This window comes from Neovison vison, chromosome 10, assembly GCF_020171115.1.
Source record: "Neovison vison isolate M4711 chromosome 10, ASM_NN_V1, whole genome shotgun sequence".
Taxonomy (NCBI): domain Eukaryota; kingdom Metazoa; phylum Chordata; class Mammalia; order Carnivora; family Mustelidae; genus Neogale; species Neogale vison.
The window spans coordinates 25,784,911-25,856,999 of NC_058100.1; the positions used below are offsets into that span (position 1 = coordinate 25,784,911).

Below are 72,089 nucleotides of genomic sequence, written 5' to 3' on the forward strand. Positions count from 1 at the left end.
TCCTAAGGCTCACTTCCCTCACAATGTTGGAAGAGTTTTTGACACAGAAAGAAAGTGCGGATGACCACAGGGCCTGAACATCCAATATGTGTTTGGGATGCCTAAGAGCCATAGCCTGAACTTTACTCACATTACCTAATGAGCCCATTGTCCGTCCATGTTTTATCTCCATTCCTCAAAGCAGAAAACACTGTTTTGAATAAGAACACACTTTAAGTAGGATCCCTGAAAAGATTCCTTCCCTCCAATCACCTGTCAGGTCATGAGATACTTTATGATTTCTACACAGAAAGGTCCTACAGTTTCCAACTTAGCACAGACTCATTCCTGTCATGAGAACGTACAGTAGCACAGTTCCCTCGTACATTTTAAGTGTTTTGAGACGAGTTAGACACAGTGGAGCATCACAGGTGTTGACCTTCTAGTATGTGTCATAAGGCCTAAGTGCCATACCCTGTCCTTCACTCTCATGGCCCAACGTTCCCTCTGTACGTCCTTGTTCTATCTTCTTTCCTCCACTGAAAAGACACTGTGAAATGTGGGATTCCGCCTGAAGGAGTTTCCCTTAAACAGAACTTGCTATAGTCCAACGGATAATCGTCTGATACTTGAGCCCTATGTTTGCCTATTGCAGTTACCACAGAGTCAGTCCCAAGAGCTTCCTTCCTTAACAGAAGCAACACTGCCACGAATCCTTCCTAAAGCACACTTCCCTCACAATGTTGGAAGCGTTTTTGACAGGGAAAGAACGTGCAGATGACCATTGGTCATGAACATCCAATATGTGTTTGGAATGCCTAAGCGCCATAGCCTGCACTTTACTCACAGACCTAATGTGCCCATAGTTCGTCTGTGTTCTATCATCATTCCTCAAAGGAGGAGACATTGTTATGAATGAGAACGCACTTTTAGTAGGATGCCTGAAAAGATACCTTCCGAAGCATCACCTGTGAGGGTCCTTACGAGACACTTTATGACTGCTACACAGACAGGTCCTAGTTTCCAACTTAGTACAGACTCATTCCTCTCATGAGAATGTACAGTAGCACAGTTCCCTCATATTTTTGAAGATTTTTTTATTTTTTTTTACTTTTTTCCCCAATTTATTTTTTTTCAGAAAAACAGTATTCATTATTTATTCACCACACCCAGTGCTCCATGCAAGCTGTGCCTTCTATAATACCCACCAACTGGTACCCCAACCTCCCACCCCCCCGCCACTTCAAACCCCTCAGACTGTTTTTCAGAGTCCATAGTCTCTCATGGTTCACCTCCCCTTCCAATTTACCCAAATTCCCTACTACTCTCTAACGCCCCTTGTCCTCCATGCTATTGGTTATGCTCCACAAATGAGTGAAACCATATGATAATTGACTATCTCTGCTTGACTGATTTCACTCAGCACAATCTCTTCCAGTCCCGTCCATGTTGCTACAAAAGTTGGATATTCGTCCTTTCTGATGGAGGCATAACACTCCATAATGTATATGGACCACATCTTCCTTTTCCATTCATCCGTTGAAGGGCATCTTGGTTCTTTCCATAGTTTGGCGACTTTTTGAAGATTTTTGAGAAGGGTTAGAACAGTGGAACATCACAGGTGTTCACATACCAGTATGTGTCATAGAGGCCTAAGCGCCATACCCTGTCCTTCACACTCCGGGTACAATGTTCCCTCTGTCCGTCCTTGATCAATCTTCTTTCCTCCACTGAAAAGACACTTTGCGAAGTGAGATTATGCCTAAAGGAGTTTCCCTTACACAGAACTTGCTATAGCCAACGGATAGACATGTGATACTACAGCCCTATGTGCGCCTACTGCAGTTATCACAGTGTCAGTCCCAAGAGCTACCTTCTTTGACAGAAGCAACAATACAATGAATTCCTCCTAAAGCACACTACCCTCACCATGTTGGAAGCATTTTAACACAGAAAGAAAGTGCGGATGACAACAGGTCCCGAACATCCGATATGTGTTTGGGATGCCTAAGTGCATTAGCCTGTACTTTACTTACAGTACGTAATGTGCCCATTGTCCATCCGTCTTCTATCTGCATTCCTCAAAGGAGAAGACACTGTTATGAATGATAACGCACTTTAAGTAGGATCCCTGAAAAGATACCTTCTTAAGAATCACTTGTCAGGGTCCTGTAGGAGACACTTTATGATTGCTCACAGACACGCCCTACAGTTTCCAACTTAGCACAGACTCATTCCTGTCGTGAGAACGTACAGTAGCACACTTCCCTCATACATGTTAAGTGTTTTGAGACGAGTTACACAGTGGAACATCACAGGTGTTGACCTTACAGTATGTGTCATAGAGGCCTAAGTACCATACCCTGTTCTTCACTCACAGAATGCAATTTACCTCGGTGCGTCCTTGTTCTATCTTCATTCCCACACTGGAAAGACACTGTGAGAAGTGAGATTATGCCTGAAGGAGTTTCCCTTAAACAGAACTTGCTATAGTCCGACGGATAGACGTCTGATACTAGAGCCCTATGCGCGCCTATTTCAGTTACATCAGAGTCAGTCCCAAGACCTTCTTACTTTAACAGACGCAACTGCAAAGAATCCCTTATAAAGCACACTTCCCTCACAATGTTGGAAGCGTTTTTGACACAGAAAGAAAGTGTAGGTCACCACTGGTCATGATCATCCAATATGTGTTTGGGATGCCTAAGCGCCATAGCCTAAACTTTACTCAGAGTACCTAATGTGCCCATAGTTCGTCCGTGTTTTATCTTCATTCCTCAAAGGAGGAGACACTGTTATGAATGAGAACGCACTTTAAGTAGGATCCCTAAAATGATACCTTCCGAAGAATCACCTATCAGGGTACTGTATGAGACAATTTATGATTGCTACACAGACAGGTCCTACAGTTTCCAACTTAGCACAGATTCGTTCCTGTCGTGAGAATGTACAGTAGCACAGTTCCCTAGTACATTTGAATGTTTTGGGACGAGTTAGACACAGTGGAACATCACAGGTGATGACTACAGTATGTGTCATAGTGGCCTAAGTGCCATACTCTGTCCTTCACTCGCAGGATGCAACGTCCCTCGGTGCATCCTTCTTCTATCTTCTTTCCTCCACTGGAAAGACACTGTGACAAGTGAGATTATGCCTGAAGGAGTTTCTCTTAAACAGAACTTGCTATAGTCAAACGGAGTGACGTCTGAAACTAGAGCCCTATGTGCGCCTATTGCAGGTACCACATAGTCAGTCCCAAGAGCTTCCTTCTCTGACAGACGCAAGACTGCAATGAATCCCTCCTAAAGCACACTTCTCTCACAAATTTGGAAGAGTTTTTGACAAAGAAAGGAAGTGCGGATGACCACTGGTCATGAATATCCAATATGTGTTGGAATTCCTAAGCGCCATAGCCTGCAATTTACTCATAGTACCTAATGTGCCCATAGTCCGTCTGTCTTCTATCATCATTCCTCAAAGGAGGAGACACTGTAATGAATTAGAACTCACTTTAAGTAGGATCCCTGAAAAGATACCTTCCTAAGAATCACTGTCACGTTCCTGTATGAGACACTTTATGATTGCTACACAGTAATGTCCAACAGTTTTCAACTTAGCACAGAATCATTCCTGTCGTAAGAACATACAGTAGCACAGTTCCCTCGTATATTTGCAGTGGTTGAGACGAGTTAGATACAGTGGAACATCACAGGTGATGACCTTCCAGTATGTGTCATAGATGCCAAAGTGCCATACCCTGTCCTTCACTCTCAGGGTGCAACGTTCCCTCTGTCCGTCCTTGTTTTATCTTCTTTCCTCCACTGGAGAGACACTGTGAGAAGTGCGTTTCTGCCTGAAAGAGTTTCCCTTAAATAGATCTTGCTATAGTCCAACGGATAGACGTCTGATACTAGAGCCCTATATCGCCTATTGCAGTTACCACAGAGTCAGTCCCAAGAGCTTTCTTCTTTGACAGACGCAACACTGCAACGATCCCTCATAAAGCACACTTCCCTCACAATGTTGGAACCGTTTTTGACAAGGATGAAAGTTCGGATGACCACTGGTCATGAACATCCAATATGTGTTTGGGATGCTTAAGCGCCATAGTCTGCACTTTACTCACAGTACCTAAAGTGCCCATAGTCCGTCCGTCTTCTATCTGCATTCCTCAAAGGAGAAGACACTGTTATGAATGAGAACAGACTTTAATTAGCATCCCTGAAAAGATACCTTCCTAAGAATCATCTGTCATGGTCCTGTATGAGACCCTTTATAATTGCAACACAGACAGGTCCTACAGTTTCCAACTTAGCACAGTCTCATTCCTGTCGTGAGAACGTACAGTAGCACAGTTCCCTCGTACATTTGAAGTGTTTTGAGACGAGATAGACACAGTGGAACATCACAGGTCTTGACCTTCCAGTATGTGTCATAGAGGCCTATGTGTCATACCCTGTCCTTCACTCTCCGGGTGCAATGTTCCCTCTGTCCGTCCTTATTCTATCTTCTTTCCTCCACTGTAAAGACATTTTTTTAAAGATTTTATTTATTTATTTGTCAGAGACAGAGGGAGAGAGAGCTAGTATACACAGGCAAAGGGGCAGGCAGAGGCAGAGAGAGAAGCAGTCTCCCTGCCGAGCAAGGAGCCCTATGTGGGACTCGATCCCAGGACCCGGGGATCATGACCCGAGCCGAAGGCAGCTGCTTAACCAACCGAGCCACCCAGGCTTCCCTGTAAAGACATATGAATTTTGAGATTATGCCTAAAGGAGTTTCCCAAAAACAAAACTTGCTATAGTCTAACCAATAGACGTCTGATACTAGAGCCCTATGTCGCCTATTGCAGTTACCACAGAGTCAGTCCCAAGAGTTTCCTTCTATACAGACGCAAAAATAAAACGAATCCTTCCTAAAGCCCACTTCCCTCTCAATGTTGGAAGCGTTTTTAACACAATAAGAAAGTGTGGATCACCCCTGGTCGTATCATCCAATATGTGTTTGGGATGCCTAAGCTCCATAGCCTGCACTTTACTCACTGTAACTAATGTGCACATAATATGTCCGTGTTCTATCTTCATTCCTCAAAGGAGGAGACACTGTTATGAATGAGAACGCACATTAAGTAGGATCCCTGAAAAGATACCTTCCTAGGAATCACCTGCAGGGACCTGTATTAGATGCTATATGAAATGCTACAGAGACAGGTCCTACAGTTTCCAACTTAGCACACACTCATTGCTGTCATGAGAACGTACAGTAGCACAGATCACTCGTATATTTAAAGTGATTTGAGACGAGTTAGACACAGTGGAACATCAAAATGTGTTGACCTTCCAGTATGTGTCATAGAGGACTAAGTGCCATACCCTGTCCTTCAACTCCAGGTGCAACATTCCCTTTGTCTGTCTTTGTCCTATCTTCTCCCACCACTGGAAAGACACCGTGAGAAGTGAATTTCCGTCTAAGGAGTTTCCCATAAACAGAACTTGCTATATTCCAAAGGATAGACTTCTGATACTAGAGTCCTATATTAGCCTATTGCACTTACTACAGAGTCAGTCCCAAGAGCTTCCTTCTTTCACAGACGTAACACTGCAACGACTCCCTCCTAAAGCACACTTCCCTCACAATATTGGAAGCGTTTTTAACAGAGAAAGTAAGTGCGGATCACCACTGATCGTGAATATCCAATATGTGTTTGGGATTCCTAAGCGCCATAGCCTGCACTTTACTCACAATACTTAATGTGCCCATAGTCCGTCTGTGTTCTATCTTCATTCCTCAAAGGAGAAGACAGTGTTTTGAATGAGAACGCACTTTAAGTAGGTTCCTAAAAAGATAACTTCCTAAGAATCACCTGGCAGGGTCCTGTATGAGACACCTTATGATTGCTACACAGACTCTTCCTACAGTTCCAAACTTAGCTAAGACTCAATCCTGTCGTGAGAAAGTACAATAGCACAGTTCCCTCGTTCATTTGAAGTGTTTTGAGACGAGTTAGACACAGTGGAACATCACAGGTGTTGACCTTCCAGTATGTGTCATAGAGGCCTATGTGCCATACCCTGTCCATCACACTCAGGGTACAAAGTTCCCTCTGTCCGTCCTTGTTCTATCTTTTTTCCTCCACTGAAAAGACACTGTAAAAAGTGCGATTCCGCATGAAGGAGTTTCCCTAACACAGAATTTGCTATAGTCCAACGGATAGACGTCTGATACTAGAGCCCTATGTGCGCCTATTGCAGTTACCACAAAGTCAGCCCAAGAGATTCCTTCTTTAATAGACGCAACACTGGAAAATATCACTCCTAAAGCACACTTCCCTCACAATATTGAACTCGTTTTTGACACAGAAAAAAAGTTCGGATCACCACTGGTCGTGAACATCCTATGTGTGTTTGGATGCCTAAGGGCCATACCATGCATTTACTCACAGTACCTAATGTGCCCATAGATCATCCTTGTTTTATCTGCATTCCTCAAAGGAGAAGGCACTGTTATGAATGAGAAAGCACTTTAAGAAGGATCCTGAAAAGATACCTTCCTACAAATCACCTGTCAGGGTCCTGTAGGAGACACTTTATGATTGCTACACAGACAGGTCCTATAGTTTCCAACATAGCACAAACTCATTCCTGTCGTGAGAATGTACAGTAGCACAGTTCCCTCGTACATTTGAAGTGTTTTGAGACGAATTAGACACAGGGGAATATCACAGGTGTTGATGTTCCAGTATGTGTCATAGAGGCCTAAATGCCATAACTGTCCTTCACTCTCAGGATGCAACATCCCTCGGTGCATCCTTGTTCTATCTTCTTTCCTTCACTGGAAAGACACTGTGAGAAGTGAGTTTCTGCCTGAAGGAGTTTCCCTTAAACAGAACTTGCTATACTCCAACGGATAGATGTCTGATACTAGAGACCTATGTGCACCTATTGCAGTTACCACAGAGTCAGTCCCAAGAGCTTCCTGCTTTGACAGACGCAACACTGCAATGAATCCCTCCTAAAGCACACTTCCCTCAAAATGTTGGAGCGTTTTTAACACAGAAAGAAAGTGCGGATCACCACTGGTAATGATCATCCAATATATGTTTCGGATGCCTAAGCGCCATAGCCTGAACTTTACTCACAGTACCTAATGTCCCCATAGACCGTCAGTGTTCTATCTTCATTACTCAAAGGAGGAGACCCTTTTATGAATGAAAACACACTTTAAGTAGGATCCCTGAAAAGATACGTTTCTAAGAAACACCTGTCAGATTCCTGTATGATACACATATTGATTGCTACAGAGACAGGTTCTACAGTTTCCAACTTAGCACAGACTCATTCCTGTCTTGAGAACGTACAGAAGCACAGTTCACTCGTACATTTGAAGTGGTTTGAGACGAGTTAGACACAGTGGAACAAAACAGGTGTTGACCTTCCTGTATGTGTCATAGATGCCTAAGTGCCATACACTGTCCTTCATCCTTCGGGCGCAATTTTCCCTCTCGCCGTCCTTGTTCTAACTTCTATCTTCCACTGAAAAGATACTGTGAGAAGTGCGATTCAGCCTGTACGAGTTTCCCTGAAACAGAACTTACTATAGTCCAACGGATAGACATCTGATACTAGAGCCCAATGTGCGCCTATTGCAGTTACCACAGTCAGTCTCAAGAGCTTCCTTCTTTAACAGACGCAACACTGCAACGAATCTCTCCTAAAGCACACTTCCGTCACAATGTTGGAAGCGTTTTTAACACAGAAAGAAAGTGCTGATCACCACTGGTCGTGATCATCCGATATGTGTTTGGGATGCCTAAGTGCACCACCCTGCACTTTACTCTCAGACCTAATGTGCCCATAGTCCTTCCGTGTTCAATCATCATTCCTCAAATTAGGAGAAACTGTTATGAATGAGAATGCACTTTAAATAGGATTCTGAAAAGATACATTGCTAAGAATCACCTGTCAGGATTTTGTCGAGGCACTTTATGATTGCTACACAGACAGGTCCTACAGTTTCCAACTTAGCACAGACTCATTCCTGTCGTGAGCACGTACAGTAGCACCGTTCCCTCGAACATTTCAAGAGTTTTGGGATGAGTTATACACAATGGAACATCACAGGTGTTGACCTTCAAATATGTGTCATAGAGGCCTTTGTGCCATACCCTTTCCTTCACTCTCAGGGCGCAACGTTCCCTCTGTCCGTCTTTGTTCTATCTCCTTTCCTCCACCGAAAGACACTGTGAGAAGTGGTATTACGCCTGAAGGAGTTTCCTTTAATCAGAACTGGCTATAGTCCAACGGATAGACGTCTGATACTAGAGCCCAATGTGTGCCTATTCAAGTCACCACAGAGTCATTCCCAAGAGCTTCCTTCTTTAACAGACGCCATACTGCAATATATCCTTCCTAAAGCACACTTCCTTCACAATGTTGGCAGCGTTTATACCACAGAAAGACTGTGCGGATCACCACTGGTCGTGATCATCCAATATGTGTTTGGGATGCCTAAGCACCATAGCCTGCACTTTATTCACAGTACCTAATGTGCCCATAGTCCGTCCGTGTTTTATCATCATTCTTCAAAGGAGGAGACACTGTTATGAATGAGAACGCACTTTAAGTAGGATCCCTGAAAATATACCTTCCTAAGAATCACCTGTCAGGGTCCTATAGAGATATTTTATGATTGCTACATAGACAGGTCCTACAGTTTCCAACTTGGCACAAACTCATTCCTGTCGTGAGAACGTACATTAACACAGTTCCCTTGCACTTTTGAAGTGTTCTGAGACTAGTTAGACACAGGGGAACATCACAGGTGTTAACCTTCCAGTATGTGTCATAGAGGCCTATGTGTAATACCCTGTCCTTCACCCTTAGGGCGCAACGTTCCCTCTGTCGTCCTTGTTCTATCTCCTTTCCTCAAGAAAAAAAGACACTGTGAGAATTGGGATTCCGCCTGAAGGTGTTTCCCTTAAACAGAACTTGCTATAGTCCAACGTATAGATATCTGATACTAGCGCCCTATGTGCGCCTATTGCAGTTATCACAGAGTCAGTCCAAAGAGCTTCCTTCTTTAACAGATGCAACACTGCAACGAATCCCTCCTAAAGCACACTTCCCTCACAATGTTGGAAGCGTTTTTAACACAGAAAGAAAGTGCGGATCTCCACTGTTTGTGATCATAGGATATGTGTTTCGGATGCCTAAGCGCCATAGCCTGCACTTTACTCACAGTGCCTAATGTACCCATAGTCCGTCCGTGTTCTCTCATCATTCCTAAAAGGAAGAGACACTGTTATGAGAGAGAACGCACTTTATGTAGGATCCCGGAAAAGATACCTTCCTAAGAATCACCTGTCAGATTCCTCTACGAGACACTTTATGATTGCTACACAGATAGGTCCTACAGTTTCCAACTTAGCACAGACTCATTCCTGTCGTGAGAACGTAGAGTAGCACAGTTCCTCGTACTTTTGAAGTGTTTGAGATGTGTTAGACACAGTGGAACATCACAGGTGTTGACCTTCCAGTATGTGTCATAGAGGCCTATTTGCCATACCCTGTCCTTCACTCTCAGGGCGCAACGTTCCCTCTGTATGTCCTTTTTCAAGCTTCTTTCCTCCTCTGAAAAGACTCTGTGAGAAGTGGGATTCCGCCTGAAGGAGTTTCCCTTAAACAGAACTTCCTATAGTCCAACGGATAGATGTCTGATACTAGAGCCCTCTGTGCGCCTATTGCAGTTACCACAGAGTCAGTCCCAAGGGCTTCCCACTTTAATAGACTCAACACTGCAATGAATCCCTCTTAAAGCACACTTCCCTCACAATTTTGGAAGCATTTTTAACACAGAAAGAACGTGCGGATCACCACTCTTCGTGATCATCCGTTATGTGTTTGGGTTGCCTAAGCGCCATAGCCTGCACTTTACTCACAGTACCTAATGTGCCCATAGACCGTCTGAGTTCTATCATTATTCCTAAAAGGAGGAGACAATGTTATGAATGAAAACGCACCTTAAGTAGGATCCCTGAAAAGTTACCTTCCTAAGAATCACCTGTCAGGTTCCTCTGTGAGATACTTTATGATTGCTACACAGACAGGTCCTACAGTTTCCAACTTAGCACTGACTCATTCCTGTCTTGAGAACGTACAGTAGCACAGTTCCCTCGTACATTTGACGTGTTTTGAGACGAGTTAGACACAGTGGATCATCACAGGTGTTGACCTTCCAGTATGTGTGATAGAGACCTATGTGCCATACCCTGTCCTTTACTCTCAGGGTGCAACGTTCCCTCTGTCTGTCCTTTTTCTAGCTTCTTTCCTCCTCTGAAAAGACACTGTGAGATGTGCGATTCAGCCTGAAGTAGTTTCCCTTAAACAGAACTTGCTATATACCAAGGGATAATTGTATGATACTAGAGCCCTATGTGCGCCTATTGTAGTTACCGCAGAGTCAGTCCCAAGAGCTTCCTTCCTTAACAGACGCAATACTGCAAAGAAACCCTCTTAAAACAAATCCCTCACAATGTTGGAGGTGGTTTTAACACAGAAAGAAAGTGAGGATCACCACTGGTCGTGATCATCCAATATGTGTTTGGGACGCCTAAGCGCCATAGCCTGCACTTTACTTACAGTACCTAATATGCCCATAGTCCTTCAGTGTTCTATCATCATTCTTCAAAGAGGAGACACTGTTATGAATGAGAACGCACTTTAAGTAGTATCCCTGAAAATACCTTCCTAAGAATCACCTGTCTCTGTCCTATATGAGACAATTTATGATTTCTACACAGACAGGTCCTACATTTTCCAACATACCACAGACCTATTACTGTCATGAGAACGTACAGTAGCACAGTTCCCACGTACATTTGAAGTGTTTTGACATAGTTAGACACAGTGGAACATCACAGGTGTTGACCTTCCACTATGTGTCAAAGAGGCCTATGAGCCATACCCTGTCCTTCACTCTCAGGGCGCAACTTTCCCTCTCTCCGTCCTTGTTCTATCTTCTTTCCTGCGCTGAAAAGATACTGTAAGAAGTGCGATTCAGCCTGAAGGAGTTTCCCTTAAACAGAACTTGCTATAGTCCAATGGATAGACGTCTGATACTAGAGTCTATGTGCGCCTATTGCAGTTACCATAGAGTCAGTCCCAAGAGCTTCTTTTTTTAACAGACTCAACACTGCAACGAATCCCTCCTAAAGCACACTTCCCTCACAATGTTGGGAGCGTTTTTAACACAGAAAGAATGTGAGGATCACCACTGGTCGTGATCATCCCATATGCGTTTGGAATGCCTAACCACCATAGCCTGCACTTACTCACACTACCTAATGTGCCCAAGTCCGTCCGTGTTCTATCATCATTCCTCAAAGGAGGAGACACTGTTATGTGAGAACGCACTTTTAGTTAGATCCGTGAAAACATACCTTCCTAAGAATCACCTGTCAGGTTCCAGTACGAGACAAGTTATGATTGCTACACAGAGAGGTCCTACAGTTTCCAACTTAGCACAGACTAATTCCTGTCTTGAGAACATGCAGTATCACAGTTCCTTCGTACATTTGAAGTGTTTTGAGACGAGTTAGACACAGTGGAACATCACAGATGTTGACCTTTCAGTATGTGTCTTAGAGGTCTATGTGCCATACCCTGTCCTTCTCTCTCAGGGCGCAACGTTGCCTCTGTCCTTCCTTGTTCTATCTTCTTTCCTCCACTGAAAAGACACAGTGAGATTTGCGATTCAGCCTGAAGTAGTTTTCCTTAAACAGAACTTGCTATAATCCAACGGATTGACGTCTGATACTAGACCCCTAGGTGTGCCTATTGCAGTTACCACAGAGTCAGTCCCAAGAGATTCCTTCTTTTTTTTTCCAATTTATTTATTTTCAGAAAAACAGTATTCATTATTTTCACCACACCCAGTGCTCCATGCAAGCCGTGCCCTCTATAATACCCACCACCTCGTACCCCAACCTCCCACCCCCCGCCACTTCAAAACCCTCAGACTGTTTTTCAGAGTCCCTAGTCTCTCATGGTTCACCTCCCCCTCCAATTTACCCAAATTCCCTACTCCTCTCTAAGGCCCCTTGTCCCCCATGCTATTTGTTATGCTCCACAAATAAGTGTAACCATATGATAATTGACTCTCTCTGCTGACTAATTTCACTCAGCATAATCTCTTCCAGTCCCGTCCATGTTGCTACAAAATTTGTGTATTCATCCTTCCTGATGGAGAAATAATACTCCAAAGTGTATATGGAACTCATCTTCCTTATCCATTCATCCGTTGAAGGGCATCTTGGTTCTTTCCATAGTTTGGCGACTGTGGCCATTGCTGCTATAAACATTGGGGTACAGATGGCCCTTCTTTTCACGATATCTGTGTCTTTTTCTGGTAAGAAACCAGGAGTGCAATTGCAGGGTCATAGGGAAGCACTATTTTTATTTCTTGAGGAATCCACACACTTTCTCCAAAGAGGCTGCACCAACTTGCATTCCCACCAACAGTGTAAGAGGATTCCCCTTTCTTGGAGCGTTTTTAACACAGAAATAAAGTGCGGATCATCACTGGTCGTGATCATCCATTATGTGTTTGGGATGCCTAAGCGCCATATCTGCACTTTACTCACAGTACCTAATGTGCCCATAGTCCATCCATTCTATCATAATTCTTCAAAGTAGGAGACACTGTTATGAATGAGAACGCATTTTAAGTAGGATCCCTGAAAATATACCTTCCTTAGAATCACCTGTCAGGGTCCTATAGAGATATTTTATGATTGCTACACAGACAGGTCCTACAGTTTCCAACTTGGCACAAACTCATTCCTGTCGTGAGAACGTACATTAGCACAGTTCCCTTGCACTTTTGAAGTGTTCTGAGACTAGTTAGACACAGTGGAGCATCACAGGTGTTGACCTTCCATTATGTGTCATAGAGGCCTATGTGCCATACCCTGTCCTTCACACTTAGGGCGCAACGTTCCCTCTGTCCGTCCTTGTTCTATCTCCTTTCCCCCAGTGAAAAGACACTGTGAGAATTGGGATTCCGGCTGAAGGTGTTACCCTTAAACAGAACTTGCTATAGACCAATGTATAGATATCTGATACTAGAGCCCTATGTACGTCTATTGCAGTTACCACAGATTCAGTCCCAAGAGCTTCCTTCTTTAACAGACGCAACACTGCAACAAATCCCTCCTAAAGCACACTTCCCTCACAATGATGGAAGCGTTTTTAACACAGAAAGAATGTGCGGATCACCACTGGTCGTGATCATCCAATATGTGTTTGGGATGCCTAAGCCCCATAGCCTGCACTTTACTCACAGTACCTAATGGGCCTATAGTCGGTCCGTGTTCTCTCATCATTCCTCAAATAAGGAGACACTGTTATGAATGAGAACGCACATTCAGTAGAATCCCCGAAAAGATATCTTCCTAAGATTCACCTGTCAGGGTCCTGTATGAGACACTTTATGATTGCTACACAGACAGGTCCTACAGTTTCCAACTTAGCACAGATTCATTCCTGTCATGAGAACGTACAGTAGCACAGTTCCCTCGAACTACTGAAGTGTTTTGAGACGAGTTAGACACAGTGGAACATCACAGATGTTGACCTTCCAGGATGTGTCATAGAGGTCTATGTGCCATATCCTGTACTTTTACTCTCAGGGCGCAACGGTCCCTCTGTCCATCCTTGATCTATCTTCTTTCCTCCGCTGAAAAGACACTGTGAGAAGTGCGATTCCGCCTGAAGGAGTTTCCATTAATAGAACTTGCTATAGTCCAACGGATAGACTTGTGATCCTAGAGCCCTATGTGTGCCTATGCAGTTGCCGCAGATTCAGGCCTAAGAGCTTCCTTCCTTAACAGACGCAACACTGCAACGAATCCCTCCTAAAGCACACTTCCCTCATAATGTTGGAAGCGTTTTTAACACAGAAGGAAAGTGCGGATGACCACTGGTCGTGATCATCCGATATGTGTTTGGGATGCCTAAGCGCCATAGCGTGCACTTTACTCTAGTGCCTAATTGCCCAATTCTGTCCGTGTTCTATCATCATTCCTCAAAGGAGGAGACACTGTTATGAATGAAAACGCAGTTATGTAGGATCCCTGAAAAGATACCTTCCTAAGAATCACCTGTCAGGGTCCTGTATGAGACACTTTATGATTGCTACATAGACAGGTCCTACACTTTCCAACTTAACACAGAGTCATTCCTTTCATGAGAAATTACAGTATCAGAGTTCTCTCGTACATTTGAAGTGTTTTGAGATGAGTTAGACACAGTGGAACATCACAGGATGGAGCTTCCAGTATTTGTCATGGAGGACTATGTGCCATACCCTGTTCTTCACTCTCAGGGCACAACATTCCCTCTGTCCACCCTTATTTTATCTTCTTAACTCCACTGAAAAGACATGGTGAGAAGTGGGATTCCGCCTGAAGGAGTTTCCCTTAAACAGAACCTGCTAGAGTCCAACGATAGACGTCTGATACTAGAGCCCTATGTGCGCCTATTGCAGTTACCGCAGAGTCAGTCCAAAAATCTTCCTTCTTTAGCAGACGCAATACTGCAATGAATTGCAGTATTGTGAGAACCCTCACAAATTTGGAAGCGTTTTTAACACAGAACGTAAGTGCGGATCACCACTGGTCGTGATCATCCAATATGTGTTTGGGATGCCTAAGCGCCATAGCCTGCACTTTACTCACAGTACCTAATGTTCCCATAGTAAGTCCGTGTTCTATCATCATTCCTCAAAGAAGGAGACACTGTTATGAATGAGAACGCACTTAAAGTAGGATCCCTGAAAATATACCTTCCAAAGAATATCCCGTCAGGGTCTTGTACGAGAAACTTTATGACTGCTACAAGTCCTACAGTTTCCAACTTAGCACTGACTCATTCCTGTCTTGAGAACGTATAGTAGGACAATTCCGTCTTACATTTGAAGTTTTTTGAGATGAGTTAGACACAGTGGTACATCACAGGTGTTGACCTTCCAGTATGTGTCCTAGAGACCTATGTGCCATACACTGTCATTCAGTCTCAGGGTGCAACGTTCCCTGTGTCCGACCTTGTTCTATATTCTTTCCTCCACTGAAAAGATAATGTGAGAAGTGCGATATAACCTGAAGGAGTTTCCCTTAAACAGAACTTGCTATAGTCCAAGGGATAGACGTCTGTTACTAGAGCCCTATGTGCGCCTATTGCAGTTACCACAGAGTCAGTGACAAGAGCTTCCTTCTTTTCCGGACGCAACACTGCAACGAATCCCTCCTAAAGCACACTTCCCTCACAATTTGGAAGTTTTTTAACACAGAAAGAAAGTTTGGATCACCACTAGTCGTGATCATCCGATATGTGTTTGGGATGCCTAAGCGCCATGGCCTGCACTTTACTCACAGTACCTAATGTGCCCGTAGTCAGTCCCTGTTCTATCATCATTCCTCAAATAAGGAGACACTCTTATGAATGAGAACGCACTTTTAGTAGGAGCTCTGAAAAGATACCTTCCTAAGAATCACCTGTCAGGGTCCTGTATGAGATACTTTATGATTGCTACAGAGACAGGTCCTACAGTTTCCAACTTAGCACAGACTCATTCCTGTCATGAGAATGTAAAGTAGCACAGTTTCCTCTTACATCTGAAGTGTTGTGAGATGAGTTAGACACAGTGGAACATCACAGGTGTTGACCTTCCAGTATGAGTCATAGAGGCCTATGAGCCATACACTGTCCTTCAGGCTCAGGGCGCAACGTTCCCTGTGTCCGTCCTTTTTCTATCTTCTCTCCTCCACTGAAAAGACAATGTGAGAAGTGGGATACCGCCTGAAGGAGTTTCCCTTAAACAGAACTAGCTATAGTCCAACGGATAGACGTCTGATACTAGAGCCTCTGTGCACCTATTGCCATTACCACAGAGTAAGTTCAAGAGCTTCCTTCTTTAACAGACGCAACAATGCAACGAAACCCTCCTAAAGCACACTTCCCTCACAATGTTGGAATCGTTTTGAACACAGAAAGATAGTGCGGATCACCACTGGTCGTGATCATCTGATATTTTTTTGGATCCTTAAGAGCCATAGCCTGCAATTTACTCAAAGTACCTAATGTGCGCATAGTCCGTCCGTGTTCTATCTTCATTCCTCAAAGGAGGAGACACTGTTGTGAATGAGAACGCACTTTAAGTTGGATCCCTGAAACGATACCGTCCTAAGAATCACCTGTGAGTGTCCTGTATGAGACACTTTATGATTTCTACACAGACAGGTAATACAGTTTCCAACGTAGCACAGACTCATTCCTGTAGTGAGAAAGTACAGTAGCACAGTCCCTCGTACATTTGAAGTGTTTTGAGACGAGTTAGACACAGTGAACATCACAGGTGTTGACCATCCTGATATGTCATAGAGACCTATGTGCCATACCTGGACTTCACTCTCAGGGCGCAACGTTCCCTCTGTCGTTAGTTGTTCTATCTTCTTTCCTCCACTGGAAAGACAGTGTGAGAAGGGCGATTCAGCCTGAAGGAGTTTCCCTTAATCAGAACCTGCTATAGTCCTACGAAAAGACGTCTGATACTAGAGACCTATGTGCGCCTATTCAGTTACCACAGAGTCCGTCCCAAGAGCTTCCATCTTTTATAGACGCAACACTGCAACGAATCCCTCCTAAATCACACTTCCCTCACAATGTTGGAAGTGTTTTTAACACAAAAAGAAAGTGCGGATCACCACTGGTCATGATCATCCGATACGTGTTTGGGATGCCTAACCGCCATAGCCTGCCTTTACTCACAGTACCTAATGTGATCATAGTTTGTCCGTGATCTATCATCATTCCTGAAATGAGGAGACACTGTTATGAATGAAAAAGCACTTTAAGTAGGATCCCTGAAACGATACCGTCCTAAGAATCACCTGTGAGAGTCCTGTATGAGACACTTTATGATTGCTACACAAACAGGTCAACAGTTTCCAACATAGCACAGACACATTTCTCTCGTGAGAACGTATATTAGCACTGTTCCCTCGTACATTTGAAGTGTTTTGAGACGAGTAAGGCACAGACTAACATCACAGGTGTTGTCCTTCCTCTGTGTGTCATAGAGGCCTATGAGCCAACTTGTCCTTCACTCTCATGACGCAACGTTCCCTCTGTCCATCCTTGTTCTATCTTCTTTCTTCCACTGGAAAGACACTGTGAGAAGAGGGATTACGACTGAAGGAGTTTGCCTTAAACAGAACTTGCTATAGTCCAACGGATAGACGTCTGATACTAGAGACCTATGTGCGCCTGTTCAGTTACCACAGAGTCCGTACCAATAGCTTCCTTATTAACCGACACAGCACTGCAACGAATTCCTCTTAAGCACACTTCCCTCACAAAGTTGGAAGCGTTTTTAACACAGAAAGAAAGTTCGGAACACCACTGGTCGTGATCATCCGATATATGTTTGGCGTGCCTAGGCACCATAGCCTGCACTTTACTTACAGTAACTAATGTGCCCATAGTCCGTCCGTGTTCTATCATCATACCTCAAAGGAGGAGACACTGTTATGAATGAGAACGCACTTTAAGTAGAATACCTGAAAAGATACCTACCTAAGAATCAGCTTTCAGGGTCCTGTATGAGACACCTTATGATTGCTACACAGACAGGTCCTACAGTTTCCAACTTAGAACAGACTCATTCTTGTCATGAGAACGTACAGTAGGCACAGTTCCCTCGTACATTGGAAGTGTATTGAAACGAGTTAGACACAGTGGAACATCAGAGGTGTTGACCATCCAGTATGTGTCCTAGAGACCTATGTGCCATACTTGGCCTTCACTCTCAGGGCGCAACTTTCCCTCTGTCCGTCCTTGTTCTACGTTCTTTCCTCCACTGGAAAGACACTGTGAGAATTGGGATTCCGCCTGAACAAGTTTCCCTTAAACAGAAACTGCTAGAGTCCAACGGATAGACGTCTGATACTAGAGACCTATGTGTGCCTATTGCAGTTACCACAGAGTCCATCCCAAGAGCTTCCTTCTTAAAAGGACACAACACTGCAACGAATTCCTCCTAAATCACACTTCCCTCACAATCTTGGAAGCGTTTTTAACACAGAAAGAAAGTGCGGATCACCACTGGTCGTGATCATCTGATATGAGTGTGGGATCCCTTAGCGCCATAGGCTGCACTTTACTCACAGTACCTAATGTGCCCATAGTCCGTCCGTGATCTATCATTTCTCAAAGGAGAATACACTGTTATGAATGAGAACGCACTTTAAGTAGCATCCCTGAAAAGATACCTTACTAAGAATCAGCTTTCAGGGTCCTGTACGAGACACCTTATGATTGCTACACAGACAGGTCCTACAGTTTCCAAATTAGCACAGACTCATTCCTGTCATGAGAACGTACAGTAGGCACAGTTCCCTCGTACATTGGAAGTGTTCTGAAACGAGTTAGACACAGTGGAACATCAGAGGTGTTGACCATCCAGTATGTGTCCTAGAGGCCTATGTGCCATTCTTGGCCTTCACTCTCAGGGCGCAACGTTCCCTCTGTCCGTCCTTGTTCTATGTTCTTTCCTCCACTGGAAAGACACTGTGAGAATTGGGATTCCACCTGAACAAGTTTCCCTTAAACAGAAACTGCTATAGTCCAACGGATAGACGTCTGATACTAGAGCCCTCTGTGCGCCTATTGCAGTTAACACAGAGTCCGTCCCAAGAGTTTCCTCCTTAAAAGGACGCAACACTGCAACGAATTCCTCTTAAATCACACTTCCCTCACATTCTTGGAAGCATTTTTACACAGAAAGAACGTGCGGATCACCACTGGCCGTGATCATCTGATATGAGTGTGGGATCACTTAGCGCCATAGGCTGCACTTTACTCACAGTACCTAATGTGCCCATAGTCCGTCCGTGATCTATCATCATTCCTAGAAGGAGGAGACACTGTTATGAATGAGAACGCACTTTAAGTAGGATACATGAAAAGATACCTTCCTTAGAATCACCTGTCAGGTTCCTCTATGAGACACTTTATGATTGCTACACAGACAGGTCCTATTTTCCAACCTAGCACAGACTCATTCCTGTCATGAGAACGTACACTAGCACAGTTCCCTCGTACATTTGAAGTGTTTTGAGACACGTTAGACACAGTGGAACATCACAGGTGTTGACCTTCCTGTATGTGTCATAGAGGCCTATGTGCCATAACCTGTCCTTCACTCTCAGTGCACAACGTTCCCTCTTTCCGTCCTTCTTCTATCTCCTTTTCTCCACTATAGGAAACTGTGAGAAGTCGGATTCAGTCTGAAGGAGTTTCCCTTGAACAGAACTTGCTATAGTCCAACAGTAGACGTCGGATACTAAGCCCTCTGTGCGCCTATTGCAGTTACCGCACAGTCAGTCCCAAGAGCTTCCTTCTTTAACAGACGCAACACTGCAACGAATCCCTCCTAAATCACACTTCCCTCACAATGTTGGAAGCGTTTTTAACACAAAAAGAAAGTGCGGATCACCACTGGTCGTGATCATCTGATATGTGTTAGGGATTCCTAAGCATCATAGCCTGCACGTTACTCACAGTACCCAATGTGATCATAGTTTGTCCGTGATCTATCATCATTCCTGAAATGAAGAGACACTGTTATGAATGAAAAAGCACTTTAAGTAGGATCCCTAAAATAATACCGTCCTAAGAATCACCTGTGAGAGTCCTGTATGACACACTCTAAGATGCTAGACAGACAGGTCAACAGTTTCCAACATAGCACAGACTCATTTCTCTCGTGAGAACGTATATTAGCACTGTTCCCTCGTACATTTGAAGTGCTTTGAGACGAGTTAGGCACAGAGGAACATCACAGGTGTTGTCCTTCCTTTGTGTGTCATAGAGGCCTATGTGCCATACTTGTCCTTCACTCTCAGGGCACAACGTTCCCTCTGACCGTCCTTGTTCTATCTTCTTTCTTCCACTGGAAAGACACTGTGAGAGTGGGATTACACCTGAAGGAGTTTGCCTTAAACAGAACTTGCTATAGTCCAACGGATAGACGTCTGATACTAGAGACCTATGTGTGCCTATTAGGTTACCACAGAGTCCGTACCAATAGCTTCCTTATTTAACCGACACAGCACTGCAACGAATTCCTCTTAAGCACACTTCCCTCACAAAGTTGGAAGCGTTTTTAACACAGAAAGAAAGTTCGGAACACCACTGGTCGTGATCATCCGATATATGTTTGGCGTGCCTAAGCACCATAGCCTGCACTATACTCACAGTAACTAATGTGCCCATAGTCCGTCCGTGTTCTATCATCATACCTCAAAGGAGGAGACAATGTTAAGAATGAGAACGCACTTTAAGTAGGATACCTGAGAAGATATCTTCCTAAGAATCAGCTTTCAGGGTCCTGTACGAGACACCTTATGATTGCTACACAGACAGGTCCTACAGTTTCCAAATTAGCACAGACTCATTCCTTTCATGAGAACGTACAGTAGGCACAGTTCCCTCGTACATTGGAAGTGTTTTGAAACGAGTTAGACACAGTGGAACATCAGAGGTGTTGACCATCCGGTATGTGTCCTAGAGGCCTATGTGCCATTCTTGGCCTTCACTCTCAGGGCGCAACGTTCCCTCTGTCCGTCCTTGTTCTATGTTCTTTCCTCCACTGGAAAGACACTGTGAGAATTGGGATTCTGCCTGAACAAGTTTCCCTTAAACAGAAACTGCTATAGTCCAACGGATAGACGTCTGATACTAGAGCCCTCTGTGTGCCTATTGCAGTAACCACAGAGTCCGTCCCAAGAGCTTCCTCCTTAAAAGGACGCAACACTGCAACGAATTCCTCCTAAATCACACTTCTCTCACAATCTTGGAAGCGTTTTTAACACAGAAAGAAAGTGCGGATCACCACTGGTCGTGATCATCTGATATGAGTGTGGGATCCCTTAGCGCCATAGGCTGCACTTTACTCACAGTACCTAATGTGCCCATAGTCCGTACGTGATCTATCATCATTCCTCAAAGGAGGAGACATTGTTATGAATGAGAACGCACTTTAGTAGGATACATGAAAAGATACCTTCCTTAGAATCACCTGTCAGGTTCCTCTATGAGACACTTTATGATTGCTAACAGACAGGTCCTACATTTTCCAACTTAGCACAGACTCATTCCTGTCATGAGAACGTACACTAGCACAGTTCCCTCGTACATTTGAAGTGTTTTGAGACACGTTAGACACAGTGGAACATCACAGGTGTTGACCTTCCAGTATGTGTCATAGAGGCCTATGTGCCATAACCTGTCCTTCACTCTCAGTGCACAACGTTCCCTCTGTCCCTCCTTCTTCTATCTCCTTTCCTCCACTATAGGAAACTGTGAGAAGTCGGATTCAGTCTGAAGGAGTTTCCCTTAAACAGAACTTGCCATAGTCCAACAGTAGACGTCTGATACTAGAGCCCTCTGTCCGCCTATTGCAGTTACCGCAGAGTCAGTCCCAAGAGCTTCCTACTTTAACAGACGCAACACTGCAACGAATCCCTCCTAAATCACACTTCCCTCACAATGTTGGAAGCATTTTTAACACGGAAAGAAAGTGCGGATCACCACTGGTCGTGATCATCCGATATGTGTTAGGATTCCTAAGCACCATAGCCTGCACTTTACTCACAGTACCTAATGTGCCCATAGTCTGTCCGTGTTCTATCATCATTCCTCAAAGGAGGAGACACTGTTGTCAATGAGAACGTACTTTAAGTAGGATCCCTGAAAAATTACCTTCCTAATTATCACCTGTCAGTGTCATGTACGAGACACTTTATGATTGCTACAGAGACAGCTCCTACAGTTTCCAACTTAGCACAGACTCATCCCCGTCGTGAGAATGTACAGTAGCACAGTTCCCTCGTACATTTGAAGTGTTTTGAAACGAGTTAGACACAGTGGAACACCACAGGTATTGACCATCCATTGTGTGTCATAGAGGCCCATGTGCCATACCTGTCCTTCACTCTCAGGGTGCAACGTTCCCTCTGTCTGTCCTTGTTCTATCTTCTTTCCTCCACTGGAAAGACAATGTGAGAAGTGGGATTCCGCCTGAAGGAGTTTTCCTTAAACAGAACTTGCTATAGTCCAATGGATAGATGTCTGATACGAGAGCCCTATGTGCGACTATTGCTGTTACCTCAGAGTCATTCCCAAGAGCTTCCTTTTTTAACAGATGCAACACTGCAACCAGTCCCTCCTAAAGCTCACTTCCCTCACAAAGGTGGAAGCGTTTTTAACACAGAAAGAAAGTGCGGAACACCACTGGTCGTGATCATCTGATATATGTTTGGGGTGCCTAAGCACCATAGCCTGCACTTTACTCACAGTACCTAATGTGCCCATAGACCGTCCGTTTTCTATCATCATTCCTCAAAGGAGGAGACACTGTTATGAATGAGAACGCACTTTAAGTAGGATCCCTGATAAGATACCTTCCTAAGAATCACCTGTCATGGTCCTCTACGAGACACTTTATGATTGCTACACTGATAGGTCCTACATTTTCCAACTTAGCACAGACTCATTCCTGTCGTGAGAACGACAGTAGCACAGTTCCCTCGTACATTTGAAGTGTTTTGAAACGAGTTAGACACAGTGGAATATCACAGGTACTTACCTTCCAGTGTGTGTCATAGAGGCCCATGTGCCATAACTGTCCTTCACTCTCAGGGCGCAACGTTCCCTCTGCTGTCCTTATTCTATCTTCTTTCCTCCACTGGAAAGACACTGTGAGAAGGGCGATTCAGCCTGAAGGAGTTTCCCTTAATCAGAACCTGCTATAGTCCAACGGATACACGTCTGATACTAGAGCCCTATGTGCGCCTATTGCATTTACCACAGTGTCCGTCCAAAGAGCTTCCTTCTTTAACAGACGCAACACTGCAATGATTCCCTCCTACATCACACTTCCCTCACAATGTTGGAAGCGTTTTTAACACAATAGGATCGTGCGGATCACCACTGGTCGTGATCATCCTATATGTGTTTGGGAGGTCTAACCGCCATAGCCTGCACTTTACTCACAGTACCTAATATGATCATAGTTTGTCCGTGATCTATCAACTTTCTGAAAGGAGGAGACACTGTAATGAATGAAAAAGCACTTTAAGTAGGATCCCTGAAACGATACCGTCCTAAGAATCACCTGTGAGAGTCCTGTATGAGGCAATTTATGATTGCTACACAGACAGGTCAACAGTTTCCCTAATAGCACGGACTCATTTCTGTCATGAGAATGTTTATTAGCACAGTTCCCTCGTACTTTTGAAGTGTTTTGAGACTAGTTAGTCACAGATGAATATCACAGGTGTTGACCTTCCTCTGTGTGTCATAGATGCCTATGTGCCATACTTGTCCTTCATTCTCAGGGCGCAATATTCCCTCTGTCCGTCCTTGTTCCATCTAATTTCATCCACTGGAAGGACACTGTGAGAAGTGGAATTCTGCCTGAAGGAGTTTTCCTTAAACAGAACTTGCTATCATCCAACGTATAGACGTCTGATACTAGAGACCTATGTGCGCCTATTCAGTTACCACAGAGTCCGAGCCAATAGCTTCCTTCTTTAACCGATGCAGCACTGTAACGAATGCCTCTTAAGCACACTTCCCTCACAAAGTTGGAAGCGTTTTTAACACAGAAAGAAAGTGCGGAACACCACTGGTCGTGATCATCCGATATATGTTTGGGGTGCCTAAGCACCATAGCCGGCACTTTACTCACAGTACCTATTGTGCCCATACTCCGTCCGTGTTCTATCATCATACCTCAAAGGAGGAGACACTGTTATGAATGAGAACGCACTTTAAGTAGGATCCCTGAAAAGATACCTTCCTAAGAATCACCTGTCAGGGTCCACTAAGAGACACTTTATGATTGCTACACAGATAGGTCTTACATTTTCCAACATACCACAGACCTATTACTGTCGTGAGAACGTACAGTAGCACAATTCCCTCGTACATTGGAAGTGTTTTGATACGAGTTAGACACAGTGGAACCTCACAGGTGTTGATGTACCAGTATGTGTCATAGAGGCCTATGTGCCAGACCGAGTCCTTCACACTCAGGGTACAATGTTCCCTCTGTCCGTCCTTGTCTATCTCCCTTCCTCCACTAAAAGGACACTGTGGGAAGTTGGATTCCGCCTGAAGGAGTTTCCCTTCAACAGAACTTGCTATAGGCAACGGATAAACTTCTGATACTTGAGCCCTATGTGCGCCTATTGCAGTTACCGCTGATTAAGTCCCAAGAGCTTCCTTCTTTTACAGATGCAACATTGCAATGAATCCCTCATAAAGAACACTTCCCTCACAATGTTGGAAGCGTTTTTAACACAGAAAGAAAGTGCGGATCACCACTGGTCGTGATCATCCAATATGTGTTTGGGATGCCAAAGTGCCATAGCCTGCACTTTACTCACAGTACCTATTGTGCCCATAGTCCGTCCGTGTTCTATCATTATTCCTCATAGGAGGAGACACTGTTATGAATGACTTTAAGTAGGATCCCTAAAAGATACCTTCCTATGAATCACCTGTCAGTTTCCTGTACGAGACACTTTATGATTGCTACACAGACAGGTCCTACAGTTCTCACTTAGCACAGACTCATTCCTGTCGTGAGAACGTAGAGTAGCACAGTTCTGTCGTACATTTGAAGTGTTTTGAGACGAGTTAGACACAGTGGAACACCACAGGTGTTGTCCATCCAGTATGTGCCATAGAGGCCTATGTACCATACCTGGCCTTCACACTTAGGGCGCAACGTTCCTTCTGTCCGTCCTTGTTCAATCTTCTTTCCTCCACGGGAAAGACACTGTGAGAAGTGCGATTCAGCCTGAAGGAGTTTCCCTTAAACAGAACTTGCTATAATCCAACGATAGACGTCTGATACTAGAGCCCTACGTGCACCTATTGCAGTTACCACAGAGTCATTCCCAAGAGCTTCCTTCTTTAAAAGATGCAACACTGCATCGAATCCCTCCAAAATCAAACTTCCATCATAATGTTGGAAGCGTTTTTAACACAGAAAGAACGTGCGGAACACCATGGTCGTGATCATCCGTTATATGTTTGGGGTGCCTAAGCTCCATAGCCTGCACTTTACTCACAGTACCTAATGTACCCATAGTCCATCTGTGTTCTATCATCATTCCTCAAAGGAGGAGACAGTGTTATGAATGAGAACGCACTTTAAGTAGGATCCCTGAAAAGAACCTTCCTGAGAATCACCTGTCAGGGTCCTCTACGAGACACTTTATGTTTGCTACACAGACAGGTCCTACATTTTCCAACTCAGCACAGACTCATTCCTGTCGTGAGAACGTACAGTAGCACAGTTCCCTCATACATTTGAAGTGTTTTGATACGGGGTAGACACAGTGGAACAACACAGGTGTTGATGAACCAGTATGAGTCATAGAGGCCTATGTTCAATACCCTATCCTTCACTCTCAGGGCACAAGGTTCCCTCTGTCCGTCCTTGTTCTATCTCCTTTCCTCCACTAAAAGGACACTGTGAGAAAACGGATTCCGCTTGAAGGAGTTTCCCTAAAACAGAACTTGCTATAGTCAACGGATAAACTTCTGATATTAGAGCCTTATGTGCGCCTATTGCAGTTACCGCAGAGTCAGTCCCAAGAGCTTCCTTCTATAACAGATGCAACACTGCAGCGAATCCCTCCTAAAGCAAACTTCCCTCACAATGTTGGAAGCGTTTTTAACACAGAAAGAAAGTGCGGATCGCCATTGGTCGTGATCATCCCATATGCGTTTGGGATGCCTAACCGCCATAGCCTGCACTTTACTCACACTACCTAATGTGCCCAAGTCCGTCCGTGTTCTATCATCATTCCTCAAAGGAGGAGACACTGTTATTAATGAGAATGCACTTTAAGTTAGATCCGTGAAAAGATACCTTCCTAAGAATCACCTGTCAGGGTCCTGTACGAGACACGTTATGATTGCTACACAGAGAGGTCCTACAGTTTCCAACTTAGCACAGACTCATTCCTGTCGTGAGCACATACAGTAGCACCATTCCCTCGAACATTTGAAGAGTTTTAGGATGAGTTAGACACAATGGAACATCACAGGTGTTGACCTTCAAATATGTGTCATTGAGGCCTTTGTGCCATACCCTGTCCTTCACTCTCAGGGCGCAACGTTCCCTCTGTCCGTCTTTGTTCTATCTCCTGTCCTCCACTGAAAAGACACTGTGAGAATTGGTATTCCGCCTGAACGAGTTTCCCTTAAACAGAAACTGCTATAGTCCAACGGATAGACGTCTGATACTAGAGCCCTATGTGCGCCTATTGCAGTTAGCACAGAGTCCGTCCCAAGAGCTTCCTTCTTTAATAGACACAAGACTGCAATGAATCCCTCCTAAACCTCACTTCACTCACAATGTAGGAAGCGTTTTTAACACAGAAAGAAAGTGCGGATCACCACTGGTCGTGATCATCCGATATGTGTTTGGAATGCCTGACTGCCATAGCCTGCACTTTACTCACATTACCTAATGTGCCCATAGTCCGTCCGTTTTCTATCATCATTCCTCAAAGGAGGAGACACTGTTTTGAATGAGAACGCACTTTAAGTAGTATCCCTGAAACGATACCGTCCTAAGAATCACCTGTGAGTGTCCTGTATGAGAAACTTTATGATTGCTACACAGACAGGTCCTACAGTTTCCAACCTAGCACAGACCCATTCCTGTCATGAGAAGGAACAGTAGCACAGTTCCCTAGTACATTTGAAGTGTTTTGAGATGAGTTAGACACAGTGGAACATCACAGGTGTTGACCTTCCAGTATGTGTCATAGAGGCCCACGTCCCATACCCTGTCCTTCCCTCTCAGGGCGCAACCTTCCCTCTGTCCGTCCTTGTTCTATCTTATTTCCTAGGCTGGAAAGACACGGTGAGAAGTGGGATTCCGCCTGAAGCAGTTTCCCTTAAACAGAACTTGCTATAGTCCAACGGATAGACGTCTGATACTAGAGCCCTTTGTGCGCCTATTGCAGTTACCACAGAGTCAGTCCCAAAGGCTTCCTTCTTTAACAGACGCAACACTGCAACGAATCCCTCCTAAAGCACACTTCCCTCCCAATGTTGGAAGCGTTTTTAACACAGAAATAAAGTTCGGATCTCCACGGTTCGTGATCATCCAATATGTGTTTGGGATGCTAAGGGCCATGGCCTGCACTTTACTCACAGTACCTATTGTGCACATAGTCCGTCCGTGTTCTATCACTATACCTCAATGGAGGAGACACTGTTATGAATGAGAATGCACTTTAAATAGGATCCATGAAAGGATACCTTCCTAAGAATCACCTGTCAGGGTCCTGTATGAGAAATTTATGATTGCTACACAGCCAGATCCTACAGTTTCCAACATAGCACAGAATCATTCCTGTTGTGAGAACGTACAGTTACACAGTTCCCTCGTACATTTGAAGTGTTTTGAGATGAGTTAGACACAGTGGAATATCACAGGTGTTGACCTTCCAGTATGTGTCATAGAGGCCTATGTGCCATACCTGGCTTTCACTCTAAGGGCGCAACATTCCGTCTGTCCATCCTGGTTCTGTCTTCTTTCCTCCACCGGAAAGACACTTTGAGAAGTGGGATTCTGCCTGAAGGAGATTCCCTTATACAGAACCTGCTATAGTTCAACGGATAGACGTCATATACTAGAGCCCTATGTGCGCCTATTGCAGTTACCAAAGAGTCAGTCCCAAGAGCTTCCTTCTTTAACAGACGCAACACTGCAATGAATCCCTCCTAAATCACACTTCCCTCACAATGTTAGAAGCGTTTTTAACACAGAAAGAAAGTGCAGATCACCACTGGTCGTGATCATCCGATATGTGTTTGGGATCCCTAAGCGCCGTAGGCTGCACTTTACTCACAGTACCTAATGTGCCCATAGTCCGTCCGTGTTCTATCATCATTCCTCAAAGGAGGAGACACTGTTGTGAATGAGAACGCACTTTAAGTAGGATCCCTGAAACGATACCGTCCTAAGAATCACCTGTGAGTGTCCTGTATGAGACACTATATGATTGCTACACAGACAGGTCCTACAGTTTCCAACATAGCACAGACTCATTCCTGTCGTGAGAACGTACATTAGCATAATTCCCTCATACATTTGATGTGTTTTGTGACGAGTTAGACACAGTGGAATATCACCGGCGTTGACCTTCCATTATATGTCATAGAGGCCCACGTGCCGTACCCTGTCCTTCACTCTCAGGGCACAACGTTCCCTCTGTCCGTCCTTGTTCTATCTTCTTTCTTCCGCTGGAAAGACACTGTGAGAAGTGGGATTCCGCCTGAAGGAGTTTGCCTTAAACAGAACTTGCTATATTCCAACGGATAGACGTCTGATACTAGAGCCCTATGTGCGCCTACTGCATTTACCTCAGAGTCATGCCCAAGAACTTCCTTCTTTAACAGATGCAACACTGCAACGAATCCCTCCTAAAGCACACTTCCCTCACAAAGTTGGAAGCATTTTTAACACAGAAAGAAAGTGCGGATCACCACTGCTCGTGATCATCCGATATGTGTTTGGGTTCCCTAAGTGCCATAGCCTTCACTTTACTCACAGTACCTAATGTGCCCATAGTCCGTCCGTGTTCTATCATCATTCCTCAAAGGAGGAGATACTGTTGTGAATGAGAACGCACTTTTTCTTTTTTGTATTTGTTACAACCTTTTATTGTAGAATGTGACTTGAGCACTACATTTCCACTCACGGAACTTGTGGAGTTACTCCTCCAACTTTTTTACAACACTCTTAGGTAGGCGGAGAATGTCGCTACTCTAAACAACGCTCCTCTTTGGAAAACAAGCCCTATACACGGTTACTCCCTTCCGGTTGGTTGAACTACTAGTATGTAGAGGCCTGGTACATGCATCTGGGAACTACAGGGGACAGAAGATTTAAAAAGTAGATCCTAGAGGGTGAGAGCTGTTTTAACCAACATTTCTCTTTAAAACATCAAGGTATAACACGGAACACTTCAGTGACAGACAAAATTTGGTCTTACTAAGGAATCCGCTTGGTAGCTAAATACTTGAGACCACAGTTAACGTTAGGTTATGCACACCTCACAACAAAGGTCACCTTGTCCGGTTACGAGCCGGCGTGGCGCTAGGGAAGAAAAACTAGCTGGGCTTTAGCTGCTGCACATCACAGTATCACACTTGAACAGGAAGAAATCTTATCCTCCCCTTAAGTAGTTATTATCATGCCTTACAGATCCTTAAAATGTTAACAAAAATAAAGAAAAACATCCTTGAAAATATATTATCAGAGGGAATGAAGTTAAAGTATCGAATACATGTACAAGTCATTCTCGCCACACCTAGTCAACCTCCTCCATGCGCGATGTGTCGTCGTCACCTTCCAGGGGGGGCATCTCCTCACTCACGGCCGCAGTGCTGTCGTCAGCGGTGGGGTCGTCTTCATCAATACCGAGACTGAGCTTGATCATCCTGTAGATCCTGTTGGCATGCGTCTGCGGATCTTCCAGACTGAAGCCGGGGGACAGGAGCGCCGTCTCGTAGAGCAGGATGACCAAGTCTTTCACAGACTTGTCGCTCTTGTCGGCCTCGGCCTTCTGCCGTAAGGTCTCGATGATGGAGTGGTCGGGGTTGATCTCCAGGTGCTTCTTCGCGGCCATGTAGCCCATGGTGGAGTTATATCTCAAGGCCTTCATGATCCTCTCCATGTTTGCCGTCCAGCCGTACGTGCTTGTCACGATGCAGCACGGGGAGGTCACCAGTCGGTTTGACACGACCACCTTCTCTACTTTCTTCTCTAAGATGTCCTTCATGATCTTGCACAGGTTTTCAAACTTTGTCTTTTTCTCTTCCTGTTTCTTTTTCTCTTCTTCATCTTCTGGAAGTTCCTAGCCCTCTTTGGTCACAGACACCAACGTCTTCCCCTCAAACTCCTTCAGCTGCTGGACGCAGTACTCGTCAATGGGCTCGATCATGTAGATCACTTCCAGGCCGTGCTTCCGAAGACGCTCCACGAAGGCCAAGTTCGCTACCTGGTCCTTGGTCTCACCTGTGATGTAATAGATGTGCTTCTGGTTCTCCTTCATTCTGGTGCAATAGTCCTTGAGAGACACCATCTCGTCGCCGGAGGCGGACGTGTAATAGCGCAACAGCTCCGAGAGCTTCTTCCTATTCTGGGAGTCCTCGTGGATGCCAAGCTTGATGTTTTTGGAGAACTGTTCGTAAAACTTTTTGTAGTTCTCTTTGTCTTCGGCCAGTTCAGTGAAGAGTTCTAAGCACTTATTGACCAAGTTCTTTCTGATAACCTTTAAAATTTTGCTTTGCTGCAGCATCTCACGGGAAATATTTAGAGGAAGATCCTCAGAGTCCACCACACCTCTGATGAAATTCAGATACTCTGGGATGAGCTCCTCACAGTTATCCATGATGAAAACTCTGCGAACATACAACTTAATGTTCTTTTTCTTTCTGTTCTCGAATAGGTCAAAGGGAGCACGTCTTGGCACAAAGAGAAGAGCTTGGAACTCCAACTGCCCTTCCACTGAAAAATGCTTCACTGCCAGGTGGTCTTCCCAGTCATGGTCAAACTCTTGTAGAATTCTCCATACTCTTCGTTGGTAATATCGTCGGGGTTTCGGGTCCAAATAGGCTTTGTCTTGTTCAATTCTTCCTGATCAATGTACTTCTCCTTGATCTTCTTTTTCTTCTTCTTGTCCCCATCTTTCTTCTCCTCCTCCTCTTCATCGGAACCAATGTCTTCTATCTCAGGTTTGTCATCAGATTCCTTCTCTTCCTTTTCTTTTTCCTCCTCTTTCTCTTCCTTTTCTTCAGCCTCATAATCGCTCACCTCTTTATCACGTTCCTTCTCCACGAACAGAGTGATGGGGTAGCCGATGAACTGGGAGTGCTTCTTCACGATCTCCTTTATCCTCCACTCCTCCAGGTACTCCGTCTGGTCTTCTTTCAGGTGCAGGATAACTTTCATTCCCCGAACCATAGGTTCGCCTGTGTCAGTGCGGACCGTGAATGAGCCCTCTGCGGAGGACTCCCAGGCATACTGCTCGTCATCTTTGTGCTTGGTGATCACCATCACCTTCTCGGCCACCAAGTAGGCTGAATAGAACCCTACCCCGAACTGGCCAATCATAGAAATATCTGCGCCCGCCTGCAGAGCTTCCATGAACGCTTTGGTCCCCGACTTGGCTATGGTGCCCAGGTTGTTGATCAGGTCGTCCTTGGTCATGCCGATCCCAGTTACCACGATGGTGAGGGTCCGGTCCTGCTTGTTCGGGATGAGGTTAATGTGCAGCTCCTTCCCCGAGTCGAGCTTGCTGGGGTTGGTCAGGCTCTCGTATAGGATTTTGTCCAGAGCGTCGGACGAGTTGGAGATCAGCTCCCGCAAGAAGATCTCCTTGTTCGAGTAGAAGGTGTTGATGATCAATGACATCAACTGCGGAATCTCCGCCTGGAAGGCGAACGTCTCCAACTTCCCCTCCTCCATCGGCTGGTCTTGGGTCTGGGTTTCCTCAGGCATCTTGCCTAAAGGACAACGCGGGCTCCGAGAGGACGCAGCACCCGGACGCAGGAGCAACTGGGAAAGCACTTTAAGTAGGATCCCTGAAATGATACCTTTCTGAGAATAACCTGTCAGGTTCCTGTAAGAAACACTTTATGATTGCTACACAGACAGGTCCTATAGATTCCAACTTAACACAGACTCATTCCAGTCGTGAGAACGTAGAGTAGCACAGTTCCCTCGTACTTTTGAAGTGTTTTGAGACGAGTTAGACACAGTAAACATCACAGGTGTTGACCTTCCAGTATGTGTCATAGAGGCCTATGTGCCATACCCTGTCCTTCAATCTCAGGGCGCAATGTTCCCTCTGTCCGTCCTTGTTCTATCTTCTTTCCTCCGCCGAAAAGACACTGTGTGAACTGGGATTCAGCCTGAAGGAGTTTCCCTTAAACAGAACTTGCTATAGTCCAACGGATAGACGTCTGATACTAGAGCCCTATGTGCGCCTATTGCAGTTACCGCAGAGTCAGTCCCAAGAGCTTCCTTCCTTAACAGATGCAACACTGCAACGAATCCCTCCTAAAGCACACTTCCCTCACAATGTTGGAAGCGTTTTTATCACAAAAGAAAGTGCGGATTACTACTGCTCATGATCATCCAATATGTTTTTGGGATGGCTAAGCGCCATAGCCTGCACTTTACTCACAGTACCTAATGTGCCCATAGTTTGTCCATTATCTATCATCAAACCTCAAAGGAGGAGACATTGTTATGAATGAGAACACACTTTAAGTAGGATCCCTGAAAAGATACCTTCCTAAGAATCACCTGTCAGGGACCTGTACGAGACACTTCATGATTGCTACACAGATAGGTCCTACAGTTTCCAACTTAGCACAGACTCATTCCTGTCGTGAGAACGTACAGTAGCACATTTCCGTCGTACATTTGAAGTATTTTGAGAGAGTTAGACACAGAGTAACATCACAGGTGTTGACTTTCCAGTGTGTGTCATAGAGGCCTATGTGCCATACCTGTCCTTCAAACTCAGGGCGTAACGTTCCCTCTGTATGTCCTCGTTCTATATTCTTTACTCCACTGGAAAGACACTGTAGGAAGTGGGATTCCGCCTGAAGGAATTTCTCTTAAACAGAACTTGCTATACTCCAACGGATAGACGTCTGATATTAGAGCCCTATGTGCGCCTATAGCAGTTACCACAGAGTCCGTCCCAAGAGCTTCCTTCTTTAACAGACACAGCACTGCAAAGAACCTCCTAAAGCACACTTCCCTCACAATGTTGGAAGCGTTTTGAACACAGAAAGAAAGTGCGGAACACCAATGGTCGTGATCATCCGATATATGTTTGGGGTGCCCAAGCACCGTAGCCTGCACTTTACTCTCAGTACCTAATGTGCCCATAGTTCGTCCGTGTTCTATCATCATTCCTCAAAGGAGGAGACACTGTTATGAATGAGAATGCAATTTAAGTAAGATCCCTGAAAAGATCTCTTCCTAAGAATCACCTGTCATGTTCCTGTACGAGACACTTTATGATTGCTACACAGAAAGGTCCTACATTTTCCAACTTAGCACAGACTCATTCCTGTCGAGAGAACATACAGTCGCACAGTTCCCTCGTACATTTGAAGTGTTTTGAGACGAGTTAGACACAGAGGAACATCACAGGTGTTGACTTTCCAGTGTGTGTCATAGAGGCCTATGTGCCATACCTGTCCTTCATTCTCAGGGCGCAACGTTCCCTCTGTCCATCCTCATTCTATATTCTTTCCTCCACTGGAAAGACACTGTGAGAATTAGGATTCTTCCTGAAGGAGTTTCCCTGAAACAGAACTTGCTATAGTCCAACGGATAGACGTCTGATACTAGAGCCCTATCTTCGCCTATTGCAGATACCACAGAGTCCGACCCAAGAGGTTCCTTCTTTAACAGACGCAGCACAGCAATGAATCCCTCCTGAAGCACACTTCCCTCACAATGTTGGAAGCATTTTTAACACAGAAAGAAAGTACGGGTCACCTCTGGTCGTTATCATCTGATATGTGTTTGGGATCCCTAATCGCCATTACCTGCACTTTACTCACAGTACCTAATGTGCCCATAGTCCGTCCGTGTTCTATCATCATTCCTCAAAGGAGGAGACACTGTTGTGAATGAGAACGCACTTTAAGTAGGATCCCTGAAAAGATACCTTCCTAAGAATCACCAGTCAGGGTCCTGTTGGAGACACTTTATGACTGCTACACAACAGGTCCTACAGTTTCCAACTTAGCACAGACTCATTCCTGTCGTGAGAACGTACAGTAGCAGAGTTCCCTCGTACATTTGAAGTGTTTTGAGAGGAGTTAGACACAGTTGAACATCACAGGTGTTGACCTTCCAGTATGTGTCATTAGGGGCCTATGTGCCATACACTCTCCTTCACTCTCAGAGCGCAACGTTCCCTCTGTCCGTCCTTGTACTATCTTATTTCCTCCGCTGAAAAGACACTGTGAGAAGTGAGATTCCGCCTGAAGGAGTTTATTTCAAACCGAATTTGGTATAATCCAACGAATAGACCTCTGATACTAGAGGCCTATGTGCGCCATTTGCTGTTACCGCAGAGTCAGTCCCAAGATGTTCCTTCTTTAACAGTTGCAACACAGCAAACGAATCCCTCCTAAAGCACACTTCGCTCACAATGTTGGAAACGTTTTTAACACAGAACGAAAGTACGGATCACCACTGGTCGTGATCATCCAATATGTGTTCGGGGTGCCTAAGCACCATAGCCTGCACTTAACTCACAGTACCTAATGTGCCCATAGTCCGTACGTGTTCTCTCATTATTCATTAAAGAGGAGACACTGTCTTGAAGGAGAATGCACTTTAGGCACGATCCCTGAAAAGATACCTTCCTACGAATCACCTGTCAGGGTCCTGTAGGAGACACTTTATGATTGCTACAAAGACAAGTCCTACAGTTTCCAACGTAGCACAGACTCATTCTTGTCGTGATAACGTACAGTAGCACAGTTCCCTCGTACATTGAAGTGTTTTGAAATGAGATAGACACAGTGAAACATCACAGGTGTTTAGCTCCATATTGTCATAGAGGCCTATGTGCCATACCCTGTCCTTCACTCTCAGGGCGCATAGTTCCCTCTGTCCGTCATTGTTCTATCTTCTTTCCTCCGCTGAAAAGACACTTTGAGAAGTGGGATTCTGCATGAAGAAGTTTACCTTAAACGGAACTAGTTATAATCCAACGGATAGACCTCTGAAAATAGAGCCCTAGGTGCGCCTATTGCCGTTACCGCAGAGTCAGTCCCAAGATGATCCTTCTTTAACAGACGCAATATTGCAACGAATCCCTCCTAAAGCACACTTCGCTCACAATGTTGGAAGCGTTTTTAACACAGAAAGAAAGTGCGGATCACCACTGGTCGACGTCATCCAATATGTGTTTGGATGCCTAAACGCCATAGCCTGCACTTTACTCACAGGACCTAATGAGCCCATATTCCGTCCGTGTTCTATCATCATTCCTCAAAGGAGGAGACACTGTTGTGAATGAGAACGCACTTTAAGTAGGATCCCTGAAAAGATACATTCCTAAGCATAACCTATCTGGGTCCTGTATGAGACACTTTATGATTGCTACACAGACAGGTCCTACATTTTCCAACCTAGCACAGACCCATTCCTGTCATGAGAACGAACAGTAGCACAGTTCCCTAGTACATTTGAAGTGTTTTGAGATGAGTTAGACACAGTGGAACATCACAGGTGATGACTTTCCAATATGTGTCATAGAGGCCTATGTGCCATACCCTGTCCTTCACACTCAGGGCGCAACGTTCCGTCTGTCCGTCCTTGTTCTATCCTCTTTCCTCCGCTGAAAAGACACTGTGAGAAGTTCGATGCAGCCTGAAGTAGTTTCCCTTAAACAGAACTTGCTTTAGTCCAACGGATAGATGTCAGATACTAGAGCCCTATGTGCTCCTATTGCAGTTAACGCAGAGTCATCCCCAAGAGCTTCCTTCTTTAACATACGCAACACTGCAACGAATCCCTCCTAATGCACACTTCCATCATAATGTTGGAAGCGTTTTTAACACAGAAAGAAAGTGCAGATCATAACTGATCGTGATCATCCAATATGTGTTTGGTATGCCTAAGCGCGACAGCCTACAGTTTAATCACAGTACCTAATGTGCCCATAGTCCTTCCGTGTTCTATCATCATTCCTCAAAGGAGTAGACACTGTTATGAATGAGAACGCACTTTAAGTAGGATTCCTGAAAAGATACCTTCCTAAGATTCACCTGTCAGGTTCCTTTATGAGACACTTTATGATTGCTACACAGACAGGTCCTACAGTTTCCAACTTAGCACAGACTCATTCCTGTTGTGAGAAATGTCAGTACCACAGTTCTCTCGTACATTTGAAGTGTTTGGAGATGAGTTAGACACAGTGGAATATCCCAGGTGTTGACTTTCCAATATGTGTCATTGAGGCCTATGTGCCATACACTGTCCTTCACTCTCAGGGCGCAATGTTCCCTCTATCCTTCCTTATTCTATCTTCTTTCCTCCGCTGAAAGACATTGTGAAGAGTGCGATTCAGATGACTGAGTTTCCCTCATACAGAACTTGCTATAGTCCAACAGATAGAGGTCTGATATTAGAGCCCTCTGTGCGCCTCTTGCAGTTACCGCAGAGTCAATCTCAAGATCTTCCTTCTTTAACAGACGCAACACTGCAACGAATCCGTCCTAAACCACACTTCGCTCACAATGTTGGAAGCGTTTTTTACACAGAAAGAAAGTGCGGATCACCACTGGTCATGATCATCCAATACGTGTTTGGGATGCTAAGTGCCATAGCCTGCACTTTACTCACAGGACCTAATGTGCCCATAGTCCGTCCGTGTTCTATCATCATTCCTCAAAGGAGGAGACACTGTTATGAATGAGAACGCACTTTAAGTAAGATTCCTGAAAAGATACCTGCCTAAGAATCACCTGTCAGGTTCCTTTACGAGACACTTTATTATTGCTACACAGACAGGTCCTACATTTTCCAACTTAGCACAGACTCATTCCTGTCGTGAGAACGTAGAGTAGCACAGTTACCTCGTACTTTAGATGTGTTTTTTTTCCAATTTATTTATTTTCAGAAAAACAGTATTCATTATTTTTTCAACACACCCAGTGCTCCATGCAAGCCGTGCCCTCTATAATACCCACCACCTGGTACCCCAACCTCCCACCCCCCCGCCACTTCAAACCCCTCAGACAGTTTTTCAGAGTCCATAGTCTCTCATGGTTCACCTCCCCTTCCAATTTACCCAAATTCCCTACTCCTCTCTAATGCCCCTTGTCCTCCATGCTATTGGTTATGCTCCACAAATAAGTGAAACCATATGATAATTTACACTCTCTGCTTGACTGATTTCACTCAGCATAATCTCTTCCAGTCCCGTCCATGTTGCTACAAAAGTTGGATATTCATCCTTTCTGATGGCGGCATAATACTCCATAGTGTATATGGACCACATCTTCCTTATCCATTCATCCGTTGAAGGGCATCTTGGTTCTTTCCATAGTTTGGAGACTGTGGCCATTGCTGCTATAAACATTGGGGTACAGATGGCCCTCTTTTCACGAATCTGTATCTTCGGGGTAAATACCCAGGGGTGCACTTGCACGGTCTTATGGAAGCTCTATTTTTAATTTCTTGAGGAATCCCAACACTGTTCTCCAAAGAGACTGCACCAACTTGCATTCCCACCAACATTGTTAGAGTGATCCCCTTTCTCCACATCCTCTGCAACACATGTTGTTTCCTGTTTTGTCAATTTTGGCCATTCTAACTGGTGTAAGGTGATATCTCATTGTGGGTTTTTTTTAATTTAAAAAACATTTTATCTAAAAAAATATTTATTTAAAATATAAAAATATTTAAAATATTTTTATTTAAAAATATTTTTTAAATTTTTTTTTATTTTTTTTCCAATTTATTTATTTTCAGAAAAACAGTATTCATTATTTTTTCACCACACCCAGTGCTCCATGCAAGCCGTGCCCTCAATGTGGTTTTAATTTGAATCTCCCTGAGGACTAATGATGATGAGCATTTTTTCATGTGTCTGATAGCCATTTGTATGTCTTTATTGGAGAAGTGTCTGTTCATATCTATTGCCCATTTTTTGATGTGTTTGTCTGTTTAGTGTGGGTTGAGTTTGAGGAGTTCATTATAGATACTAGATATCAATCTTTTGTCTGTACTGTCATTTGCAAATATCTTCTCCCATTCCGTGGGTTGCCTCTTTGTTTTTCTGACTGTTTCCTTTGCTGTGCAGAAGCTTTTGATTTTGATGAAGTCCCAGAAGTTTATTTCCGCTTTTGTTTCCTTTGCCTTTGGAGACGTATCTTGAAAGAAGTTGCTGTGGCTGATATCAAAGAGATTACTGCCTATGTTCTCCTCTAAGATTCTGATAGATTCCTGTCTCACGTTGAGGTCTTTTATTCATTTTGATTTGATCTTTGTGTACGGTGTAAAAGAATGGTCGAGTGTCATTCTTCTACATATAGCTGTCCAGTTTTCCCAGCACCATTTATTGAAGATACTGTCTTTTTCCACTGTATATTTTTTCCTGTTTTGTCAGAGATTAATTGACCATAGAGTTGAGGGTCCATATCAGGGCTCTCTACTCTGTTCCACTGGTCTATGTGTCTGATTTTATGCCAGAACCATGCTGTCTTGATGATCACAGCTTTGTAATAAAGCTTGAAATCAGGTAAGGTGATGCCGCCAGGTTTATTTTTGTTTTTCAACATTTCCTTAGCGATTCGGGGTCCCTTCTGATTCCATACAAATTTTAGGATTATTTGCTCCAGCTCTTTGAAGAATGCCGGTGGAATTTTGATCGGAATGGCATTAAAAGTATAGATTGCTCTAGGCAGTATATACATTTTAACAATGTTTATTCTTCCGATCCAAGAGCATGGAATGGTCTTCCATCTTTTTGTGTCTTCTTCAATTTCTTTCATGAGTGTTCTATAGTTCCTCAAGTATAGATCCTTTACCCCTTTAGTTAGGTTTATTCCCAGGTATCTTATGGTTCTTGGTGCTATAGTAAATGGAATCAATTCTCTAATTTCCCTTTCTGTATTTTCATTGTTAGTGTATAAGAAAGCCACTGATTTCTGCACATTGACTTTGTATCCTGCCACGCTGCTGAATTGCTGTATGAGTTCTAGTAGTTATAGGGTGGAGTCTTTTGGGTTTTCCATATAAAGAATCATGTCATCTTTGAAGAGAGAAACTTTGACTTCTTCATTACCAATTTGGATACCTTTTATTTCTCTCTGTTGTCTGATTGCTGTTGCTAGGACTTCTAATACTATGTTGAACAAGAGTGGTGAAAGTGGGCATCCTTGTCTTGTTCCTGATCTCAATGGGAAGGCTGCAAGCTTTTTCCCATTGAGGATGATATTTGCTGTGGGTCTTTCATAGATAGATTTGATGAGGTTCAGGAATGTTCCCTCTATCCCTATACTTTGAAGCGTTTTAATCAGGAACGGATCCTGGAATTTGTCAAATGCTTTTTCTGCATCAATGGAGAGGACCATGTGGTTCTACTCTCTTCTCATATTAATTAGTTGTATCACATTGATTGATTTGCGAATGTTGAACCATTCTTGTAGCCCAGGGATGAATCCCAAATGATCATGTTGGATATTCTTTTTAATGTGCTGTTGGATCTTGTTGGCTAGGATCTTGTTGAGAATCTTAGCATCCATATTCATCAGTGATATTGGTCTGAAATTCTCCTTTTTGGTAGGGTCCTTGCCTGGTTTGGGGATAAGGGTAATGCTGGCTTCATAGAAAGAGTCTGGAAGTTTTCCTTCTGCTTCAATTTTTTGAAACAGCTTCAGGAGAATAGGTGTTATTTCTTCTTGGAAGGTTTGGTAGAATTCCCCAGGGAATCCGTCAGGTCCTGGGCTCTTGTTATTTGGGAGGTTTTTGATCACTGATTCAATATCGTTACAAGATATAGGTCTATTCAGTTTGTCATTTTCTTCCTGGTTCAATTTTGGTAGTTTATATTTTTCCAGGAATGCATCCATTTCATCTAGGTTGCTAGGCTTATTGGCATATAATGTTCGTAATAACTTCTGATGATTTTTTCTACTTCCTTGGCGTTAGTTGTGATTTCTCCCTTTTCATTCATAATTTTATGAATTTGGGATTTCTCTCTTTTCTTTTGGGTTAGTGTAGCCAGTGGCTTATCAATCTTACTGATTCTTTCAAAAAACCAGCTTCTAGTTTCATTGATATGTTGTACTGTATCTCTGGTTTCTCCCTCATTTATCTCAGCTCTAATCTTGATGATTTCCCTTCTTATGTGTGGAGTTGGTTTGATTTGTTGTTGATCCTCCAGTTCTTTAAGTGTAGAGACAGCTGGTGTGTTCTGGATTTTTCAATCTTTTTGAGCGAGGCTTGGATGGCAATATATTTTCCCCTTAGGACCGCCTTTGCTGTATCCCATAGGTTTTGGACCGAAGTGTCTTCATTCACATTGGTTTCCATGAATTGTTTCAGTTCTTCTTTGATCTCCTGGTTGATCCAAGTATTCTTAAGTAAGGTGGTCTTTAGCTTCCAGGTGTTTGAGTTCCTTCTGAACTTTTCCTTGTATTGAGCTCCAGTTTCAAAGCATTGTGATCTGAGAATATGCAGGGAATCATCTCAGTCTTTTGGTATCGGTTGAGTCCTGATTTGTGACCCAGTATGTGGTCTATTCTGGAGAAGGTTCCTTTTGCCCTTGAGAAGAATGAGTATTCTGCTGTTTTAGGGTGGAATGTTCTGTATATATCTATGAGGTCCATCTGGTCCAATGTGTCATTCAATGCTCTTGGTTCTTTATTGATTTTCTGCTTCGATGATCTGTCTAATTCTGAAAGAGGCGTGTTAAGATCTCCTACGATTAGTGTATTCATATCAATATGACTCTTTATCTTGATTAACAGTTTTCTTAAGAAATTGGCTGCTCCCATATTGGGAACATAGATATTTACAAGGGTTATATCATCTTGGTGGATAGTCCCTTTAAGGATTATGTAGTGTCCTTCTTTATCTCTGACTACAGCCTTTAGTTTGAAGTCTAGTTTATCTGATATGAGAATCGCTACCCCAGCCTTCTTTTGAGTCCCATTGGCATGAAAGATGCTGCTCCATCCCTTCACTTTCAGTCTGCGTGTATCTTTAGGTTCAAAATGGGTCTCTTGTAGGCAGCATATGGATGGGTATTGTCGTTTTATCCAATCTGCAACCCTGTGCCATTTTATGGGTGCATTTAGTCTCTTCACATTGAGAGTGATTATTGATAGATACGTTTTTATTGACATCGAGTTCCTTTGAAGTCTTTCTTTCTGTAGACTGTCTCTATATTTCTGCTCAATGCTATTCTTGGGATTTTTCCTTTTTTATAGAACACCCCTTAATAATCCTGCAGTATCGGCTTGGTGGTTGCATAGTCTTTTAAGCCTTGACGTCTTGGAAACTCTTTATCTCTCCATCCATTTTGAATGTCAGTCTTGCTGGATAAAGTATTCTTGGCTGCATGTTCTTCTCATTTAGTGCCCTGAATATATCTTTCCAGCCTCTTCTGGCTTGCCAGGTCTCTGTAGACAGGTCTGACGTTATTCTGATGGGCTTCCCTTTGTAAGTAAGGAGCCTCTTTTCCCTGGCGGCTTTCAAGAGATTATACCTACAATTATAATTTCTCAATTTGACTATCAGGTATCGTGATGTTTTTTTGTAGTGTATAATCTTGGTTGGAGATCGTTCAGTCTCTAGTACATGAACGCTGGTTTCATTCGCGAGATTCGGAAAATTTTCATGAAGGACTTGTTCCACGATATCTTCTAGACTTCTTTCTTTCTCCTCCCCTTCAGGAATTCCAATAATTCTGACGTTGAAACGCTTCATGGCATCATTTATTTCCCTAATTCTGCTTTCGTGGGATCTAAGCTGTTTGTTCCAGGCTTCCTCCTGATCCTTTCTCTCTATCTCTTTGTCTTCCAGATCACTAATTCTATCTTCTGTCTCAGTTACCCTAGCTTTGAGAGAGTTTAGATTAGATTGGAACTCATTGAGAGCATTGTGGACCTCCTCCCTGGTAGCTATGAGCTCCGCCCTAACATTGTGAACATCCTGTCTGGTCGCTTTCAGTTCGGCCCTAATCAATTCTGTTTGGTCATCCATGGCTTTCTCCAACTAGCTATTGCCTGGATAATTGTTAGCCTGAATTCTCTTTCCAACATATTGTCTATGTTGATAGCTGTTAGCTTTGTTGCAGAAGGTCCATTCTCTGTATTTTTCTTCTGTTGTCATTCCTCCTCCTAGTCATTTTGGTGGGAGAAGACTGAACAGATGTAGCTGGATGTATCCACTCTGGTGCAGTCAAGGTGCACCCTGGAACACTTCCTGATCTCCGTCTCACAGAGAAGCCTCAGTCTGGGTGCAGAAGCTGAATAAATTCCCCCTTGGATGCTGGCAGTGCAGGTTCCAAGTTAAAGACCCTGGGGGCGCAGGATCTTTTGCTCGTCCCCAAAGCCAAGGCAGTGGCGGCTGTCTGGGAGCTCCTGACTGCCAGAGAGGTTCTAAGCAGCGATCACACACTGAGATTTTGCCGCCACCAGGGCTGGGCGTGCCCGGCTTGCGCGCACCTCTTTTTAGAGGCGGCTGTGGCCCGGGCATGTGTCTGGGGCACTGAGAAAGGGGCACTGGTCCTTAAGCCTCAGGCTGGGCTTTTGTGCGCCTCTGTCCGGGGAAGAGATTCGTGCGCGCTCGGCTTAGACTTTGAAACAATGTAGCAGGTCAAGAAGCGCCCAGGGTCTTAGTGACCCCGGAGATCTCGATGGACGTGCGCGCGCATCTCAAGCTCTGTGGTAGGGCTCGCGCGTTCTGTAGACCGGCGCAGCTCCCATCCCCTCACAGGAGCCAGAACGCACGCGCTCTGGGGCGCACTGGCGGCTTAGGGACCAGGAGCTGGTTTCTCCACCGCACTCTCTCTGCTTCCGCGCCGGGGAGGCCGTCTGGGAACGGTGACTTAAGCCCCTGTCCCTAGCCGCCCCGATTCCCACAATTTCCCCCCACAATCCTTTGCTCTTTAGAGTGGTTTCAACCAGTCTCCAAGTTAATGCTGGTCCCCAGACACATGGCACTCTCGCTCGTATTGGGGTTTTACTTTCCCACCAGTCGCCTCTGGTGTCTCCCTCCCCCTTTTGTTTTACTTCTGATATCAGTCCGCCGTTCCCATTCCGCTTTACCTGCTCACTGGCGTCTTCTGCCCCTGTAGAGATCCAGACGTGTATAATTTTGATCTCAGGCTGATTTCATGGGTGATCGGAGTTCTTTGGTAGATAATCAGCTCACTTTCTGGTACCAGCTGAAAAGACGCCTCTTCCTAGTACCCCGCCATCTTGTCCCCCCCCCAAAGCACACTTCTATCACAATGTTGGAAGTGTTTTTAACACGGAAAGAAAGTGCGGATCACCATGGGTCGTGATCATCCAATATGTGTTTGGGATGCCTAAGCTCCATAGCCTGCACTTTACTCACAGTACCTAAAGTGCCCATAGTCCGTGTTCTATCATCATTCCTCAAAAGAGGAGACACTGTTATGAATGAGAACGGACTTTAAGTAGGATCCCTGAAAAGATACCTCCTACGAATCACCTGACAGTTTCCTGTATAAGACACTTTATGATTGCTACACAGACAGGTCCTAAGGTTTCCAACTAGGCACAGACTCATTCCTGTCGTGAGAACGTACAGTAGCACTGTTGCCTCGTACATTTGAAGTGTTTTTAGAGGAGTTAGAAACAGTGGAACATCACAGGTGTTGACCTTCCAGAATGTGTCATAGAGGCCTATGTGACATACCTGTCCTTCACTCTAAGGGCGCAACGTTCCCTCTGTCCGACCTTGTTCTATCTTCTTTTCTCTGCTGAAAAGACACTGTGACAAGCGGGATTCCGACTGAAGGAATTTCCCTTAAACAGAACTTGCTATAGTCCAACGGATAGATGTCTGATACTAGAGCCCTATGTGCGCCTATTGCAGTTACCGCAGGGTCAGTCCCAAGAGCTTCCTTTTTTAACAGACGCAACACTGTAACGAATCCCTCCTAAACCACACTTCGCTCACAATGTTGTAAGCGTTTTTAACATAGAAAGAAAGTGCGGACAACCACTGGACGTGATCATCCAATATGTGTTTGGGATGCCTAAGCGCCATTGCCTGCACTTTACTCACAGTACCTAATATGCCCATAGTCCGTCCATGTTCTATCATCATTCCTCAAACGAGGAGACACTGTTATGAAAGAGAACGCACTTTAAGTAGGATCCCTGAAAAGATACCTTCCTAAGAATCACGTGTCTGGTCCTGTACGAGACACTTTATGATTGCTACGCAGACAGGTCCTACAGTTTCCAACTTAGCACAGACTCATTCCTGTCGTGAGAACGTACAGTAGCACAGTTCCCTCGTTCATTAAATGTGTTTTGAGGTACATTAGACACAGTGGTACATCACAGGTGTTGACCTTCCAGTATGTGTCATAGAGGCGTATGTGCCATACCCTGTCCTTCACCCTCAGTGTGCAACGTTCCCTCTGTCCGTCCCTGTTCTATCTTCTTTTCTCCGCTTAAAAGACACTGTGAGTTGTACGATTCAGCCTGAATGATTTTCCCTTATACAGGACTTGCTATAGTCCAACAGATAGACGTCTGATAGTAGAGCCCTATGTGCGCCTCTTGCAGTTACCGCAGAGTCAATCCCAAGAGCTTCCTTCTTTAACAGACGCAACACTGCTTTGAATCCCTCCTAAACCTCACTTCGCTCACAATGTTGGAAGCGTTTTGAACACAGAAAGAACGTGCATATCATAATTGGTCATGATCTTCCAATATGTGTTTGGGATGCCTAAGCACAATTGCCTGCACTTTACTCACAGTACCTAATATGCCCATAGTCCGTCCATGTTATATCATCATTCCTCAAAGGCAGAGACACTGTTATGAATGAGAACGCACTTTAAGTAGGATCCCTGAAAAGATACCTTCCTGGAATCACCTGTCAAGTTCCTGTATGAGACACTTTATGATTGACACAGACAGGTCCTACAGTTTCCAACTTAGCACAGACTCATTCCTGTCATGAGAACGTTCAGAAGCACATTTCCCTCGTAAATCTGAAGTGTTTTGAGAGGAGTTAGACGCAGTGGAACATCACAGGTGTTGACCTTCCAGTATGTATCATAGAGGCCTATGTGCCATACCCTGTCCTTCACTCTCAGGGTGCAACGTTCTCTCTCTCTGTCCTTATTCTACCTTCTTTCCTCCGCTGAAAAGATACTGTGAGAAGTGGGATTCCGCCTGAATGAGTTTCCCTTATAGAGAACTTGCTATAGTCCAACAGATAGACGTCTGATATAGAGCCCTAATGCGCCTCTTCCAGTTACCACAGAGTGAATCCCAAGAGCTTCCTTCTTTAACAGACGCATCACTGCAACGAATCCCTCCTAAACCACACTTCGCTCACAATGTTGGAAACGTTTTTTTTTTTAATTTTCCAATTTATTAATTTTCAGAAAAACAGTATTCATTATTTTTTCACCACACCCAGTGCTCCATGCAAGCCATGCCCTCTATATTGCCCACCACCTGGTACCCCAAACTCCCACTCCCCCATTTCACAGACAGAGATAACAAGTAGGCAGTGAGGCAGGCAGAGAGGGCGGGGGGGGGAAGCAAGCTTCCTGCTGAAGAGAAACGTTTTTAACACAGAAAGAAAGTGCGGATAACTCTTGGTCGTGGTCATCCCATATGTGTTTGGGATGCTAAGCACAAAAGGATGCACTTTATTCACAGTACCTAATGTGTCCATAGTCCGTCCTTGTTCTATCATCATTCCTCAAAGGAGGAGACACTGTTATGAATGAGACCTCACTTTAAGTAGGATCCTTGAAAAGACACCTTCCTAAGAATCACCTGTCATGGTCCTCTATGAGAGACTTTATGATTGCTACACAGACAGGTCCTAGTTTCCAACTAGGCACAGACACATTCCTGTCGTGAGAACGTACAGTAGCACAGTTCCCTCGTACATTTGAAGTGTTTTGAGAGGAGTTAGACACAGTGGAATATAACAGGTTTTGACCTTCCAGAATGTGCCATAGAGGACTATGTGCCATATCCTGTCCTTCACTCTCAGGGCGCAACGTTCCCTCTGTCCGTCCTTGTTCTATCTTCTTTCTTCCTCTGAAAAGACACTTTGAGATGTGGGATTCCGCCTCAAGGAGTTTCCCTTAAACAGAACTTGCAATAGTCCAACGGATAAAAGTCTGATACTAGAGCCCTATTTGCGCTTATTGCCGTTACCCCAGACTCAGTCCCAAGAGCTTCCTTATTTAACATGCAACACTGCAATGAATCCCTCCTAAATCACACTTCCCTCACAATGTTAGAAGCGTTTTTAACAAAGAAAGAAAGTGCAGATCACCACGGTTCGTGATCATCCAATATGTGTTTGGGATGCCTAAGCGCCATAGCCTGCACTTTACTCACAGTTCCTTCGTACATTTGAAGTGTTTTGAGACGAGTTAGACACAGTGGAAAATCACAGGTGTTGACCTTCCAATATGTGTCATTGAGGCCTATGTGCCATACCCTGTCCTTCACCCTCCAGGAGCAAGGTTCCCTCTGTCCGTCCTTGTTCTATCTTCTTTCCTCCGCTGAAAAGACACGGTGACAAGTGGGATTCCGCCTGAAGGACTTTCCCTTACAGAACTTCCTATAGTCTAACGGATAGACGTCTGATACTAGGGCCCTATGTGCGCCTATTGCAGTTACCGCATAGTCAGTCCCAAGAGCTTCCTTTTTTAACAGACTCAACACTGCAACGAATCCCTCCTAAACCTCACTTCGCTCACAATGTTGGAAGCGTTTTGAACACAGAAAGAACGTGCATATCATAACTGGTCATGATCATCCAATATGAGTTTGGGATGCCTAAGCACAATTGCCTGCACTTTACTCACAGTACCTAATATGCCCATAGTCAGTCCATGTTATATCATCATTCCTCAAAGGAGGAGACACTGTTATGAATGAGAACACACTTTAAGTAGGATCCCTGAAAAGATACCTTTCTAGGAATCTCCTTTCATTTTCCTGAATGAGACACGTTATGATTGCTAGACAGACAGGTGCTAGAGTTTCCAACTAGTCAGAGACACATTCCTGTCATGAGAACATACATTAGCACAGTTCCCTATACATCTGAAGTGTTTTTAGATGAGTTAGACACAGTGGAACATCACTCTGTTGACGTTCCAATGTGTGTCATTGAGGCCTATGTGCCATACACTGTCCTTCACTCTCAGGGCGCAACCTTCCCTATGTCCGTCTTTGTTCTATATTCTTTCCTCCGCTGAAAAGACACTTTGAGATGTGGGATTCCGCCTGAAGGAGTTTCCCTTAAACAGAACTTGCAATAGTCCAATGGATAAAAGTCTGATACTTGAGCCCTATTTGCGCTTATTGCGGTTACTCCAGACTCAGTCCCAAGAGCTTCCTTATTTAACAACGCAACACTGCAACGAATCCCTCCTAAAGCACACTTCCCTCACAATGTTGGAAGCGTTTTTAACAAAGAAAGAAAGTGCGGATCACCACGGTTCGTGATCATCCAATATGTGTTTGGGATGCCTAAGCACCATAGCCTGCACTTTACTCACAGTTCCCTCGTACATTTGAAGTGTTTTGAGAAGAGTTAGGCACAGTAGAACATCACAGGTGTTGACCTTCCAATATGTGTCATTGAGGCCTATGTGCCATACCCTGTCCTTCACTCACAGGGAGCAACGTTCCCTCTCCGTCCTTGAGGTATCTTCTTTCCTCCGCTGAAAAGACACTGTGACCAGTGGGATTCCGCCTGAAGGACTTTCCCTTACAGAACTTCTTATAGTCCAACGGATAGACGTCTGATACTAGAGCCCTATGTGCGCCTATTGCAGTTACCGCATAGTCAGTCCCAAGAGCTTCCTTTTTTAACAGACGCAACACTGCAACTAATCCCTCCTAAACCACCCTTCGCTCACAATGTTGGAAGTGTTTTGAACACAGAAAGAACGTGCATATCATAACTGGTCATGATCATCCAATATGTGTTTGGGATGCCTAAGCGCCATTGCCTGCACTTTACTCACAGTACCTAATATGCCCATAGTCCGTCCATGTTATATCATCATTCCTCAAAGGAGGAGACACTGTTATGAATGAGATCGCACTTTAAGTAGGATCCCTGAAAAGATACCTTCCTAAGAATCTCCTTTCAGTTTCCTGAATGAGACACGTTATGATCGCTACACAGACCGGTGCTAGAGTTTCCAACTAGTCACAGACACATTCCTGTCATGAGAACGTACAGTAGCACAGTTCCCTAGTACATTTGAAGTGTTTTTAGATGAGTTAGACACAGTGGAACAACACTGTGTTGACGTTCCAATATGTGTCATTGAGGCCTATGTGCCATACACTGTCCTTCACTCTCAGGGCGCAACCTTCCCTATGTCCGTCCTTGTTCTATACTCTTTCCTCCGCTGAAAAGACCCTGTGAGATGTGGGATTCCGCCTGAAGGAGTTTCCCTTAAACAGAACTTGCTATAGTCCAACGGATAAAAGTCTGATACTAGAGCTCTATGTGCGCCTATTGCAGTTACCTAGACTCAGTCCCAAGAGCTTCCTTCTTTAACATGCAACACTGCAATGAATCCCTCCTAAAGCACACTTCCAGCACAATTTTGGAAGCTTTTTTAACACAGAAAGAAAGTGCGGATCACCACGGTTCGTGATAATCCAATATGTGTTTGGGATGCCTAAGCACCATAGCCTGCACTTTACTCATAGTTCCCTCGTACATTTGAAGTGTTTTGAGACGAGTTAGACACAGTGGATCATCACAGGTGTTGACCTTCCAATATGTGTCATTGAGGCCTATGTGCCATACTCTGTCCTTCACTCTCAGGGAGCAACGTTCCCTCTCCGTCCTTGAGGTATCTTCTTTCCTCCGCGGAAAAGACACTGTGACAAGTGGGATTCCGCCTGAAGGACTTTCCCTTACAGAACTTCCTATAGTCCAATGGATAGACGTCTGATACTAGAGCCCTATGTGCGCCTATTGCAGTTACCGCAGAGTCTGTCCCAAGAGCTTCCTTTTTTAACAGACGCAACACTTCAATGAATCCCTCCTAAACCTCCCTTCGTTCACAATGTTGGAAGCGTTTTTAACACAGAAAGAACGTGCGTATCATAACTGGTCGTGATCACCCAATATGTGTTTGGGATGCCTAAGCGCCATTGCCTGCACTTTACTCACAGCACCTAATTCGCCCATAGTCTGTCCGTGTTCTATCATCATTCCTCAAAGGAGGAGACACTGTTATGAATGAGAACGCACTTTATGTAGGATCCCTGAAAAGATACCTTCCTAAGAATCATCTTTCAGGTTCCTGTTTGAAACACGTTATGATTGCTACACAGACAGGCCCTACACTTTCCAACCTAGCACAGACTCATTCCTGTCGTGAGAACGTACAGTAGCACAGTTCCCTAGTACATTTGAAGTGTTTTGAGACGACTTAGACACAGTGGAACATCACAGGTGTTGACCTTCCAGTGTCATAGAGGCCTATGTGCCATACACTGTCCTTCACTCTCAGGGCGCAACGTCCCCTCTGTCCGTCCTTGTTCTATCCTCTTTCCTCCACTGAAAAGACACTGTGAGAAATTCGATGCTGCATGAAGGAGTTTCCCTTAAACAGAACTAGCTATAGTCCAATGGATAGACATCTGAAACTAGAACCCAATGTGCGCCTATTGCAGTTACCCCAGACTCAGTCCCAAGAGCTTCCTTCTTTAACAGACGCAACACTGCAACGAATCCCTCCTAAAACACACTTCCCTCACAATGTTGGAAGCGTTTTTAACACAGAAAGAAAGTGCGGTTCACCTCTGGTCGTGATCATCCATTATGTGTTTGGGATGGCTAAGTGCCATAGCCTTCACTTTACTCACAGTACCTAATATGCCCAAAGTCCGTCCGTGTTCTGTCATCGTTCTTCAAAGGAGTAGACACTGTTATGAATGAGAAAGCGATTTAAGTAGTATCCCTGAAAAGATACCTTCCTAGGAATCACCTGTCATAGTCCTGTACGAGAGACTTTATGATTGCTATTCAGACAGGTCCTACAGATTCCAACTAGGAACATACTCATTCTTGTCATGAGAACGTACAGTAGCACAGTTCCCTCATACATTTGAAGTGTTTTGAGAGGAATTAGACACAGTGGAACATCACAGGTGTTGACCTTCCAGAATGTGTCATAGAGGCCTATGTGCCATACCCTATCCTTCACTTTCAGGGCGCAACGTTCCCTCTGTGCGTCCTTGTTCTATCTTCTTTCCTCCTCTGAAAAGACACTGTGAGATGTGGTATTCCGCCTGAAGGAGTTTCCCTTAAACAGAACTTGCTATAGTCCAACGGATAAAAATCTGATACTAGAGACCTAGGTGCACCTATTGAAGTTACCCCAGACTCAGTCCCAAGAGCTTCCTTCTTTAACAACGTAACACTGCAATGAATCCCTCCTAAAGCACTCTTCCATCATAATTTTGGAAGCGTTTTTAACACAGAAAGAAAGTGCAGATCACCACGGTTCGTGATCATCCAATATGTGTTTGGGATGTCTAAGCGCCATAGCCTGCACTTTACTCACAGTTCCCACGTACATTTGAAGTGTTTTGAGATGAGTTAGACACAGTGAAACATCACAGGTGTTGACCTTCCAATATGTGTCATTGAGGCCTATGTGCTATACCCTGTCCTTCACTCTTAGGGCGCAACTTTCCCTCTGTCCGTCCTTGTTCTATCTTCTTTACTCCGCTGAATAGACACTGTGAGAAGTGGGATTCCGCCTCACGGAGTTTCCCTTAAACAGAACATGCTATAGTCCAACGGATAGAAGTCTAATACTAGAGCACAAAGTGCATCTATTTCAGTTACCGCAGAGTCAGTCCCAAGAGGTTCCTTCTTTAACAGACACAATATTGCAACGAATCCCTCCTAAAGCACACCTCGCACACAATGTTGGAAGCGTTTTTAACACAGAAAGAAAGTGCGGATCATAACTGGTCGTATCATCCAATATGTGTTTGGGATGCCTAAGTACCATTACCTGCACTTTACTCACAGTACCTAATGTGCTCATAGTCCGTCCATGTTCTATCATCATTACTCAAAGGAGGACACACTATTATTAATGAGAACGCACTGTAAGTAGGATCCCTGAAAAGATACCTTCCTAAGAATCACCTGTCAGGTTCCTGTAGGAGACACTTTATGATTCCTACTCAGACTATTTCCTACAGTTTATAACTTAGCATAGACTCATTCCTGTCGTGAGAACGTACACAATCACAGTTCCCTCGTACATCTGAAGTGTTTTGACGCACGTTAGACACAGTGGAACATCACAGGTGTTGACCTTCCAGTATGTGTCATAGAGCCTTATGTGCCATGCCCTGTCCTTCTCTCTCAGGGTGCAACGTTCCCTCTCTCTGTCCTTGTTCTATATTCTTTCCTCCGCTGAAAAGACACTGTGAGATGTGGGATTCCGCCTGAAGGAGTTTCCCTTAAACAGAACTTGCTATAGTCCAATGGATAAAAGTCTGATACTAGATTTGTATCTTTAGGGTAAATACCCAGTAGTGCTATTGCTGGGTCATAGGGCAGTTCTATTTTCAACATTTTGAGGAACCTCCATTCTGTTTTCCAGACTGATTGCACCAGCTTGCATTCCCACCAACAGTGTAGGAGTGTTCCCCTTTCTCCGCATCCTTGCCAGCATTTGTCATTTCCTGACTTGTTGATTTTAGCCATTCTGACTGGTGTGAGGTGATATCTCATTGTGGTTTTGATTTGTATTTCCCTGATGCCGAGTGATATGGAGCACTTTTTCATGTGTCTGTTGGCCATCTGGATGTCTTCTTTGCAGAAACGTCTGTTCATGTCCTCTGCCCATTTCTTGATTGGATTATTTGTCTTTGGGTGTTGAGTTTGTTAAGTTCTTTATAGATTTTGGACACTATCCTTTATCTGATATGTCGTTTGCAAATATCTTCTCCCATTCTGTCAGTTGTCTTTTGGTTTTGTTAACTGGTTCCTTTGCTCTGCAAAAGCTTTTGATTTTGATGCAAACGTAGTGATCCAAAGGGGCATGTGCACGCGAATGTTTATAGCAGCAATGTCCACAATAGCCAAACTATGGAAAGAACCTAGATGTCCATTAACAGATGAATGGATCAAGAAGATGTGGTATATATACACAATGGAATACTATGCAGCCATCAAAAGAAACGAAATCCTGCCATTTGCGACAACATGGATGGAACTAGAGCGTATCATGCTTAGCGAAATAAGTCAATCGGAGAAAGACAACTATCATATGATCTCCCTGATATGAGGGAGTAGTGATGCAACATGGGGGCTTAAGTGGGTAGGAGAAGAATCCATGAAACAAGATAGGATAAGGAGGGAGACAAACCATAAGTGACTCTTAATCTCACGAAACAAACTGTGGGTGGCAGGGGGAGGGGGGTTGGGAGAAGGGGGGTAGGGTTATGGACATTGGGGAGGGTATGTGCTTTTGGGTAAATTGGAAGGGGAGATGAACCATGAGAGACTATGGACTCTGAAAAACAATCTGAGGGGTTTGAAGTGGCGGGGGGGTGGGAGGTTGGGGTACCAGGTGGTGGGTATTAAAGAGGGCACAGCTTGCATGGAGCACTGGGTGTGGTGAAAAAATAATGAATACTGTTTTTCTGAAAATAAATAAATTGGGAAAAAAAGAGTCTAATACTAGAGCCATATGTGCGCCTATTGCAGTTACCCCAGACTAAGACCCAAGAGCTTCCTTCTTTAACAGAAGCAACACTGCAACAAGTCCCTCCGAAAGCACACTTCCTTCACAATGTAGGAAGCGTTTTTAACACAGAAATAAAGTGCGGATCACCACGGGTCGTGATCATCCAATATGTTTTTGGGATGCCTAAGCGTCATAGCCTGCACTTTACTCACAGTTCCTTCATACACCTGAAGTGTTTTGAGATGAGTTAGACACAGTGGAACATCACAGGTGTTGACCTTCCAATATGTGTCATAGAGGCCTATGTGCCATACCCTGTCCTTCACTCTCAGGGCTCAATGTTCCCTCTGTCCGTCCTTGTATTATCTTCTTTCCTCCGCGGAAAAGACACTGTGACAAGTGGGATTCCACCTGAAGGAATTTCCCTTAAACAAAACTTGATATATTCCAAGGGATAGACGTCTGATACTAGAGCCCTATGTGCGCCTATTGCAGTTACTGCAGAGTCAGTCCCAAGAGCTTCCTTCTTTAACCGACGCAAAACTGCAACGAATCCCTACTAAACCACACTTCGCTCACAATGTTGGAAGCGTTTTGAACAGAGAAAGAAAGTGTGTATCATAACTGGTCGTGATCATCCAATATGTTTTTGGGATGCCTAAGCGCCTTTGCTTGCACTTTACTCACAGTACCTAATGTGCCCATAGTCCGCCCCTGTTCTATCATCATTCCTCAAAGGAGACACTGTTGTGAATGAGAACGCACTTTAAGTAGGATCCCTGATAAGATACCTTCCTAAGAATCACCTGTCGGCGTCCTTTACGAGACACTTTATGATTGCTACAGAGACAGGTCCTACGGTTTCCAACTTAGCACAGACTCATTCCTGTCGTTAGAACATAAGGTAGCACAGTTGCCTCGTACATTTGAAGTGTTTTGAGACGAGTTAGACACAGTGCAACATCACAGGTGTTGACCTTCCAGTATGTGTCATAGAGGCCTATGTGTCATACCCTGTCCTTCACTCTCAGCGCCCAACGTTCCCTCTGTCCGTAGTTGTTTTATCTCCTCTCCTCCAATGAAAAGACCCTGTGAGAAGTGCTATTCCGCGTGAAGGACTTTCCCTTAAGCAAAACTTGCTATATTCCAACGGATAGAAATTTTGATACTAGAGCCCTATGTGTGCCTATTGCAGTTACCGCAGAGTCAGTCCCAACAGATTCCTTCTTTAACAGACAAAACACTGCAACGAATCCCTCCTAAAGCTCACTTCCCTCACAATGTTGGAAGCGTTTTTAGCACAGAAAGAAAGTGCGGATCACCCCTGGTGTTGATCATCCAATATGTGTTTGGGATGCCAAAGCGATACAGCCTGCACTTTACTCACAGTACCTAATGTGCCCATAGTCCGTCCGTGTTCTATCATCATTCCTCAAAGGAGGAGACATTGTTATGAATGAGAACGCACTTTAAGTAGGATCCCTGAAAAGATACCTTCCTAAGTATCACCTATCAGGGTCCTGTACTAGATACTTTATGATTTCTTCACAGACATGTCCTACAGTTTCCAACATAGCCAGGGCTCATTCCTTCAAGAGAATGTACAGTACCACAGTTCCCTCGTACATTTTAAGATTTTGGAGACGAGTTAGACACAGTGAATCATCACAGGTGTTGACTTCCAGTGTGTGTCATAGAGGTCTATGTGCCACACCCTGTCCTCACACTCAGGGCGAAATATTCCCTATGTCCGTCCTTGTTCTATCTTCTTTACTCCACTGAAAAGACTCTGTAAGAAGTGGGATTTCGCCTGAAGGAGTTTCCCTTAACATAACTTGCTATAGTCCAACAGATAGACGTCTGATACTAGAGCCCTAAGTGCGCCTATTGCAGTTACCAAAGAGTCCGTTCCAAGCTTCCTTCTTTAACAGATGCAACACTGCAACGAATCCCTCCTAAAGCACACTTCTCTCACAATGTTCGAAGCGTTTTTAACACAGAAAGAAAGTGCGGATAACGACTGGACGTGATCATCCAATATGTGTTGGGATGCCTAAGAGCCATAGCCTGCACCACCTCACAGTACATTATGTGCCCATAGTCCATCCGTGTTCTATCATCATTCCATAAAGGAGGAGACACTGTTATAATGAGAACGCACTTTAAGAAGGATCCCTGAAATGAGACCTTCCAAAGATCACCTGTCAGGGTCCTGTATGAGACACTTTATGATTGCTACACAGACAGGTCCTACAGTTTCCAACTTAGCACAGACTCATTCCTGAAGTGAGAACGTACAGTAGCTCAGTTCCCTCCTACATTTGTAGTGTTACAGACGAGTTAAACACAGTAGAACATCACAGTTGTTGACCTTCCAGTATGGGTCATAGAGGCCAATTTGCCATACCATGTCCTTCACACTCAGGGCGCAATGTTCCCTCTGTCTGTCCCTGTTCTATCTCCTTTCCTCCACTGAAAAGACACTGTGAGACGTGGGATTCCTCTGAATCTGTTTCCCTTAAACAAAACTTTCTATAGTCCAACAGATAGATGTCTGATACAAGAGCCCTAAGTGCGCCAATTGCAGTTACCACAGAGTCAGTCCCAAGAGCTTCCTTCTTTAACAGACGCGACACTGTAACGAATCCTTCCTAAAGCACACCTCCCTCACAATGTTGGACGCGTTTTTAACACAGAAAGAAAGTGGGGATAACCACTGGACGTGATCATCCAATATGTGTTTGGGATGCCTAAGCACCATAGCCTGCACTTTACTCACAGTACCGAATGTGCCCATAGTCCGTCCGTGTTCTATCATCATTCATCAAAGGAGGAGACACTGTTATGAGGGAGAACACACTTTAAGAAGGATCCCTGAAAAGATACCTTCCTAAGTATCACCTGTCAGGGTCCTGAACGAGACACTTTATGATTGCTACACAGACAGGTCCTACAGTTTCCAACTTAGCACAGACTCATTCCTGTCGTGAGAACGTACAGTAGCTCAGTTCCCTCGTACATTTGAAGTGTTTTGAGACGAGTTAGACACAGTGGAACATCACAGGTATTGACCTTGAAGTATGTGTCATAAAGGCCTATGTGCAATACCTGTCCTTCACTCTCAGGGTGCAACATTCCTTCTGTCCGTCATTGTTCTATCTTCTTTCCTCCACTGGAAAGACACTGTGAGAAGTAGGATTCCACCTGAAGGAGTTTCCCTTAAACAGAACTTGCTATAGTCCAACGGATAGACTTCAGATACTAGAGCCCTATGTGCCCCTTTGCAATTACCACAGAGTCCGTCCAAAGAGCTTCCTACTTTAACAGACGCAACACTGCAACGAATCCCTCCTAAAGCACACTTCCCTCACAATGTTGGAAGCATTTTTTACACAGAAAGATAGAGCGGATGAACACTGGCCGTGATCATTCGATATGTGATTGGGATGTCTAAGCGCTATAGCCTGCACTTTACTCACATTACCTAATATGCCCATAGTCCGTCCGTTTTCTATCATCATTCCTCAAAGCAGGAGACACTGTTATGAAAGAGAACGCACTTTAAGTAGGATCCCTGAAAAGATACCTTCCTAAGAATTACCTGTCAGGTCCCTGTAGGGGACACTTTATGGTTGCAACACAGACAGGTCCTACAGTTTCCAACGTAGCTCGGACTCATTCCTGTCGTGAGAACGTACAGTAGCACAGTTCCCTCGTACATTTGAAGAGTTTTGAGACGAGTTAGACACACTGAAACATCACAGCTGTTGACCTTCCAGTATGTGTCATAGAGGCCTATGTGCCATATCCGGTCCTTCACTCTCAGGGTGCAACGTTCCGTGTCCTTCCTTGTTCTATCTCCTTTCTTCCACTGGAAACACACTGTGAGAAGTGGGTTTCCGCGTGAAGGAATTTCCCTTAAGCAGAACTTACTATAGTCCAACGGATAGACGTCTGATACTAGAACCGTATGTGTGCCTATTGCAGTTACCACAGAGTCAGACCCAAGAGCTTCCTTCTTTAAGAGACGCAACACTGCAATGAATCCCTCCTAAAGCACACTTCCCTCACAATGTTAGAAGCGTTTTTAACACAGAAAGAAAGTGCGGATAACGACTGGACGTGATCATCCAATATGTGTTTGGGATGCCTAAGCGCCATAGCCTGCACCTCCTCACAGTACATTATGTGCCTATAGTCCATCCGTGTTCTATCATCATTCCTCAAAGGAGGAGACACTGTTATGAATGAGAACACACTTTAAGTAGGATGCCTGAAAAGATACCTTCCAAAGATCACCTGTCAGGGTCCTGTATGAGACACTTTATGATTGCTACACAGACAGGTCCTACAGTTTCCAATTTAGCACAGACTCATTCCTGTCTCAGAACGTACAGTAACACAGTTCCCTCGTACATATGTAGTGTTTTGAGATGAGTTAAACACAGTAGAACATTACAGGTGTTGACCTTCCAGTATGTGTCATAGAGGCCTATGTGACATACCCTGTCCATCACACTCAGGGCGTAATGTTTCCTCTCTCCGTCCTTGTTCTATCTCCTTTCCTCCACTGAAAAGACACTGTGAGACGTTGGAAACCTCTGAATTTGTATCCCTTAAACAGAACTTGCTATAGTCCAACGGATAGACGTCTGATACAAGAGCCCTATGTGCGCCTATTGAGTTACCACAGAGTCAGTCCCAAGAGCTTCCTTCTTTAACAGACGCAACACTGTAACGAATCCCTCCTAAAGCACACCTTCCTCACAATGTTGGACGCGTTTTTAACATAGAAAGAAAGTGCGGATAAGGACTGGACGTGATCATCCAATATGTGTTTGGGATGCCTAAGTGCCATAGCCTGCACTTTAATCACAGTACCGAATGTGCCCATAGTCTGTCCATGTTCTATCATCTTTCCTCAAAGGAGGAGACCCTGTTATGAATGAGAACACACTTTAAGAAGGATCCCTGAAAAGATACCTTCCTAAGTATCACCTGTCAGGGTCCTGAACGAGACTCTTTTGATTGCTACATAGACAGGTCCTACAGTTTCCAACTTTGCACAGACTCATTCCTGTCGTGAGAACGTACAGTAGCTCAGTTCCCTCGTACATTTGAAGTGTTTTGAGACGAGTTAGACACAGTGGAACATCACAGGTATTGACCTTGAAGTATGTGTCATAGAGGCCTATGTGCCATACCTTTCCTTCACTCTCAGGGTGCAACATTCCTTCTGCCCGTCCTTGTTCTATCTCCTTTCCTCCACTGGAAACACACTGTGAGAAGTAGGATTCTGTCTGAAGGATTTTCCCTTAAACAGAACTTGCTATAGTCCAACGGATAGACGTCTGATACTAGAGCCCTATGTGCCCCTTTGCAGTTACCATAGAGTCCGTCCCCAGAGCTTCCTACTTTAACAGACGCAACACTGCAACGAATCCCTCTGAAAGCACACTTCCCTCAGAATGTTGGAAGCATTATTAAAACAGAAAGGTAGAGCGGATCACCACTGGCCGTGATCATCCGATATGTGATTGGGATGTCTAAGTGCCATAGCCTGCACTTTAATCACAGTACCTAATATGCCCGTAGTCTGTCCGTTTTCTGTCATCATTCCTCAAAGGAGGAGACACTGTTATGAATGAGAACGCACTTTAAGTAGGATCCCTGAAATGATACCTTCCTATGAATCACCTGTCAGGTTCCTGTAGGAGACACTTTATGATTGAAACACAGACAGGTCCTACATTTTCCAACTTAGCTCAGAATCATTCCTGTCGTGAGAACGTGCAGCAGCATAGTTCCCTCGTACATTTCAAGTGTTTGAGACGAGTCAGACACAGTGGAACATCACAGGTGTTGACCTTTCAGTGTGTCATAGAGGCCTATGTGCCATACCTGTCCTTCACTCTCAGGGCGTAACGTTCCCTCTGTCCGTCCTTGTTCTATCTCCTTTGCCTCACTGGAAAGCCAGTCTGAGAAGTGGGATTCTGCCTGAAGTAGTTTCCTTTAAACAGAACTTGCTATAGTCCAACTGATAGATGTCTGATACTGGAGCCCTATGTGCGCCTATTGTAGTTACCACAGTGTCCGTTCCAAGTGCTTCCTTCTTTAACAGACGCAATACTGCAACGAATCCCTCCTAAAGCACACTTCCCTCACAATGTTGGAAGCATTTTTAACACAGAAAGAAAGTGCGGATCAGCACTGGTCGTGATCATCCAATATGTGTTTGGGATGCCTAAGCGCCATAGCCTGCACTTTACACACAGTACCTAATGTGCCCATATTCCGTCTGTGTTCTGTCATCATTCCACAAATGAGGAGACACTGTTGTGAATGAGAACACACTTTAAGTAGGATCCCTGAATATATACCTTCCTACGAATCACCTGTCAGGATCCTGTATGAGACATTTTATGATTGCTTCACAGACAGGTACTACAGTTCCCAACTTCGCACAGACTCATTCCTGTCGTGAGAACGTATAGTAGCACAGTTCCGTCGTACATTTGAAGTGTTTTGAGACGAGTTAGATACAGTGGATCATCACATGTTTTGTCCTTCCAGTATGTGTCATAGAGGCCTAAGTGACATATCCGGTCCTTCACTCTCAGGGCGCAACGTTCCCTCTGTCTGTCCTTGTTCTATCTTCTTTCCTCCACTGAAAAGACACTGTGAGTAGTGGGATTCCGCCTGAAGGAGTGTCCCTTAAACAGAACTTGCTATAGTCCAACCGATAGAGGTCAGATACTAGAGCCCTATGTGCACCTATTGCATTTACCACAGAGTCAGTCCAAAGAGCTTCCTTCTATAACAGACGTAACACTGCAAAGAATCCCTCCTAAAGCTCACTTCCCTCACAATGTTGGAAGCGATTTTAGCACAGAAAGAAAGTGCGGATCACCACTGGTAGTGATCATCCAATATGTGTTTAGAATGCCAAAGCGATATAGCCTGCATTTTACTCACAGTACCTAATGTGCCCATAGACCGTCGGTGTTCTATCATCATTCCTCAAAGGAGGAGACACTCTTATGAATGAGAACGCACTTTACATAGGATCCCTGAGAAGATACTTTCCTAAGAATCACCTATTAGGGTCCTGTACTAGACACTTTATGATTCCTTCACAGACATGTCCTACAGTTTCCAATGTAGCCAAGACTCATTCCTTCGGGAGAATATACAGTAGCACAGTTCCCTCATACATTTTAAGTGTTTTGAGACGAGTTAGACAGAGTGGATCATCACAGATGTTGACCTTCCGTAAGTGTCATAGATGCCTATATGCCATACCCTGTCCTTCACACTCAGGGCGTAACGTTCCCTCTCTCCGTCCTTGTTCTATCTCCTTTCCTCCACTGAAAAGACACTGTGAGACATGGGATTCCTCTGAATTTGTTTCCCTTAAACAGAACTTTCTATAGTCCAAGGAATAGACGTCTGATACAAGAGCCCTATGTGCGCCTATTGCAGTTACCACAGCGTCAGTCCCAAGAGCTTCCTTCTTTAACAGATGCAACACTGCAATGAATCCTCCTAAAGCACACTTCCCTCACAAAGTTGGAAGTGTTTTTAACACAGAAAGAAAGTGCGCATCTCCACCTGTCGTGAACATCCAATATGTGTTTGAGATGCCTAAGCGCCATTGCCTGCACTTTACTCACAGTACCTAATGTGCCCATATTCCGTCCGTGTTCTATCATCATTCCTCAAAGGAGGAGACACTGTTATGAATAAGAACGCACTTTAAGTAGGATCCCTGAAAATAAACCTTCCTTAGAATCACCTGTCAGTGTCCTGTAGGAGACACTTTATGTTTGCTACACAGACAGGTCCTTCGGTTTCCAACTTAGCACAGAATCATTCCTGTCGTGAGAAAGTACAGTAGCACAGTTCCCTCGTACATTTGAAGTGTTTGAGACCAGTTAGATACAGTGGAACATCACAGGTGTTGAACTTCCAAAATGTTCATAGAGTCCTATGTGCCATACCTCTCCTTCACTCTCAGGGTGCAACGTTCCCTCTGTCCGTCCTTGTTCTATCTTCTTTCCTGCACTGCAAAAACACTCTGAGAATTGAGATTCCTCCTAAAGGAATTTCCTTTAAACAGAACTTGCTATAGCCCAACGGATAGATGTTAGAGACTGTAGCCCTATGTGCGCCTATTGCAGTTCTCACAGAGTCAGTCCCAAGATTTCCTTCCTTGACAGACGCAATACTGCAACGATTCTCACTTATGCCCACTTCCCTCACAATGTTGGAAGCGTTTTTGCCACAGAAAGTAAGTGCGGATGACCACTGGTCATGAACATCCAATATGTGTTTGGGATGAGTAAGCGCCATAGCCTGCACTTTACTCACAATACCTAATGTACCCTTTGTCGGTCCGTGTTCTATCTTCTTTCCTCAAAGGAGAAGACACTTTTATTAATGAGCACGCACCTGAAATAGGATCCCTGAACAGATACCTTCCTAACAATCACCTGTCAGGGTCTGGTATGAGACACTTCATGATTGCTATACAGAGATGGCCCACAGATTCCAACTTAGCACAGACTCATCCCTGTTGAGAGAATGTATTGTATCAGAGTTCCCCCATACATTTGAAGAGTTCTGAGACAAGGTAGACATTGTGCAAAATCACAGGTGTTGAATTTCCAGTATGTGTCATAGAGGACTAAGAGCGTTACCCTGTCCGTCACTCACAGGATGCAACCTTCCCGCTGTCCGTCCTTATTCTATCATCTTTCTTCCATTGGAGAGACACTGTGAGAAGTGACATTCCGCCTGAAGGAGTTTCCCTTAAACAGAACTTGCTATAGTCCACCGGATAGTTGTTCGAGACTAGAGCTTATGTGCACCTATTGCAGTTTCCACAGAGTCACTCCCAAGAGCTTCCTTCTTTGACCGACGCAACACTGCAACGAATCCCTCCTAAAGCACACATCCCTCACAATGATGGAAGCTTTTTTGCCACAGAAAGAAAGTACGGAAGACCACTGGTCGTGAACTTCCAATATGTGTTTGGGATGCCTAAGCGCCATAGCCTGCATTTTACTCACAGTACCTAATGAGCCCATAGTCCGTCCATGTTATATCTTCATTCCTCAAAGGAGAAGACACTGTTATGAATGAGCACGCACCTGAGGTAGGATCCCTGTGAGATACCTTCCTAAGAATCACCTGTCAGGGTCTATATGAGACACTCCGTGGTTGCTTTTTAGAGAAGTCCCACAGTTTCCAAATTAGCACTGATCATCCCTGTCGGGAGAACGTACTGTATCAGAGTTCACTAGTACATTTGAAGTGTTCTGAGTTGAGGAAGACCCTGTGGAACATCAAAGGTGTTGAATTTCCAGTATGTGTCATAGAGTGCTACGTGATGTACCCTCTCTCCTAAAGCACACTTCCCTCACAATGTTGCAAGCATTTTTGCCACCCAAAGAAAGTGTGGATGACCACTGGTCGTGAACATCCAAATTGTGTTTGGGATGCCTAAGCGCCATAGCCTGCACTTTACTCACAGTACCTAATGTGCCCATTGTCCGTCCTTGCTCTATCATCATTCCTCAAAGGAGAAGACATGCTATGAATGAGCACGTACGTGAAGTAGGATCCCTGAACTGAAACCTTCCTAAGAATCACCTGTCACTCTCCTGAATGAAACACTTCATGATTGCTATGCAGACCGGTCCCATAGTGTCCAACATAGCACAGACTCTTCCCTGTCGTGAGAACGTACTGTAGCCCATTCCCTCGTACATATGAAGTGTTCTGAGACGAGGTAGACACTGTGGAACATCATAGGTGTTGAACTTCCAGTATGTGTCATAGAGGCCAAGTGCCATACCCTGTCCTTCACTCACAGGATGCAACCTTCCATCTGTCTGTCCTTGTTCTATCTTCTTTCCTCCACTGAAAAGAAACTGTGAGAAGTGAGATTCCGCCTGAAGGAGTTTACTTTATACAGAACTTGCTATAATCCAACAGATAGACGTCGAGGCAGGAGCTCTATGTGCGCCTATTGCATTTACCACAGAGTCACTCCCAAGATCTTCCTTCTTTGACAGTCTCAACACTGCAATGAATCCCTCCTAAAGCACACTTCCCTCACCATTTGAAAGCGTTTTTGACACAGAAAGACAGTGCGGATGACCACTGGTTGGGAACATCCAATATGTGTTTGGGATGCCTAAGCGCCATAGCCTGCACTTTACTCACAGTATCTAATGAGCCCATAGTCCATCCGTGTTCTATCTTCATTCCTCAAAGGAGAAGACACTGTTATGAATGAGTACACACCTGAAGTAGGATCCCTAAACAGAAACTTTCCTACGAATCACCTGTCAGTGTCCTATGTGAGACACTTCATGATTGCCACACAGACAGATCCCACAGATTCCAACGTAGCACAGTCTCATTTCTGTCATGAGAACGTACTGTACCACAATTCCCTCGTACATTTGAAGTATTCTGAGACGAGGGGGGAAAGATGGCGGGGTAATAGGAAGAGGCGCCTTTCAGCCGTACCCCAAAGTTAGCTGATTACCTACCAAAGAACTCCAATCACCTATGAAATCAGCCTGAGATCAGAATTATACACGTCTGGATCTCTACAGGGGCAGAAGATGCCAGTGGGCAGGTAAAGGGAATGGGAACAGTGGACTGATATTGGAAGATAAACAAAAGGGGGAGGGATCCACCAGAGGCGACTGATGGGAGAGTAATACCCCAATAGGAGAGAGAGCGCCCTGCGTCTGGGGACCAGCAGTAACTCGGAGACTGGTTGAAGGAGCTCCAAAAGAGCAAAGGATTGTGGGGGGAAATTGTGGGAATCGGGGCGGCTAGGGACAGGGCCTTAAGTCCCCGGTCCCAGACAGCCTCACCGGCGCGAAGGCAGAGAGAGTGTGGCAGAGAAACCGCTCTTGGTCCCTAAGCCACCAGCGTGCCCGAGAATGGGTGGGTTCTGGCTCCTGTGAGGGGTTGGGAGCTGCGCCGGTGGACAGAACGTGTGCTAGGCCTACCACAAAGCTCGAGATACGCGTGCATATCCCTCATGCTCCCCTGAGTTACTGAGGCCCGGCCAGTGCTCCTTGACCCGCGCCATTGTTTCAAAGCCTAAGCCGCGCGCGCGAAACTATTCTCCCGAAAGAGGCTTGCATAAGCCCAGCCTGGGGCTTATGGACCAGCGCCCGGTTCTCAGTGCCCCAGATGCGCCCCCAACCCACAGCCGCTGCTGAAAGAGGTGCGCGCAAGCCAGGCACTCCCAGCCCAGGCCAGCGGCAAAATCTCAGTGTGCAATCGCTGCTTGGAACCTCTCTGGCGGCCGGGAGCTCCCAGACAGCCGCCACTGGCTTGGCATTGGGTAGGAGCAAAAGTTCCAGCACCCTTAGGGTCTGTAATTTGGAACCTGCTCTGCCGGCGGCCAAGGGGGAATTTATTCAGCTTCTGCACCCAGACTGAGGCTTCTCTCTGGGAAGGAGATCAGGGTACGGTTTGATTTTTTCTAATACTACAAAAACCATCCAAGGCGGTCAAGGTAAGAGGAAAAAGAGTGAACAAGCAAAAAAACCGCTTTTTATGCCTGAAAGCCTGAAAAAAAAAACCGTTTCCCCAGAGCCCACCCCCTTGAAGGGGGCGGGAGAACTCAACTCAGGAAACATCATTGACTGACAACCCACGTGGCAGGCCCCTCTCCCAGAAAACAAACCAAGAAAGAAAAAAACAAAAAAAAGGACTACAAGAGAACAACCAATACATCATAGAAAAACTTGTATTGTTCACTCATTTCCACTATTCTGGTTCATTTTTTTTTTACACATAGGTAATTTTTTTAACTGATTTACCATCACAGCGAGCTATACAGTACATCAAATTCTATAATACCTTTCTAACCTGAACTTTTTGATACATACACCTATGTTTATCTTTTGAATTTTTATTTTTTGAATTCCTTTTTTAAAATTTTAGTTTAGTTTAGTCTAGTTTATTCCTTTTTAACTTTATCTTCTAATATTCATATAGAGTTAAACTTCAAAATAATCTCCTTTCCCCAATCAATACTACCCCTATAGGTAAACCGATTTTTAATCCCCTTTATCTTAGGAAAGTTGAGTCCTTTAACAAAGATATCAAGAAACATCCAAGAAGAATCAAAACATCCTTCCATGCACACACTGATAAATTATAAGAACTCTCCCATCTTCTTCCACCAGTGTTTCTATGTTTTTTGTGTTTGTCCTGACAGCATATAAATTTTACAATTGTGGTTCTTTTTGATGAGGTTTTTTCTTTACTTGCATATATATATGTTTTTTTTTTCTCTTGCCATATACATGTATTAGGCTTTTTATCTGTTTTTGTTTGTCTACTTCATAAATCTTACCTTGGGGCCAATCTGGCCTGAACCTTCTTTTTCATCTTCCCTTTCTTTCCTCTCTCTCTCTCTCTCTCTCTCTCTCTCTATGTCTTTTTCCCTTCCTTTCTTTTTTCTTTGTTTTTCTTTTCCTTTGTCTCTCGTTTGGGTGGGGAATCATGATTGCTCAGAAGTGTTCCAGGGTGCACCTTGACAGCACCAGAGTTGATACATCCAGCAACATCTGTTCAGTCTTCTCCTACCAAAATGACTAGGAGGAGGAATGCCCAACAGAAGAAAAACACAGAGGATGGACCTTCTGCAACAGAGCTAACGGATATCAACATAGACAATATGTCGGAAAGAGAATTCAGGCTAACAATTATCCAGGCAATAGCTAGGTTGGAAAAAGCCATGAATGACCAAACAGAATTGATTAGGGCCGAACTGAAAGCGACCAGACAGGATGTTCACAATGTTAGGGCGGAGCTTAAAGCTACCAGGGAGGATGTTCACAATGCTCCCAATGAGTTAAAATCTGATATAAACTCTCTCAAAGCTAGGGTAACTGAGACAGAAGATAGAATTAGTTATCTGGAAGACAAACAGATAGAGACAAAGAATCAGGAGGAAGCCTGGAACAAACAGCTTAGAAGCCACGAAAGCAGAATCAGGGAAATAAATGATGCCATGAAGCGTTCCAACATCAGAATTATTGGAATCCCTGAAGGGGAGGAGAAAGAAAGACGTCTAGAAGATAGAGTGGAACAAGTCCTTCATGAAAATTTTCCGAATCTGGCGAATGAAACCAGCGTTCATGTACTAGAGGCTGAACGGTCTACACTGAAGATTATACATTCCAAATAAAACATCACGACACGTGATAGTCAAATTGAGAAATTATAATTGTAGGTATAATCTCTTGAAAGCGGCCAGGGCAAAGTGACTCCTTAATTACAGAGGGAAGCCCATCAGAATAACGTCAGACCTGTCTACAGAGACCTGGCAAGCCAGAAGAGGCTGGCAAGATATATTCAGGGCACTAAGTGAGAAGAACATGCAGCCAAGAATACTTTATCCAGCAAGAATGACATTCAAAATGGATGGAGAGATAAAGAGTTTTCAAGACCGGCAAGGCTTAAAAGACTATGCAACCACCAAGCCGATACTGCAGGAAATATTAAGGGGGGGTTCTATAAAAGAGGAAAAATTCCAAGAATAGCATTGAACAGAAATATAGAGACAGTCTACAGAAAGAAAGACTTCAAAGGTAACTCGATGTCAATAAAAACGTATCTATCAATAATCACTCTCAATGTGAATAGCCTAAATGCACCCATAAAACGGTACAGGGTTGCAGATTGGATAAAACGACAGAACCCATCCATATGTTGTCTACTAGAGAACCATTTTGAACCTAAAGATACACGGAGACTGAAAGTGAAGGGATGGAGCAGCATCTTTCATGCCAATGGGACTCAAAAGAAGGCTGGGGTAGCGATTCTCATATCAGATAAATTAGACTTCAAACTAAAGACTCTAGTCAGAGCTACAGAAGGACACAACATAATCCTTAAAGGGACTATCCACCAAGATGATCTAACAATTGTAAATATCTATGCTCCCAATATGGGAGCAGCCAATTAATTAAGAAAACTGTTAATCAAGATAAAGAGTCATAATTGCAGGAGATCTTAACACACCTCTTTCAGAATTAGACAGATCATCGAAGCAGAAAATCAATAAAGAACCAAGAGCATTGAATGACACATTGGACCAGATGGACCTCATAGATATAAACAGAACATTCCACCCTAAAACAGCAGAATACTCATTCTTCTCAAGGGCACACGGAACCTTCTCCAGAACAGACCACATACTGGGTCACAAATCAGGACTCAACCGATACCAAAAGACTGAGATGATTCCCTGCATATTCTCAGATCACAATGCTTTGAAACTGGAGCTCAATCACAAGGAAAAGTTCCAAAGGAACTCAAACACCTGGAAGCTAAAGACCACATTGCTTAAGAATGCTTGGATCAACCAGGAGATCAAAGAAGAACTGAAACAATTCATGGAAACCAATGAGAATGAAGACACTTCGGTCCAAAACCTATGGGATACAGCAAAGGCGGTCCTAAGGGGAAAATACATAGCCATCCAAGCCTCCCTCAAAAAAATTGAAAAATCTAGAACACATCAGCTCTCTCTACATCTTAAGAACTGGAGGATCAACAACAAATCAAACCAACTCCACACATAAGAAGGGAAATCATCAAGACTAGAGCTGAGATCAATGAGGGAGAAACCAGAGATACAGTAGAACGTATCAATGAAACTAGAAGCTGGTTTTTTGAAAGAATCAGTAAGATCGATAAGAGATCAGGAACAAGACAAGGATGCCCACTTTCACCACTCTTGTTCAACATAGTATTAGAAGTCCTAGCATCAGCAAACAGACAACAGAGAGAAATAAAAGGTATCCAAATTGGTAATGAAGAAGTCAAACTCTCTCTCTTCGCAGATGACATGATTCTTTATATGGAAAACCCAAAAGACTCCACCCCCAAACTACTAGAACTCATACAGCAATTCAGCAACGTGGCAGGATACAAAGTCAATGTGCAGAAAACAGTGGCTTTCTTATACACTAACAATGAAAATACAGAAACGAAATTAGGGAATTGATTCCATTCACTATAGAACCAAGAACCGTAAGATACCTGGGAATAAACCTAACCAAAGAGGTAAAGGATCTGTACTCAAGGAACTACAGAACAGTCATGAAAGAAATTGAAGAAGACACAAATAGATGGAAGACCATTCCATGCTCTTGAATCGAAAGAGTAAACATTGTTAAAATGTCTATATTGCCTAGAGCAATCTATAATTTTAATGCCATTCCGATCAAATATCCACCAGCATTCTTCAAAGACCTGCAGCAAATATTCTTAAATTTTGTATGGAATCAGAAGAGACCACGATTCGCTAAGTAAATGTTGAAAACAAAATAAAGCTGGCGGCATCATGTTACCTGATTTCAAGCTTTATACAAAGCTGTGATCACCAAGACAGCATGGTACTGAAGTGTTCCGAGACGAGGTAGACACTGTGGAACATCACAGGTGTTGAACTTCCAGTATGTGTCATAGAGAGGTACGTGCATTACCCTGTCCTTCACTCACAGGATGGAACCTTCCCGCTGTCTGTCCTTGTTCTATCTTCTTTCCTCCAGGGGAAAGACACTGTGAATAGTGAGATTCTGCCTGAAGGAGTTTCCCTTAAAGAGAACTTGCTACAGTCCAACGGATAGACATACGAGACTGTAGCCCTATGTGCGCCTATTGCAGTTACCACAGAGTCAGTCCCAAGAGATTCCTTCTTTAACAGACGCAGCACTGCAACGAATCCCTCCTAAAGCACACATCCCTCACAATGATGGAAGCGTTTTTGCCACAGAAAGAAAGTGGGGATGACCACTGGTCATAAATATCCAATATGTGTTTGGGCTGCGTAAGCACCATAGCCTGCACTTTTCTCACAGTACATAATGTGCCCATTGTCTGTCCGTGTTCTATCTTCATTCCTCAAAGGAGAAGACATGTTATGGATGAGCATGCACCTGCAGTAGGATACCTGAACAGATCCTTCGTAAGAATCACCTGTCAGGGTCTGGTATGAGACACTTCATGATTGCTATATAGAGAAGTCCCACAGTTTCCAACTTAGCACAGAGTCATCCCTGCTGGGGGAATGTACTGCATCAGAGTTCCTGCGTACATTTGTAGTGTTCTGAATCGAGGAAGACACTGTGGAACATCACAGGTGTTGAACTTCCAGTATGTATCATAGAGGCCTAAGTGCCTTACCCTTTCTTTCCCTCACAGGATGCAACATTCCCGCTGTCCGTCCTTGTTCTATCTTCTTTCGTCCACTGGAAAGATTGTGAGAAGTGAGATTCCGCCTAAGGAGTTTCCACAAAACAGAACTTTCTATAGTCCAACGGATAGACATACGCGACCGTAGCCCTATGTACGCCTATGGCAGTTACCACAGAGTCAGTCCCAAGAGCTTCCTTCTTTGACAGACGCAACACTGCAACGAATCCCTCCTAAAGCACACTTCCCTCACAATGATGGAAGCGTTTTTGCCACAGAAAGAAAGTGCGGAACCACTGGTCGTAAACATCCAATATGTGTTTGGGATGCATAAGTACCATAGCCTGCACTTTACTCACAGTACATAATGTGCCCATACTCGGTCCATGTTCTATCTTCATTACTCAAAGGAGAAGACACTGTATGAATGAGCACCACCTGAGGTAGGATCCTGAACAGATACTTTCCTAAGAATCACTTGTCAGGGTCGGTATTGAGACCCTTCATGATTGCTATATAGAGAAGTCCCACAGTTTCCAACTTAGCACAAACTCATTCCTGTCGGGATAATGTACTGTATCAGAGTTCCCTCATTCATTTGAAGTGTTCTGAATCGAGGAAGACACTGTGGAACATCACAGGTGTTGAACTTCCAGTATGTATCATAGAGGCCTACGTGCATTACCCTGTCCTTCACTCACAGGATGCAACCTTCCCGCTTTCCGTCCTTGTTCTATCTTCTTTCGTCCACTGGAAAGACACTGTGAGAAGTGAGATTCCGCCTGTAGGAGTTTACCATAAACAGAACTTGCTATAGTCTAACGGATAGACGTCTTAGACTGGAGCCCTATGTGCGTCTATTGCATTTACCACAGAGTCACTCCCAAGAGCTTCCTTCTTTGACAGACGCAACACTGCAACGAATCCCTCCTAAAGCACACTTCCCTCACCATGTTGGAAGCGTTTTTGACACATTAAGAAAGTACGGATGACCACTGGTCGTGAACATCCAATATGTGTTTGGAATGCCTAAGCGCCGTAGCCTGCACTTTACTCACAGTACCTAATGAGACCATAATCCGTCCGTGTTTTATCTTCATTCCACAAAGGAGAAGACTCTGTTATGAATGAGTACGCACCTGAAGTAGGATCCCTGAACAGAAACCTTCCTAAGAATCACCTGTCAGGGTCCTACGTAAGACACTTCATAATTGCTACACAGACAGGTCCCACAGATTCCAATGTGGCACAGTCTCATTCCTGTCAGGAGAACGTACTGTAGCACTGTTCCCTCGTACATTTGAAGTGTTCTGAGACGAGGTAGACACTGTGGAACATCACACGTGTTGAACTTCCAGTATTGTCATAGAGTGCTACGTGCATTACCCTGTCTTTCACACAAAGGATGCAACCTTCCCGCTGTTCTTCCTTGTTCTAACTTCTTTCCTCACTGGAAAGACACTGTGAGAAATGAGATACCCCCTGAAGCAGATTACCTTAAACAGAACTTGCTATACTCCAAAGGACTGACGTCTGAGACTGGAGCCCTAAGTGCGCCTATTGCAGTTAACACAGAGTCACTCCCATGAGCTTCCTTCTTTGACAGATGCAACAATGCAACGAATCCCTTCTAAAGCACACTTCGTTCAAAATGTTGGAAGCGTTTTTGACACAGAAAGAAAGTGCAGTAGACCACTGGTCGGGAACATCCAATATGTGTTTGGGATGCCTAAAGGCCATAGCCCACCCTTTACTCACAGTACATAATGTGCCCATAGTCCGTTCGTGTTCTATCTTCATTCCTCAAAGGAGAAGACACTGCTATGAATGAGCATGCACCTGAAGTAGGATCCCTGAACAGATACCTTCCTAAGAATCACCTGTCAGGGTCTGGTATGAAACACTTCATGATTGCTATGTAGAGAAGTTCCAAAGTTTCCAATTTAACACAGACTTATCCATGTCGGAACAATGTACTTCATCAGAGTTCCCTCGTACCTTTTAAGTGTTCTGATTCTAGGAAGACACTGTGGAACATCACAGCTGTTGACTTCCAGTATGTGTCATAGAGGCCTAAGTGCCTTACCCTGTCCTTCCCTAACAGGATGAAAACTTCCCGCTGTCCATCCATGTTCTATCTTCGTTCCTCATTGGAAAGACACATGGAGAAGTGAGATTCCACCTTAAGGAGTTTACCTTAAACAGAACTTCCTATAGTCCAATGGATAGAAGTACGAGACTGTAGCCCTATGTGTGCCTATTGAAGTAACCACAGAGTCAGTCCCAAGAGCTCCCTTCTTTGACAGACGCAACACTGCAACGATTCTCTCCTGAAGCACACTTCCCTCACAATGTTGGAAGCCTTTTTTGCCACAGAAAGAAAGTGCGGATGACCACTGGTCGTGAACATCCAATACGTGTTTGGGATGCTTAAGCGCCATAGCCTTCATTTTACACACAGTACCTAATGTGCCCATTGTCCGTCCATGTTCTATCTTCATTTCTCAAAGGAGAAGACACTGTTATGAATGAGCATGCAAATGAAGTAGAATCCCTGAACAGATACCTTCCTAAGACTCACCTGTCAGGGTCTGGAAAGAGACACTTCATGATTGCTATACAGAGAAGTCCCACAGTTTCCAACTTAGCACAGACTCATCACTGTCATGAGAATGTACTGTATCAGAGTTCCCTCGTATATTTACAGTGTTCTGAGTCGAGGTAGACACTGTGGAACATCACAGGTGTTGAACTTCCAGTATTTGTCATAGAGGCCTAAGGGCCTTACCCTGTCCTTCACTCACAGGATGCAACATTCCCGCTGTCCGTCCTTGTTCTAACTTCTTTGCTCCACTGGAAAGACACTGTGAGAAGTGAGATTCCTCCTGAAGGAGTTTCCCTTAAACAGAACTTGCTATAGTCCAACGGATAGACATAAGAGACTGTAGCCCTATGTGCACCTATTGAAGTTAACACAAGTCCCAAGAGCTTCATTCTTGGACAAACGCTACACTGCAACGAATCCATCCTAAAGCACACATCCCTCACAATGATAGAAGCGTTTTTGCCACAGAAAGAAAGTGCGGATGACCACTGGTCGGGAACATCCAATATGTGTTTGGAATGCGTAAGCGCCGTAGCCTGCACTTTGCTCACAATACCTAATGTGCCCATTGTCCGTCCGTGTTCTATCTTCATTCTTCAAAGGAGAATATACTGGTATGAA

At 44.3% G+C, this 72,089-nt stretch overlaps 1 pseudogene; it reads right to left on the bottom strand.

The window, feature by feature from the left end:
- Positions 1-29,440: 29,440 nt before the first annotated feature.
- Positions 29,441-31,632, bottom strand: LOC122918449 (annotated as a pseudogene).
- Between the last annotated feature and the right edge of the window lie 40,457 nt (positions 31,633-72,089).